The following is a 72,089-nucleotide window of genomic DNA, read 5'->3' on the forward strand; positions in this document are numbered from 1 at the left end:
CTCAACATGCAGCATTTCAACAGATGGCAGGTGGGTAATGTCGAATTACACTTTGCCTTGTGCAAAGAAAAAATCCATTTAATCTTTAATTTCTTGAAGTATTCATCAATTTTTTTCTTAGTGAAGGAGCTGTTCCTAGGATTTTAGCATGTGTTTTTTTTTCTCTTTGCTGTATTCTACTTCTAGTTTTCCTTGCAGTTCAAAGGAACTGCAATATAAGCACAATCTTCAGTGTCTCCTAAAATATGTTGCATTGCCATTCATTGTTGGACTACTGTAGTATTCTACTACAAAAATAAAACCCAAAAAACCCCAACCAACCCCCAAACTGACTCCTTTGGCCATATGGTTATTTATATTTACTGTAAATTAAGATAACTAAAAATTGCAGCTTCTCATGTATAACACCATAAATTGGAAAAGTATTGGGGGTGCCAATGCTTGTATTTACGGGAACATATGTTTAAAAAGGCTAACTTAAAAAAAAAAGACTGGAGCTTTTCTATAAAAAAAGAAAGAGGGAAATAATCTTGTACTTCACAATATCTGTGTTTCCAACAGGCTGGAGCAGCAGAACAGAGCCCTGCAGTTGGAGATCCAGGGGATGCACTGGAAACTGGGACAGCAGCGTAAGTGGTACAGGCTGGTGGAGATGAAGATGAGAAATGCAGAGAGAGCAAAGGAAGATGCAGAGAGAAGAAACGAAATGCTCCAAAAAGAAATGGAGGAGTTCTTTGAAACCTTTGGGGAAATGAACAGGTGGAAATAAACAGGAGTGTGTCAGTTCTGAATGGAGCTGTGGGAGAGAGAAAGGCCTCACCTCGGGTTCAGAGGTGAAATATGAAACCTAAACAGGAAAACCTTGGCTGTCAATTATATAACAATGGGATCCCTGAACTCCAGGATTTTCTCTTACCACTGGAAAAAACTTTCAGATCCTTTGCAGTACCTCCTCCCAAGCCAGCCTGTGCAGTGTGCTGGGGAAGCACTCTGGTATTTTTTGGGTCACCCTGAGTGATGCTCTAAATGCCTGAGTGATGCTCTAAATGCCTGAGTGATGCTCTAAATGCCTGAGTGGTTTTAATCCAGGGATGTCAGGCTTGCTGGAGTGTTTTACCAGCCACCCTGGAGGTGCCAGTTATTACATGGGCTTCAAAAGGGTGCTGAGCTCTCACCTGCACGCCAAATCAGCTGTTTCAGTTAGAGACAGAGAAACAATGAGACACATACTGCATCTCCTTACAGCACTCTGGGATCCAGAACTCCTGTTCCTCTCACTGAAGGGATATTCATCCATGGAGAAGGAGGAGATCCCTTACAAAGCCATTTGCTCCTCTGGATTACAACTAGCTTCCCTACAGCACTCACATAAGAACACATTAGTCTTAAGACTGTCACTGGTAGGGTCCCTCCCTTTTAAGCCACCTCTCCCTACACAAGAATTGTGTTAATTATCTTGATACAGCATTAATGACACTTACACAGCTAAATATCAACAAAATAACCACTGTTCTTTTAACCTATTCCAGAAGTTTCATGTGAACAAACAGCATCTCTTACTTAAAACTTAAGTACCAACTTAAAATTATACTTTGTATGATAAAAACACGTGGTACGTTATTTGCTCTTCCAGCAAGATTAAATGTAAGAGTGGCCACCTACCTGAGAGCTCAGTGTCTCCATAAAGCAGCTGATGGTGTGTAAGCAGAAACCACACAGATGTTTCTCTTCTTCCCCACAGAAGAGCAAGCAGCTTGTTTTAAGATCAAATACGAATGAATCAAAAAAACCAGTCTTACCCCACAAGGCCCACAGTGTGACAGCCCTGCTCTATTCCAAGCCCCAGGCAGTGTTGCAGGCTCTTCATTCCCAAGTGCCCCCAGCCAACCCCTTCCATGCACTCGTGCAAATGCATCACTGAACAACAGCCTGTTTCTTTGCCACCTTACCTTCACACCAAGCAAGCACAGATGAGCAGGTTTTCCATCAGAATTCCATGCACTTGCATTCTTCTTGTTTCTTTTTCCCATCTTTTTTTTTTTTTTTTGAGACCTCATTGCTATGAAAAAAAATCAATTTCTGAAGTCCCTCAAAAAATATTTGGGTCTTGTTTAATCACATCACTCCCTCCTTACCTTTCTAAAACTGCCCTGCCAGCTTCAAGAACTTGCAGGAAATGTAAAGGAAAGGTATGGCATAAGCAAGGAATGTTTTTGGGCAATGCTTTGTAAAGCACTTTGTAAAACACATCATCATCCTGCTTAATTCTTTTATTGCTGTTGTTCTGTATTTAACAGATTAGATCTTCTGTAGCTGAAGAAGCACCTGAAAAACATCCTATCATCCAATATAGGGATGCTTTGGGATCTACTGGGCTTTATCCAGATATTCTCTTGCAAAGCCTGGTAGAGAAGAGGCAAAAATTCCAAGTTCTCCATGCAAGAAAGAGTAATGTTGCTGTTAAAAATTATTTCAGTTCCAGATGAAGCTTTCACAACACCAAAGGCTGGCTGAGAGCCCCAGTCCTGGCTCTAGGAAGGCAGCTGTTAATCCCTCCTTTAATATCAGAAACCCTCCATTAAAAGCTATTAGATCAAAGTAGCAGTTGAGTTTTGCCTCCCCTCCCCTGGAGTTAGAACAGTGAGTTCAGTGAGGTGCTTGGAAACCTCAGCACTGTCTTTGCAAAAATACTTGTGTCATCCCCAAAATAAGCACAATGGAACTATTTTTTTCAAGATTCTGCCATTTAAACAACAAAAAAAACCCCAATCAAATTTCAAAGCACACTTGGCAGTAAAACCAAGCGTTGTTAATGTGTCCAAATGTTCCAGCTGATCAGGAAAAAGCTGCTCCAACCAATCTCTTAAAGCTTTTCTTCATTCATTTTTCATGCCAACATTTATTTTTTGGTTAACTGGAAGCTGAAGTGGTAACTGAAATATCATGTTTTGAGAGAACTGATCTATACATCTAACATACATAATTTTGTTTACAGAAAACATTCTACAACACAGGAAGAATCAAGAAAAAGAAAACATTGCTACAGCAAATAAGACAGACTGCTCAAACCTTTTAGGTATACATATTTATTTGTCATTTTACAGTGGCTTTAGTACTGTTTTACGATAAGATTTTTAGAAAGAAAACAAAAACCAAAAAAAGCTTCAGAACAAGGCTTTAACTAGAACTACAGAACTAGTTATTGACAGTTTTCCTTATGAAATTCTAATTTCCTAAAGAGTATCAGTCCAAAAAACCAAGGAAGCATGACTGCTGTCCATAAAAAAAAAACCAAAACAAAAAACTTTCTAGTCATCCTAAAAACAAAGTCCAGCATCAGACAGAATAGCCACTGCATTGAGAGGAACATGTTCCTATTGCACAAGCATTGAGAATGAGATATGACAATCAAAGCCTAATTTCATAGGCAGAAGAGGCCACATGTATCTATAGAATTAGACTTCAAAGCACATTTTTCTTCTGAAATTACATACCATACTGCAACTAATATTAAGGCCATAAAACCAGAACACTGTAACAAGGGATAGGGCTTGATGCTACTTTTTGTGACATTTGGTAAACAGAAGGTGGGAAAGAGGACCAAAACAACAATGGATTCTGAGGGGAGTTAAACTTGAAGGCATTTCAAAAAAAATTCTCCAACAACTAAGTTTTGAAGGGGGTTTATTTTGATTTATTGGATAAAAGTGGATTTGATAATAAATCACTCAATGAGCCTATTATACTCTTTAATAGCACGTGTTCTGGCGTACACTAAAGAATATATTCTCTAGAATTAACATTTTCATTTGTACAAAAACAGTTAATGATTTCTACTTGTTATTCCCTCTTTAAAATAGATGAAGATTTGTATAATCTTTATAAATTATCTTAACAACCAGATAAGGCTTCACTGCACTGAGTTAACTGCACACAGGTATCTCTGGTTTGCTCTTAATTAGGCATCTTGATCACACTGAACTGCTAAAACCACCTGGGGAACCACAACATGTGATTTAAAGAAAAGGATAGTTTGGTATTGCTGTCTGTTCTAATTGTGTTCATTTTATTAGTGTATAAAACACCTGAAAGCTCCAAAGAAGCAGTAGCTACCATGGAAGATAAAACATTGTACTTCAGGAAAATCTGGGAATCTGATGAAGCTGAAAATGCACATTAGTCATTTTATAAAGTTTGGCTTGCCACCAGTTAAGAAAATATAGATATCAAAAACAGACAAATACACTGCTAACCATCTGTTACATTTTCTTTTAAAAAATTAGCACCAATTTAAGCATCTGAATTCATAGAAAAGCTCGTGACACAACTTGGGTTTTCAAAAAAAGTTTTTCCCCATCAGAAGACAACAGCAAATGCTCTTGGGCACTGAGGAGCTCTGTGATCAGTAACTAACACCAAAGGCTCTTCATGCCTGATTCCTTTCTCCTCTGCTTTTGTTATCCCAGGGAGTTACAGAGAGCTGAGCTACAGACCCAGCCTGGGAAACAAAGACACAGGTACCTGCTTAAGGACACCCCAGAAAATATCAGGGCTTGGGTTGAGTATTTTAGAGCAGGGACAACATCTTCCTGTGGTGCTCACAGAGCATCTGCTGCAGTGGAGTCCCACAGAGCAGATGCTCTGGCCTTACCACAGCACATACAACTACTTCATGATGCATAGCCAAAAGTTCAGAAAAACATTTTTTTTGTTTATAAAAAGAATCCTAGTGCTCACAGCCGGCTGACCCTGCTGTAGGAACAGACATTGCTGTGTCTTCGTTGTGTCTTTATCAAATAGATGGCCAGGTATTCACACTTCTGATCAAGTCACCCAGTTACAGGATATTTCTCAAACAAACAATCTCTTACCATCTGCTAAATTTCAGCCCATAAAAAAAAAAAAGTCTGATTTCAAATCTCTGAAAACAGGTTTAAAGAAACATGCTGATCAAATCGATCAGAATAGCAAAGATGGCAACCAAAATTTAAGCACATTAAACATGTTATGTCATTCCTTTTTACATGATATACTGGTTGTATTTAGAAGAATCCTAAAGTGCTTCAAACCCAGCAATTTATAAAGTTGATTTCTTTTTGTGCAAAACTGCAAGCACCTTTTCAAAAAATAAGCAGCAGCATCAAGGAATAAACTTAAATAGTTAAATGTATTTTCTCCATTTTGTTTTGAATTCTTGGACCAAAATGATTTGCTATGTTTTCAACAACAAATTGCAGAAGATTGCATTTTATTAGTTTAGTTTTATGCTGGACTTGTTATACATGTACTGTTTGAAATAGCGGACCCAGGTAAATTTATATCCACAAAGCAACACTGTGGGATTGAAATCCAACAACTGAAATTTTAGCTACAAAAATAGTTATTTTATAGAACACAAATAGAAACAATGGTTATCTCTCCACTTTCCTCCAAAACTCATATGAGAAAAGATGGTTTACTAAAAACATTAGTTTAGCTCCAGACATTTTTAGCATGCAGAGTGGGCAAAAAACAAAACTCATTTGATAAGTTGTGTAATAAGCTTTGAGAACATCACTGTCACTCATGTAATAGACAAACTAAAAAATGTAAAATAATGAGACAATACACTTTTTCTGTCATATTTTGACAAGTTAAAAAAATAGTCAAAAAAAATAATCAAAGACACTCTGGAAAAGCAAAGAAATCATTCGATTCATCCATAGAAACTCAAGTCCAAATTCTGCATCTGGGTGCAGGTGCCCCTGGATCAAAACCAGTTTTGAGCAGGAATTACACCCTACGTACCCCAGGAAAGAATTTGGTTCCCAGTATATGGCATCACTAGGTTTAGCATCAAGCCCTGGTGGAATCCATGTGACATGTGTAGAATATACAGACAAAGGCTGTTCAGCACTTCCCCCCACGCTGGGTCGCTGCAGGACTGACCCCGCACTCCCCAACAGCATCACGGGCATAAACATTTGTCTGCACTCCAACCTCTGACCTCCCCACACCCAGCTGGAGGGTGGCCCTTCTGACAACACAAGGGTCACCCACCCAGCTCTTGGAGACTCTGTATGTCAGCTGTATTTAAATGTCTAAATCCTACTTCATCCATAAAATTATAATTTTAAGGAAACCGATTTAGCATTTAAGGTCCTTCCTTTAAGAAAGAAAAATTAAATGTATGGAATCACTTTTTTGCTTTTAATTGATTTTGAATAAACATGTATGCTCTGTTAGGATGTAAAAAAAGTCAAGAGCCCTCTGGTTCCTAACAGCTTGGGAAACACCCCAACCAACCAGTTAATTTCTAGCTAAGGTTGAGTTTTTCATTATTTTGACAAGAAAACACAAACCCTTACTGGAAACATTACAAAACCTCAAAGGCTGTTTGCAAACAGTAGTTTCCAGCCCTTAAACTAGTTCAGTTTGTATTATCCATGCAGACAAAGACTTAATTTTGACATTCATTTCTTGTCTTTTTCAATAAAAACCGACACTTGTCATATCACTGTATTTCCTCAAAGCACACTTACAGGCTGCTTACCCAGATTGTAAAACACCAAGCTTCCCTTTCTAAGGTTTTTTTTTTTGAGGAAAAATGATATGAGCACAGATGAAATGAACTGTTTAAAACATACTCCATTTCTGCAATGCCATTCAGCTACTCAGTGTTCATATATTTGACACGTTTCTGGTAAAATATCTGATTGACAGCCATAGATCCCTCTCATTTTCAGGTGAGCAGTTAAGATTACAGATTGTATCTATGTTGACCACCACTTATTTTAATCATATTTCTTAAATTGTATACTGCAGTAGTGTTAACACTATACAAAGCCTCTCAAAGGAAAGTAACATTCATGTTTACAAAACTGAGCAGTTTCCTTAATATATATGTATACACACACATTCTTAATCTTTAAATACATATAAATATTTATAAATGCCAAAGTGCAAAAAAATGGTCAATTGCATCACTTTACACACATGATTTTTAGTATTAGGAACACAAGTGATTGTATTGCACACCAAACTCTCTAAATTTATAAACCCCTGCCAAGTTACACTGCATTTTGCTTTCCATCAGTGAGGATTCTCATGGCACTGACAACCATTTCACAAGTGTGGCACTGGATTTCCTCTGCAGCCAGGAGCACAGAGACATGTACAGAAGCTGCATGCAGGGCATTTAGAGCCTACACATGCACCCTGGAGTAGCCTGGGAAGTGCAGCATGCACCTACTCTGCACGGGTTTGTGTGAGTATCACCTGCAGATTTGCCCTCTGGAGATCGATGTGCATTTGCAACTGGGTTTTGAATTAACCTGGAATCAAAATCCACAATATTCACAGACATTTCATGCATGTTTCAAAGGCATTCTGTGAAATTCTAAAGCTTCAATGTACGCCACAGCAAGAAGACATTAAAAAAATAAGGTATGAGACAGCTTTTCCTGCAAGAAGATTTACAAATAAACTCAGTTAATCTCAGGGCTGTTTGGTTTTTTTTTGTTCTAAGAGTACATAATCAAGCTAACAGTATGTACTAGGAGAAGGTCAGATACCAGTTCAAATCATGGAGATAGGACAGTTGTGTTAAAAGCATTAAAAGACAATTTGAATCACAGAATAATTTAGGTTGGAAGAGACCTGGAGGTCATCTGGTCCAACCCCCTGTTATTAGAGCAGCCCAAGTCCAAAAGAAAAAATGCAAATACCCAAACAAATATCCAAACACAAGAAGAAAAAGAAGTAAATCTTTGTTAAGTCTTCTAAAGCTCTAAGTGTCAAAATGAACACAGCCCAGTACAACTTCACTTGAACAACCTGCAAGTCTTGAAAAATGAAATCCAGTAGATGACTTCCATAATGGATCACTCATGTTCATTGTGAACAGGTGTCTTCAGTAATTTTAACTCACACAAATAACAAGGACCAAAAAAAAAAAAAAAGATGCAAAAGAACACAACTTGTACTGTTCTGCTATATGGTAAATAGGTATTTTTAAATGTTTTTCCAGTGACAAAAATGCACTAAAAATATTTCACATATACTGTCAGCATCCAGAGACAAAATTAAGTTATCCGTAGATTTAAAACCAAACAATAAGAAAGAATCCAAGCCCCAATATCCTACCATTCAATTAAATAGAATTTTAAAAATCAGAGACTCCAGATGGCAATTCTGAAGTTAATATTAACTACTTTCTTAAGTTTTATTTCTTTTAACCTTCTGGGACAGTAAAACCTTAATCTTTTTGCTACAGCAAATTAAGCTATTAAAAAGGGGTATGATTTTAATATAAAAGCAACATTTGCATAAGGAGAAAGTGCTGCTTTCCTAATCATAAGGTCAGGAACAATGCATAACTTTCTTTTACAAGAGAAATATGTCAGTAATGCAGTGGCTGTCTGGGCCAGTATATTTTACAAGTTCTATTTATATATTCAAGTCAAGAGTATCTGGATTGATAGCTAAATATAGTGCCTTTAAGAAAGTGGTGTTTTACCTCATCCTGTACACCTCTTATTACTCTTACACTTCTATAGTTTAGTCACACACATGCACACACAAGACCCTTTAGCAAAATGTCACACCTGGGCACTCCAAAGTGAACGTGCACAAACTCACAAGAGTGTGTCATAAAGCAATTTAAGCCCTACTCTACTGCAAACACATTTACTAATTCAACAGATTGTGCAATGTAACAGGCAACGTTTCAATTATCTGATTCTGAAAACTGTATTGATAAGTCTGTTTGCTGTTTCAATTCAACCTCCTCCTCTTCTCTGACACTGTATCTAGAAAACATGTATTAAATATGATTTCCTTCCCCAGTACAAATAGAGAGGTTTCCCTAAGGTGAGAACAGAGCTGAGCTCTCTTAACTAAATACTTAATTTACAAGTGACTCAAAACTATGGTATTTTTATTTCTTTTAACTACTTGATAGATAGAGTGGACCCATTAAAAAAATGGAAAATATTTATGCAGCTTTTTCAGGCTGCAAGTCTCTCCAATTCATCTCTCCTTTTATCAGAGTTTGCAGTGAATGAAGAGCATCACAGATATCATTTCCTTCTCTGTTTATGCTTGTTAAAGGACCAGTATCACAAGCTAGAAAATACAGAACATTTCAGCACACTCTCCTCTTCCAAACAGGCACTGCTGCACAGAAAACTCGCTCATCCTTCCTCCAGATTTATTTAAGCCACTGTATCTTCCATGCACAGTAAAAAAACTGAAGAACTTACGAGACACATACTCATAAGTGAAACACAAAGTAATGGCTGTATTCTTCAAACTTCACATTTATCTCTTCAACAAGAAGTAGTGCAGTTGGAAAGGGAAGATAGAAAGGGCTCAATAAAAAAAAAAGTGCTACATGGAAGAATGAGTGCCCTTTAAAGGTAGAATTGAGAGCATTCAACATGTGAGCTCACACTTACATACAACACTCCAGTTAAATAAAGCAAACTGCCACAGTCACACATTAAAACAACCCTTCCTAGAGATTATACATTCAAGAAACCTATTAATGAGCAATACTGTACTAAAATGTAAACAACCACTGTGTCACAGAAGCCTGCCAGTGGGGACTGAAGATTGATGAAGCCACTGAAGAGGAGTTATTGGCTAAAGACCTATTGTAACTGCTCACCTGAAATAGGCTGAAACAAAGAAAAGCCTATAATAGTGTCTAAATTCAAATTTTTTTTTTGTTCTTTAGACATTGATTTGCTTTCATTCTACAACATTAAGCAGGCAATTTCATAACAACTGAGTAAAAAAAACAGGCATTACTTTAGCAGAACATGCAGAACATGGAGTTTTTCTACTTGGTTCCATTAACTTACAAGCAATTCAGGCCCAATGGAAACAAGAGCTTTTTTTTTTCCCAAAGTCAGGTCTGCAATCACGGCTGATCATCGACATCCTTCAAGGGGTCCTGTCAAGGCATCGAGGCTGCTGTCTGTGTCTGAGGCCAAGGTTTGCTCTGTTGACATGGATGAAATGTCATTGATAGATGATGACTGGGAAGGACTGGTGTTGCTATTCACTGCTGCATCTGTGCTAAGAAAACCAAACATAATAAAATCTGAGGCAAGACAATACTGCAGACACAAATAAGCACAGTTCTGGGCTCCAAGCTGTTCTTTCCCCACAGAAATCCTTAGGAAATCAAGAAATTATTAAAGAGTGGAAAAGCAAGCACTAAGGGCCCTAGCACTCAAAAGCTGAGGTGACCTTTAAGAGATTTTTATTTTTCTCCCTTTCTGTGGAAGAAGGAGAACAAAAACTAACAATGTATAGTGTGAATAGTGACCTGAGTGCCAAGAAATCTAACAGATATAAGTTATTAAAGACAGCACAATATTCTAATCACTGAGCTTTGAGAACAGCAGCAAACATCAAGGATTCAATCATTGGCATAAATATTTTGCACTATTAACTGCTCTAAAGGAGCCCTAATGCTGTTTAACCCTGCATGGAAGGGGTTCCTGCAGAACCAACATAAAAGTTACCTGTGCACCAGGTGATATAAGATGGTAGCCATTATTTCATGTGAGGACTGAGCCCTTTGGGGAGAAGGCAGCTCAGGCAACAGGACACACAACACTACTCAAGTTTTCCTACAAGTTCACGACAATTAAAAACTGGAGCACGTAGGTCTCCAAAGGCAAATCAGTCTCAAGAGTCCTAAACAACAAAATTTTGCCTACCTGGATTATTAAACAGGATTTCCTAATTTACCAGTGCCACAGGCCAGCACTGTGTGTGACAGTTACAGGAGAACTACTGAAACAATGACTAACCTGAGGGCTGATCTTTTACCACACCATTCTTGCTCCTTTCTTCCCAATCCATAACTTCTTTGTATATTAATTCTTATGAGAAGGGCCAGAGGGAAAGAAAAAAGAGACAGAAAAAAACACTGTAAGAACACATAGGATTTGTATATGTCACATATGTATCAAGGTAAAAGGAAATGGTTAAGGGTCTGCCTGGAAGTATAACTGTAGAGATATTTATTTTCTCTCTTTTTTTTCAAAGGCCTATAGCAATTTTAAAAGAATTCTACAGGTTTGGATTTAAAAATCTGATTTTAATTAAAACCCCTATGGATATTTTACTTTGATAACAAAGCCATACACAAACATCTCTATGCTTGAAGAACAATCTCTGTGGATGTATTGAGCAAAGCCTGGAGATTTTGAAGTAGGGTAAACAGTTAAAATACTGCACTAAACCCCTCGTTTACTAATCAAGGATAACTCAGGGTACAGGCACCTAAACAACAACAACAACAAAATCAGAGCTGTAACTTAAATCACAGAAGCTTGTGTATGCACCCATAGTCTTAATGTAACTAAGAGTAACAATATCTAAATAGATTAAGATCTTTTTAATTCTGGGTAACAATGTTTACAAATGCATTCAATTAGATTTAGCTAATCCATTTAATTTTCTACCTTGCAGTAATCAAAGATAATTTGAAGTGTGCCTACCTGTGCTGGCCCTAAGGATAATATATGTCTATATAAGCCAGAATCAATATCTGAAATCTATAAAGCTGTTTTACAAAAGCAAGCAGCTTTCAAAGTAGTCAGCAAGGATGTCTATAACCCTTGGTCTTGTGATGGCACATGTTTAAAATTTGAACTGCCTCACCATTTAATGTTTTTGACTAAAACTATAAGGTGGAATTGATTTCAATACCACAGTGCTGTCTTTTCTTTTGTTTAAGTCAACAGTTTAACCTAGTTGGTCAATAAACGAGCAATCAGAGGAAAAACAAACCCTCACCAAAGAACTCTTCTGCTATTTAAGACTTGTAGAACAAATGAACTAGTAAATATTGACAAGAGATGTGGCTTAAATAATGCACACTGAGAAGAGGCATGTTTTTTTTTTCAGAGAATTCTCTATCAAGGAAAAAGCTATATAGATTACAAACACTTAAGAATAACAGAAAGAGAAGAAAAAAAGAAAATGCAGCTTTTTGTTAACCAGACTTAAAATGTTACATTTATATATGAACATATACACACCTATCTATGTATTTACACCACACAGAACGTGTTTCCATTATTGATTTATCTTCCTGTTGCCACAGGCAGTACTGCTTATTTGTAATAGTGGGTTCCCCTCAGTTACACAATCCAGCACATGTGTGCTGTGGGCCACACATTAATAACACGAGATATTACAATAAATGTAATTCGACATGCTCAGTTCTTACCTTTCCATTCTTCAATTGCATGTTCTCTTTCTTCCAATTGTGCATCATAGATTTGAGGTGGAGGCTACAAAGAAAAGAAAAGTCTATGTTGTGTCTACTGCATCAGGTCAACACACCCAGTCATAACTAAAAAAATGTAAAAATGACAACTTTTTTAGCCTTTTGTTACCTTCACTGTTGGCAGTTTATTCTCTATACCTCAATGACATTCATTTTACAATTCCAGAATTTGCTTTTAAGTCCTGCCTCCCACTGAAAGGCTGTTAAAAAGCATCAACTAAAATTAAACTCTTTTTAAGGCTTTGTAGGGCCTTAGAGCAAGTCTCTGTTTCAGACAGCCCTGGATTGCCACCAAAAAGGCACCTCTTTCTGTGAAGTAAATGGAAATACCAACAACCATTTTCAGTGTTGATCTGAAGGCTTTATGTGTGACTTCTGCTTTCCAGTGAAGGAGTTCAAAGCATGCTCTTGACTAAAATTAAAGGTATTTTTTTCAAGTTATTAAACTGGTATCTTAAAAATTTATTGTAATTGCAAACTTACAGCTTCTGCTTCAGCTGGATCATACCAGACAGTAATATAAGGATGACGTAAGGCTTCATCTACAGAAATTCTCTTGTCTGGATCTACTACAAGCATTTTTGACAATAAATCTCTAGCTTGGCTGGCTAGAAAATAAAGGTGAAAAGAACACACATGTAAAAGAGCTGTAGAGTTTAATATCTGACACAGGAAACAAATACTGGGAACAGAGGACATGCACAGTAACAGATTTCCTTCTGGTCTAGAGAATATAATAAGGTGGGTTGGTTTTTTTTTCATTTTCTCAGTAATTATCTGAAGTTGAATTAAAGCCAAAATGAGCTGTATGCACACAGCAGTTAGAGAAAGATAATCAGCAATAACCTCCATAACAAGTGTTGCTTTAGGAGAACATGAAGTGACAGACATTATTCAATGGATTAAAATTAAGGGAATTACACAGAATCCTGGGGATGGGGAAATAGTCTGTATTTAGTAACTGCTACTAAGACTCCAGAACTTGTCATAAATGAAAGAAACACAAGGTATAAATCTTTTAATGTTGACACCTACTGCAATAAACATTTTATATTAGGTTTTTTAATTAGGTGTAAATAACATCATAAAAAAAAAAAGAGAAAAAACTCGCCTTACTTTTTAACTTGTCACGATCAGATTCTGATGGAAATATCCAGTCTGGGAAGAGCTCTTCAAATTTAATACCAGGATATTTTGGCCTGTTTTCTACATAATTCCTCACTGTAGGCTGCAGTTTCTTCATGAATTCTGCTGATGGTGTTCCTAATTGTTCAATAACTTTATTCCACTGATCAATATCTGCACCAGATCTTTAGGAAAATCAGCTGAAGGATTTGAAGTCTGCACTATACAAAAATAGCACTTACAAAATCTGAAAAGTTAGTGAAAACTTGAACAAAGGACATAAATAAGAACTTCATTCTAGCACTGGCAGTATCCTGAGCTGCCATGCAAAAAGCTACACTGACAAAAAAAAAAGATTCAGATTTTAATCTGAAGGACAGGCTGGAAGTGCTGCACAATACATTATGCTTAGGTATCTCCTCCTAATTATTATCTATTGGCTAGTATTGAAAGCAATACTTTTTTGGAGTCCAAAAGAAGCTTATTTGGCAATTGTATCCACAGCAAAACAACTCTAAGGACAAAAAAGTAAGGCTGCTGTGTAATCTTCTGAAGTGCCACATGAAGGTGGGGGGAAAAATACACAAAAACCCCTAAAGCACAAATAGATCCCATCCAAAGAAAGGAATTTTCTACCTGTCTCCTAAGGAAATTAAGCTTTGGGTTGTAGCATTTGGTGGCAGGGCTGGTTGGATGGTTGGGTCAGGTTTTTTGTGGTTGGTTGGGGTTTTTTTGTTTGTTGTTTTTGGGGGGTTTTTTCAACATCAGAAAAGGTTCAGAGGGGTTCTGAACAGCAAATCCAGGTTCCTGTAGGTTTTTAGCAGGTTGGGGTTTTTTTAAAGTGTATCAACCATGGTAATACTCACAGATTACTCTGTTCTTAAATCCAAAATTTAAATATCTCAGAGGAATAGTATTTACAAACCACAAGTTGAAATTGTGCCTCATGTTTCTTCAGGACTGTCCCTTCTCCCTCTTTCAAGTGAAGGAATTTCCCCCAGACAACATACCAGAGCCTGCTCTGAACTTGGGGTAACAAAGCTCATTTATCACACCAAGAAGACACTGCATTAATATTCCTGATATTTAAGTCTACTCTGATTTATACTTCAGAGTTTTTCCTGATAAAAAGAATATGCAATTCCAGCTGAGCCTATTCACTGACCTTGCAAACATTCATAGCTAAATTCATAATCTAGCACTTCAACCTATCTATTCTCATAGACAGATTATGCAACAAAACAACAAGTATGCTGTACTTTGAATTAAGATGTATTTAAAAACATTGAGGTGCTTTTATTGTAGTTAGTGTGCCAAAAATACAACTAGGAATATATGTATTGTCACTGTTTAAAGCTAAGACTTTAGATTTAGACTTCTGATACAGAGATTGAAAATTTTATTTACTTATTGAATGCATTCCAATGGAAAAGCTGTTATTAAAATAAAAATTAAGAAGTGAATATTGTTAACATCATGCTAAAACAAAGCACAGACAAAGAATATTGACATGTACAAGGAAATTTTGTTCCTGGTCAAGAAACTGATTTTTGTGAGATCTCCACCAATCTAGATTCAAGAAGATGTTTTTCTTTTGAGTAACAGCAGCCTGGTTAATCAGGTAATCAAATTAGAGTCCAGTCTATAGAGGTCTCAGAGCACTTGGGGGAGGGTAGAAAACTTAATGACCTATTCAATTTAGAGGTAAAAACTGGGAAAAAACAGTGTTTCAGTTGGACTGTTTCAAAGTGCTTTACAGATGGTGAAATTCGAAAAAAAATTCTCACTATAGGATGGACTTGAAATAAAACAAACCTCTTATCAGAAACCCATGAGGGATTTCAGGCTAAAGCAGCCAGAGCAAGCCCTGAATGACAAAATCACCCTTCCCATTCCAGTGACTTCAGGGTCAAAAGTAACCAGCAGTTTAAGCCATGCCAAGTACATTTGTCTATTTTTGGGGGACTCTGGAAGAAAAGAAGTTGAAAACAGAGTCTTTCTTACAATCACAGTAAAGTATGACTTCTCCCAAGACAGCCTGAACACCCCTCATGCTTTTTTCATCAGTCAGGCAATTAATTTCCTTCACCACGTGGGCAGGAAGAGCATTAAAAACACTCTGGTGCTGCCACATTTTTCCATTATTTCACCTTAGGTATCTTGCCTGGTTTTCCTGCATTTCTCCTTTCCAGTCTCTCAGGCCTCCAGAGCTCCAGTCAGGAGCAGGTTCTGTGCCTCCATCACCCTGGCAACGCAGAGCATTTCATTCCACCCAGAGCACTGCTGCAAGTATCCCAGAAATCCCCAGCTGCCATCTGGGAAAAGACAAATTACTGAGTCTGAGGGTAAGTTTTCCTGAAGATAGTCAAGGGCATAGCACTGGAAAATATGCTGAATTTGGCTCTATCCTCTATATCTGCAAATACTAACACATTTTAAAATTTAACTTGAAAACAAACAAAACCTCAAGAAGCTTCAACAACACAAATTGTCAGTATTTCACATTAAAGAAAACTGAAACTCTTACAAGAAGCAAAAATCCCTGTAAACACAGCTATGCACTTCCATACCAGGGGAAAAGATCCCTTGAAACACAGATTGGTGGAGCTTCAGTGACCCTGAGGGAATCACAAATGGTAACTTATTCAAAAATTATGCACAAAATTTCCTTCATTTATTCATGAATAAATTGAAATAGCCCATGCTAACAACATGCAGGTGAAAGACACATAACATACATGAAGAATTGTGTTAGGTTGGTCTGAAGGCTTCAAAAGGTAAAATAATAAGTATAGAAAGGAAGAAAGGTAGGAAAAAAAAGGACTTATTTAACATTAATCATTGGTACTACTCAATAATGCATGATCAACTGCTGAAGATTAGTGTCATGAAATTTAGCATTACAATTGGAAGTCCTCCTCTATAAGATATGTAGGTATCTGTGAACAGGTTCTTGATATTTTTAGTGGTGGACTCAACTGCTTCTTGCTGATGAACAAAAATATTATTCTTCCTTCAAAAACTTGGAGCACAAGGAGCTACATGAGACCCACAGCCACAACTGACAATTGTGGTTTGATTTTGTTGGCTGGATTCTATTTATTAACTGATCCATTTTGACTGTTTGGTCCTACAACATTAGTATTTTATAAGAGATTACCTATAAAGGCCAAAATTGATTTTCCTTCAGTTTTTATAACTGGAACTTGATAACGAGTCAAATGTTTTAAATTTTGTTTCTAGGGAAATATTTTAAAACATAATCAAAATCTTCAAAGAACATCTTTATTAAGGATCACTTCTGTTCACTTAATACAGTGTGAACACTTGTTTGTGATCCAGTGATGTATAACTGAGTTTTCCAATCTCTGAGACCTAAATATATATATATATATGAAAGTTTGTTTTTAATACAGTAAAATTTCCTATTATACAAGAAAGTAGAATTTTATCAAGACAGGTTGCCCAGAGAAGCTGTGGCTGCCCCACCCCTGGAAGTGTTCAAGGCCAGGTTGGATGGGGCTTGGAGCAACCTGGGCTAGTGGAAGGTGTCCCTGTCCATGGCAGGGGATTGGAACTAATGAGCTTTAAGGTCCCTTCCACCCCAAACCATTCTGAGATTCTATGATTTTATGAAATCTTGGTCAAAAATATTGGAGGAAGAAATGGAAGAATAACAATCTTATAGAAAAAATAAGCCTAAAATCAAATTTTCGTAGAATGAAACAAAAAACCTCCAGAAAGAAAGTTTTTCTTTTTGTATTAAATAATAGGAATAAAAAAAGATCTCATGCAGTGTGCTTGCCATTGGGACACCTTTGCCCAGCAAACACTAATAAGCAGGAAAAAAATCTGATTGAAACTCAAAAAAATTGTGCAATAAACAAAATTAGTCTACTATTTGAACAAACAGTAAGTAAAATCCATGCACAGTAAAAAGTAACTTTGTAGGTTTTTGCTTATAACACTTATCTACAAAGAACAAGAGCAAAAAAAAAAGCAGTAAGTATATTTTCTGGTTTTTATACCTAACTGTTCCCTTTTTTAAACTACAAAAGCTGAAGTTTTTAATATATATTCCATGGATTCAACTACTGCAAGTTACATTAAATATAGTCTACTAAGAAAATAAAATGAAAAGCTCAACAATTTGGTTAATGACACTAATTTCAAATAGTACAGCGGATCTATTACAACATGTTATTGAAAATACTGCTTATGCTTTTATACTTATACAGATCAAAATAATTGTGTCTCTGTTGGAAGTGGAATGGGATTCAGGGATGACTAGGGAAGGATACGATCAGTGCCTTGGAATATCACACAACCTTTCACCAATTCTCCCATGATGCACCCAACTGACCAGATATCAACTGAAAATAAAAGTGAAATGATCAAATTATGAAGTATCATGAACAAAAGTGAGGAAAACAAACAAAACCATCTAAGCATCTACAATAAAACACAACAATGTGGAAAACCAAACTGCTCACATGAATTTTCAATCATATCAACACCAACTGACTGTTCCTAAATTTTGTCATGAGCTTTTTGTAAAATGTAATCAGTGTTTCCACTTGTGAAACGACTGTGAAGAAGGATACAATCTCTTCCTGGGAACAGGACTTTATGGAGCACCATTTCTGCCATAATGCACCCAACAGACCAGATATCCACTAGCACATGTTAGGTGCAACAAGGACAAAAGATTAAAGAGATTTTTTTAAAACACCACAATTACTTATTTGTAAGCTCACCCTTTATTCCTACAGTCCTGCAGACTATTTCTGTCCCAACCAGAATAGCCTCTACTAAAGTTCTGATCCACATCAGCACTTCCTGTATGACAAGCTGCCTTGTGCATTAATTAAAGTGTTTTTTTCCATTACCAAGGGCCCAATCAAGGTCCCTTGTTTTACACAGTCAAAATTACATGTATACAAACCCCATGGTATCCCCAAGCCCTTGTGAGAAAGCAAAAAGATTTACTAACATGCAAGTCCAGTGCCAGTAAAAATCAGCAGGTAAAACCCCCAATAAAGCAAAAATTTCCCTGACAACAATTTTGTTGGCTCAATGTTCAATATCTTACAGCTGTGTTGGGTTTAATAATATAACACACAGCCTCTTTGAGTGCTATGCAAACTTGGGAGTATAAGACATGTTTTATGAAGGGATCTGCAGCAGATTTTAATAATCAAAGAGGGAAAGGGGGACACTGCCAAAGGTAAATGCATCAGAAGAAAATCATATTGATTTAAGGGTTTATTATTTATGTAATGATGTTTTTTGGTTTTGGGGGGAGGTTTAAGATCAGCCAGAATCAAGTGTCTCAAGAGGTCTTCGGAGAATAAAAAAATGGCAAAAAGATAATAAGTGAACACATGAAAAGATATAACAATAGCAGGGGAGAGGGAGCAGCATATGTTAAGTGCAGAAAGGCACACAGAACAGCAAACTATTATATTCCCCACAATTATTACAGTGTAATTTTTTTGTTACTTCCAATACCACGATTAGACACGACAGGGGAAACCAGCCCTCCCTCCTCCTTTCAAAGTTATGTTCCAAGAGAGACATGCTTTAGACAGAAGATTTAAAGCATTCCTCCAGCAACTTACCATTCTCCTTATATCCCATTCCAAGGATAACCTCTGGTGCTCTGTAATACCGTGTTACTACATATGGAGTCATCATAAAGTTAGTACATGCTGTTCTTGCCAGTCCAAAATCAAGGATTTTTAGGGTACAATCTGATTTTACTACTATGTTGCTGGGTTTCAAATCCTAACAAGAAATTACTCCAGTTAAGGAAGGATTAACATTCAGAGTAATACACACACACACACCCTCCACAGTCAATATAAGCCAAAAATTCACTTTACTGACGACTGCATTTTCCTGCTCTGGTGTATTTGCTTCTTTACACAACCCCTTCCCTTCCTCCCTGTTTCATAACAACTGTGTTCACAAAGAGTATTTTTAATGATCTACTACTACCTACTCTGTGGATGATACCAGCTGAGTGGAGATGCTTGATACCACAAAGCATTTGGTAAAGTAGATAGGACATTCTTTCATGATCCAATTCCATATGAATAACCTGGCACAAATTTGCATCCATCAGCTCCATAACCAAATATCTAAAGCACAAAAAAAGAAAGCATTAAGGAAACTCAAGTCTTCTCATATGAGGTTTAAGCTTAGCATAAGAGATGTTTAATAAAGTTCACTACTTTGCTAACATAGGTGTCAAAAAGGTTAATGATAAAAAAAGTCCATGCAGTTACAAAATTAAGTTATCTATTCAAATAGTCTGTTGAAAAATGAAGTGTTGAATAGTCCATCACAAGACAGCAAAATTCCACTAGTTTTATAAACAGTAACACAAAAAATAATTATGACTTTATGCAGCATGAAAAGCTACGACTGACTAAAGTTGATGCAGAGATTGCAGATATTGCAATGTAAATGCTCCCTTTCACTGTATTTTAATCTAAAACATTAATAAGAAAATTAGGATAAGCACAGTAAAAACTAAGAATCATCGAATAATTTTCAAGTTAAAGTATCATCTGCTTACCCACCTGAGACACACACACTCCCTCATTTACTCAGGAAGCCCATTCACAAACCATAACAGCATATTCCCTGGAACCTATAGGAATATCCCACCAATCAAATGGCCAGGAATCCTTCCTAGACCAATTGACACAGCTTGAATAAAAAAGAAATATATTCAGTTCTTAATTGAGGCCAATAATACTGTTGTGCTGATGTGATTGGTACAGCAAAAAAATGCTCTCAGGTTATCCAGACCAAGTAATTATCCTGAGGTGATCCCCGTAGCTGAAGGACCATACAAACCAACCAGATACAAGCAGCAAAGTATGGCAGACAGCTGAAGAAAAGGTAAATATCCTTTTTTTTATTTCCCACTTCAGGGTAGCTTTTAGCTACCCTTGATTTTCAAGGCATGAAGTCTGTAGGATACTGGAAATACACCTCCAGTGCTTAGGCTAGTATTTATCAGAGAAAATTAAAACATAAATCTAGTACTTACACATCCTGAAATTCTTCTAGTGACTTCTGTGGTGTAAATACATTCAATAAACTAATTATCTATAAAATAAAAACAAACATTAGAAGAAATCTCTGCTTTAATTCACATAAAACTCCACTATTACAGAAGTTACTATTCAAAAATCAAGTGCACACTGTTACTGTATACAACTTGAACGTTACTTGGCTGCAGTTAATTCACATATGCTGAAAAACTGCCAATTCAGAAACAGTTCCAAACTGCAGCATGTGTGCCAAAGGAACCAAGACAGAAAAAAAATCATCCTTTTTTTTTTTTTAAAGTTATAAGACAATTTCTATTTCCCTCCCCAGTGCCATTTTTTTCCCCCATAAATAATAATCTCTTATTTTAAATCACATGTTGGGCAAGGAATTTTAGCCAAGGCTGTCCAACACCACGTGCACAGAGGTGCCCCACGCCATCCCATTAAACTTAGATTATGATGTACTATTTCCAGAACTGCTAAAATTACTGTACTGCCATCCTTAATAACCACCTTGCTTTCATTCTGCTACATCTGGACTTCACCAAAATCTTACTTAAAAATCAACCCTGAAAGGCTAATTATTCCAGAAAGTTTGAGACCTTACTGCACTACTTCAGTGACCAACGACGTTTCTAGTTCATGTTAGTATCAGAACATAGCAGCCACATAAATTTACATTCTTGCACTTGAAAACTGAATTATTGCCACCAAGGCTTATTTTAGAAGGTTCACAGACTTTAAAATTCACAAGTGTTGGCCATAGTATTTCCCTTTTGTTTATCAATAAATTGTTAGACAGTGCTGCACCTCTGCAAACCCCATCAGTTAAATGCTGTATTTAATAAAAATCTTGCCTAAGCTCAGAAGATTCAACTACAATGCAGTTACAAGGGTCAAATCCCCAAACCATCCCACTGCTAAATAAGCTTTGCTGCAGTAAAACTTAAAAAGGGATATGGAACAGAGCAAGGCCAGCTCTGTAAAGCTGACACTGATGGCAACCTATACCAACACCAGAGCAAAACCCTCCTCCCCCTGGCACTGCACACCCCAAACAGCTCACCCAAAAACTTAACCATACATCGTAGAGAACAGCAAATCTTTGCAGTCCTTCACTATTTTTCCATTACTTTGGTTACTAACAACAAGTGAGGAAGCCAACCCAGAGCTTTTCTGACAAGTGACAGTAACTGAGGGAGAGAAATACAAAGGCCAACTTACATTTTTGTGATTGACGCATTTTAAAAGAACGAGCTCTCTGTAGGCCCTTTTTGCGTGGGTTTGGTTCTGAAAAGGACGACTCAGCTTCTTCACAGCAACATTGATTCCAAGGACTGTATCAAAGGCAGCACTAGAAGTGTTCAAAGACAAACAAGTTGAAGTCTGTTTGAGGGAAAGGAGGGGGCAAAAGGGAGGCAGGAGTGAGGAAAGAAATCAAGAGTCGAGACAAAGCATACCCACTAACCTGCTTGTACTAACTTCATCTAATTCTAATTCAGAAAACAAACATCCTTTAAAAACCACACAGCCTTTAATAAATATAAATAGGTCAAACAGAAGGTGCTGACATTCATCAGAAGTCTTCCTGCTCTCCTTTCTGTCTTTAGACTGAATCTGCTGACTCAAGACTCACATTCAAAATTGCAAGATCTAAAAATATTTTAGGCTTATTTGAAATCAAGAAGCATTTCAATTGCCTAGTCTGTATATTTGGAATATTTTTGGACACTTTTGCTGACTGACAACCATTTAGTATTTGCAGTAGATATTTCTCTTTGCTAAAGGAGAGTCACAACCATGTCTCTACGATCCCTTCTGCAGGCATCAATATTCTCCTTTCTGTGGATAATTTACAATGATAGAAAATTTTAGTGCCTAGCAGAAAATTACCTTCATCATCTGCTTTTGGGGGGGGGGGGGAAATCCATTGAAGAAATATGGAAAACTCAGACTGAAGGGAGTAATACAAGGGTTTAAAATTGAACATTACCATAAATTTTATCCTATTTTTCAGTTTTGATTGTCCCTTCCCTCTGCAGTTTGAGGTCAAAGTGTGAACTTGCTCTAATAGTTATAAGAATCTAAAGCTAAATAATCTGTATAAGGAGAACAAGACGAAAGTGGGAATATTTTTCATTTTTTACACATAGACTATTTGGCAAAATATACATGAATTCATAGCACATGCTACTCAGGAGTTCCAGTCTTTAAATAGTTCCAGTTTTAAATAAGGATTCCCACATTGCTCTATTTCCATTTAATGTTACTTTCATAGGGTAGGAAAGAATTCCCATTCACATATTTTCCAAGCACATTTAAGCTCTTTGTGAGCTCCTTTCCTACCTCATCATGGTACATACAACACCAGAATTAAAAAGGACCATCACACAATGGTACTCCTACAGAAATTACAGCTCCCCTGCGACAACAACAATACTCAAATTATATCAAGTTTACCAGCACAAAGTCCCTGCTTTCCCTCCCTCCTGGAAAAAGCCCCACCACAAAGCAGAGCTCACACGTGAGATATTGTGTTTTCTTGGAGCCATGCCCCAAATTACACGTCCCAAATGTGAACCAATGTGCCACTTGCACCAAAGACCTGCTAGTATTTATTTCAACTTAGCTCTGTGAAATGCATAAGTCACTATTCAATGCCAGAATCGCTCTGAGATTTAAAGCCTTTATGTCTGTGCAAAAGAAAACACACAGTGGGAGGAAGGCAACTGGCCAGACAGTTGGAGAAATTATTTTCCTCCCAAGTATGAAAGCATTGATGTTTCAGTATTCACTTCACCCAAAAGATGTTATATATAAATTAGGGGAGTTATATGTTAATGACTTTGATGTTTAATGACTTTCATATGTTACTGACTATACTGGCAAATTACTATCAGATCAGTAACCAACAGGGTCTGCACAAATTAGGAGGCAGTCACAGGTCAGCAGTGGACAGAGGAGCAATTTTAGGGGAAGTGTCCCTCTGTGATCTGACAAATCAGGTGTATGTCAAGCCTCAGTCTGAGCAAATGTGAAGAACTCCACTGAACCTCTGATTTTGGAGATAAAAAAAAAAGAAAAAGAAAAACCACAACTTGTCTGATACCTGCATAATCCAAGAGGAAGAAATAAAACCAGACTGGTAGAGGTAAAAAAAAAAAAAAATGGTAAAAAACTGTGTGAGCATTAATTCTTTCCTTTGGTAAATTAAATAAGACAGAAAATAATCTTTATTGCCACCAAGACCCCACTTCTAAATATTACCTCATTTTACATAAATACACCAAAAAAATCATGAGTGTAATTTGTGTTAAATTTCTTTCCCCATCCCTGCTCATTTGAATTCAAGACTTTTTCATCATGGCAACTGTTTAAAACAGCAGATTTGCCAAAGCCTACCCAATTATCACCTTGGCTGCTAACAAAACATCCACAAATTATTTCATTGCTTGATATCAGAGAAGAATCTCAGTGTCTACCCCACCACACAACAGTAATTCCAATGTGATTCCAGTAAACTGTAACTAGGTCTTCAGGGCACTTGTGGTAGTTTTCCAAAAAGTAACAAACTTATCCCAACTGTTTCTCCAAGTGCAACTGTAAGTAAAGTTACCAACACAGTCAAAGCTGTGCTATTTATAAGATTGTGGCTTTGCCGCATTGCAGGACAAAAGAAATTTGCTGGGACAGAAAAATTGGATTCACTAAAAAATGTAGGAAATCAAGGACAAGAAAGGAAAAAAAAAAAAGGCATCAGGAAGTTGAAGACAAAAACTATTTCAAAAGAATGACTGTGCACCTAATTGGTCAGTTTGAAATAGATTACAAGACTTCAAATGGATGAATACGTTAGAACAAAGAAGTGCAGTGAGTTACATATACGTGTACTTTGTATATAAAATACAAAACATATATCCAATTTCTCTCCTAACCTGTTTTCAGGGTGAGCTAGAAATACCCTCTACATAACACTGAGTTACTTTTTCACCTTCCTAGAGCTCTCATTTGCCGTTTTTCTTAAGCATGTGTTCTCAAAAATACGTATTTTCCTACATTTTAATACCAAAGATAAAACTTCACAGAAGCAATAAGAATGGAGTTTCCCATTAACATTTTGGGGGGAAAAAAGCAAATTTAGACCTCTCCTAGCTGAAGTGACACATGTGGTGTTAAAAATTTCTCATAGAAGAAATGAAATCCAGACACAAAACTCCAGAAACACTTTTTCTGTTTTTTATGTTAAACACTGGATGATAAAAAAAAGCATCACATCCCACTAATGACTTGACAAATTTTCCAGCCAAACACGGCAGGATAGCCCTCATCTTACACTGAGTTTTCTACATTTTACATTCTAGTATTTTGTTTCTTTCCCTTGTGCACTATAAGAGATTTTAGGAGAAATTAAGATTCTGCACCCTCTTCAACTTGAAGTATTTCACAGGAAGATGAACGTTTTACACCATGTTTCACTCTGCTACTTCATAAATCAAGTAGTTTCAAAACAAGTCAATAAATCAAATCATTCCTTCTTCCTCCCAAAACATTGCCCTTAACACTACCTGAACTTCATTTTGAAGCAGAGACCTAGCTGAAGTAATTTGGTTTACAAATGCATTACTTCTAATGAAAAGAGAGAAGTTTACAACCACCCTAAATTCGTGCAGGCCCTCTAAAACAAGTATAACTCTGAGAACATTTATACCTGAAAAATGTCAGCACTACACTAAATCTTACTCAAACACTAATGACCAGGATCTAGGATGCATGTCCCCCCACCACTCAACCCACTGAAGAAGAATGAAATATGGTGTTCTCATTTGGCTTATTTTTCACCTATTAGCAGGGCAATAGGGGTATCTAAATAATCTAAAAATAAAGGCATGCTCTCACAAAAAATGCACTGTTTTCCCACTTATATAACTTATTATGTGTATGAAAAGGGCAGGATGACATGGGCAGGTGCTGTAGAAGGAGTTGCTCACAATACATGAGTCATCACAGTTATTCTGCAGATTTCATAGATGAAGACAAACTGCAGGCTGGATTTAAAGCACGAACAGCCCACCATGTGTTGTGATTAAGTTCAATATCAGAGAGTTCCTGAGTGCATCTGTTTGTTCCCCTGCGTTTGGAATTAAAAACCGCATCAACAAACATTTCTGCTGTTACCAAGTAAGTTTTGCCCGACAAAATCTGGGCTGGAACCAAGTTGTGCAGAATGGATTGCTGCAGTCTAAAGAACATTTGAAAGTGTTTACCTTTAGCTGGCCCAGAGGTGTGGTGCCACACAAGAGACTAAGGTTCAGGATCAGCCTAATGGCTCTCACGTCCTGGGCCACTGGAGGCTGGACACAAAGCTGGGGTGACAGGAAGGGCTGGCCAGCCCAAACCCCTCACACAGCATCCCATGGAGTGACAGTGACACTGATCTGCCTCATCCTGCCAGTTAAGGGCAAGGCCACTGCACTGATGGCTCCTAGAAACGGACAGGAGTGATGGGGAATAAAAGAGGGGGAAGAAAGGAGGGGCCGTGACGAAGAAACGAGTAAAACCCAGAGTCTTTCACAGCTGCTTTGTCAAACCTTACACTGCAATGTCACAACTGCAAGGGGGTGGGAGAACTAGAAACAGAAACAAAGTGGTTAATGAGAAAGGAATAAATTTGTTGACCATTTTAATTTAAGCAGTTACATTAATTTTCCCTAAAAAAAAACCAAAAAAGAGGTTTGCAAGTGAACTATAGCTAGCAATTGGTTTAGAATTTATTTAATCCATAACCCTGTAGCAAGAGAATTTATCATCAGTATTTGCATTCTGGTGCCTCTATGAGGAATGCATTACAATTTTGTTTCAGAAATACAGTTTTTTTATATTTAAGGGAAGTATTTATTACTCACCAAACAATGCCCTGTGCCCCTGATCCTATGGGCTTCAATTGCTGATAACGTTTTAGTACAGTGAATGTTGAATCTGCAACTTGAACACTGTAAAATTGACTATCACATTTACTGTCAGTCATGGTGTAGTGTCATGTAGTTTCCTCTCTTCAGGGCCTGGTGAAGTTTTCAAGATCTTAAAGAAAAAGAGAAGAAACAGATGTTCAATTTCTCACTAATTTTCAGGCAGACAAGATGGAAAATATATTATACATATTTTAATACATATGAATTTTTCAACAGCACACCATTAAACAAACATTCTTTCAGTTTCTTGTATTACCACTGCTAATGAAAAATACTTGCAGACAGACAGCAATTAGAGCCTTCACAGCTTTAAGGAAATCCATGTTCAAACTCCAGTTTATAAACCAAAAAGGTAAGTAAACAACTGTAAAAACAAACAAAAGCACCCAAATCCAACAACTCTCTACTCCTTGAAGGCTACTCCATAACTTAGAATTACTACTGTGTGCTAGGACTGTATTAATTTCTGTATTACAAAAAAGAAAATTAAAAATTATGTTTTTTTCAAACACTGAGAATGCAGATAAAAGCAACAGCAGAAATCCATGGAGTCTGTGGACAGAAGGAAACTGGGTTTTAATAAAAAACTTGATTAAAACTGCAAAACAGGTTTGAAACAAAACTGCCCCCAAATCCCTGTGGCTGCTGCAGTTTCTCCAACATCCCTTTCAACCTAGTTCAGTAGAAAATTCCAAGGGGGTCTTTGCCTCCTCACCTCTGCCAGGCAACCCTTCCCTGATCCAGACTTATCCCAATACATTCTCCCTCCCATCTTACACACACCATAACACCCCTGATATATATAGAGTGATACAGAATTACAGTTCTGAGCCACAGTTTGGAGGAGACTTTCCTGTTCTGAGCCACAGTTTGAAGGAGACTTTCCTGCCACAATAGAGAACAAGTTATATCCATCTGTCAGGAATGAATTAGAGGTAAGTAATTACATCAGAGAGCACAGTAATGGACTGAACCTCTTTAGCTCTGAAGTGCTACAGTAACGAGAGCACAGACCGCCAGTTTTCCTGGGCTTCCATCCCTCTTCCAAACCTTACAAGAAAATTACCTCAGTAATTACTGAAGAGGTCTCTAACAAATTTTCCCATTTTTAATTTTGCATTCACTGTGACAGTGTCATTAGAGCCTGGAGTGATTTGCACAGGCAAGAGTTCCTTGAAACAGGAAATGAGAGCAGCTGTGTCCTGTGTGGTCTGGTTCAGCTACAGAAAGAGCAGCTCAGCCCCCTCTGTTGACTGGTCCCACAGAACATTTGTAAGCCAATGCAAAACAGAAAAGCCTCAAGAGCAACCCAGACACCCACCCTAGAAGGGCACAAAGCCACACAAATTAATTTGGGTTGCTTCAAGAATTAGAATTTGGACCTGCCTCTTCCTCAGTGCACGTAGGAGGAAGCAAGATCTTTTCCATGTTTTAAGCCAGTAGATGAACTCCAAGGAATCTGCAATAAAACTAACTGAAGACCTACAAGTCCTAATAAAGATGGAGTTTAAAATCAAACTGCTAGTAGTTAAGTTAGTCTTAAGACATTCTCAAGAAATGTCTGGAGTCCTTTCCACCTTCTAGTTTCTCAAAATCTATGCAGCATTTTAAGAAGCAGATATTCAACTGGGTCATCTCCAGCAGCAATTTAGACAGTCAGTTTACTTGGCATTTCCCCTTAGTAGCTTAAGAAAAAAGCAGAGGAGAAAGGACCAGCAAAGGGAAAATGTGAGCTACCACCTTCCTGCCTCTCTCACAGCAGTAACAGAGGGAAGGAGGAAGAGAATTACATCCCCTACACAATAATTTTAGGGGCAGTCTGATGCAGTTCCAGCCAGCTCACACCAACATGAGACCAAAGAAATGCCTGAAGAGGTGCTCCAGCCTTTCCTAGTACATCCTAGGAAAAACCCCACTCTTTTTTCCAACCTTTTTTGCTACATCAAAGCTATGGACCTTGAAGTACCAAATTTTTTGACAAACAGTCCCTGGGCAGCCATGGTATTTTCAGTGAATCTTCATTACTGGAAGAAAGGTACAGCTGGAAGGTCAAGATCCTCTCTCTGAAAGGGCTTACAGACAAAACCAAAAAAGCATAGATTTTGCATAAGCTGGGTATCAAGTTGCAGGTTATCAGCCTGTTTGTTACACAAGAACTATGCTGTACCTGAGGTCTTCAGGGGTTCATGAAACACTTGTCTATAAGAGATACAAAAAAATTCAGTAAAATGAAATTATCCTGAACTAGAGAAATTCTCCCTTTTAGGATCCTTGTCTGCATGAAGCCAACTTTTAAAAATCACTTAGAGATCTGGATAAACTCTTCAGACAAGACCCAAAGAGGGAACGAGGTATCAGAACACACAAGTTTTATGTATTCTGACACCCTTAGCAATTCACCATGCTAAGTACCTCTCCATAAGATAAGTCCTAATTTTTACTTGGGCTGCAAGTTTCTCGGATGCATTAGGATACATATTATTTCAGACATACACATTAGTGCAGAAAACCTCCCCCTATTCTCTTATCCACCTTTGCAAATGCACTTCAAATTCAGGTGTGCCTTTTTAAGGACTACCATCCAACAGTGTTGGGCTCTTTTTTTAATCTCTACAGGAACGTATATCAACAGGTAAGAGTCCAACCACAAATCAGAGCGATTTACCTCCTACTCCTCTACTCACAGCCCTTGAACAGCCCGTTACAAACCGAAAGTGTAACAAGGCAGTCGCTGAGTAATGCCAAGGGATTACAGCAGTTCAGAGGTTCTCTGTAGCTGTCAGCCCTTGGAAAAGTCGACCTTCCTCTTTAAGCAACCCAAACCACTACCGACCAAGCAAAGATTTTACCAGTACCTCTCACGGCATCACTCCGCTGTTACACACGCACTGCAGGCAAACACTGCACGCACCTCAGCGCTCTGCCAAGGCAAGTTGGTGGGAAGAGGGAAAAACTTTAAACGTGCCGTAACCTATTTCGCTGTTTATGTAAGAACCGAGAGAGAGCAGCTTTCCCACGTCTTCCTTAAAACTTCTACTGAGGAACTGCTTCGCCTCCAAAGCCGCGGCTCGCCCCGGCCGCACCGAGCGGGACCTGCAGTCCCTGGTCCCGCTCCCTCCACCCTCCCGGCTCCGGGAGCCGCCGGGCACCGGGCACGGAGCGAGAGGGGAGCAGGCGGAGGGCCGGCTCCCAGAGCAGCGAGGGGGGCTCGGGGCAGGAGGGAGGGCCCGGCCCCGCCGTTGTCCGCGTTCCTCCGGCGCGGCCAGGCCCGGGCAGCGGCCCGCGGGGCGCCCCGGCTGTGCCCGCGCCGAGCGGGCGGCCCGCGGGTGAAGCTGCGGCCGCCCCAGGGCTCGTCCCGCCCCGGTTCCCAGCCCCTCCGCGGCCGCCGCCTCACCTGGGTCGGAGCGGCCCGGCCGCGGCCGCCCCCGCTGGCCCGGCCACCGCACGGCGCGCACCGCCGCTCACTGACAGGCACGCGGACCAATCGCGATCCTCCGCCGGCGGAGCTCAGCCAATCGAGCCTCGGGGGCGGGACCTACCACCCGCTATATAAGGGAGGGCGGTGAAGGACCGCAGTGGAGAAGGGTGGGCAGCTCGGCCCCGCCCCCGCCGTGACGTCATCGAGTTGAATGACATCACAACACACGTCATTTTGGCAGTGTGGTTGTGACGTCACTTCACAGCAGCAGCACCACGACATGGCCGGTTGGTGGCTGGTGGCTCCTCACAGCTGCAGGGAGAGGGCCTTCATGAAGGAAACAACTCCCCTGTAACAAGAAGCCCTCAGAGCAGCACAGCGCAGTGATGTCACATGTGTTGGTTTTCAACCCCACTCAAAAACCATAACCTTTCCACCCTTCACCATGCCACACCCCCTTGACACGAGGACTGCTTGTTTTTTAAAACAGGTGCTGTCTAAAAATAAACACAATTTTCCACCTCTCCCAGGACTAGTGAGAGCTTCAATTCCCGTGATTTCTATTCTAACCGATGGTTTTAGAAAAACACACCCCTAATTTTTTTAATAAGTCAATTTAATGTATTATATAGACTAGATGATATCAGTATCCCTTGATGGTTTTTTTAAATATTTTTATAGTCTTTTTAATACGAAGAGGATACTAATTCTAGACAGAGAGTAAAAGGGGCCTTTGCATTACTTACCAAAACATGTCAGATACATAGTTACATGTTCTTGGGACCTAGGTCAGACTAGCTTTTCTTTATGATCTGAGCTCTTTTATGTGGTTATAAAAAGTACTATACCAGTTTCCAATAAGTAGCTCCTATTACAATCCAGTGTGATACTCTCAAGTTCTTAACCTACACAAGCATTCAAACAACTCCATTAAGAACCCAACCTGCAGAGGAACAGCATAAAAAAACTTTTACTGGTCAAGTTTTTAGTTAATAAAATGTAGAAAAATTAAATATTATGCTTTCTGACCATTTGAAAAAAAAAAAAAAAGAACACTAAAGAGCAGAGGACTTCATGTGTGAATCTACCTTATTTATTTGGAGGTTTATAAGTACTTCCCTACTGGAAGTTAGTTCACAGCTAGCACAGTGTGCTTTTGCAAATGTATATGTCAATAAATGGGACTTTATCCCTAGCTGGAAGATGTACTGAATATTCTCTTATGTGCCAGTATAGGGTGCTGGAGTTTGTTTTATATAAATTCTAATATCAGGAGTTAGATACTATATATTAAATGCAAGTTTATGGCAACTTTTTCCTGGCCAAGGAGGCAACTTTATGACCATGAGCAACATATGTAAAAACACAGGCACAGAGTCTCTTTTCACCTGCAGGAAATTTCTTTCCACATTCATCTACCTCAGCAGAAGGTAGAAAGCAAAGGTTTAATCAACAGCTGGTGTGAACAACAGTAGAACCTACAGGGATGACACTGCTGTGTCAGTACACGTCTGGAAAACATCTCAGATCTGAGATGTGGAGTCATCAAGTTAAAAAAACCCAAAACAAAAACCAACTAAGCAAAAACACACACACACAAAACAAGAAGAACTATATCATCTTTTAATAGCATTGTAATTTCATTGTACCCTCTTCAGACAAAAATATCACTTGAAAGACATCCAGTTCCCTTATTCTGTTGCACCGTACATGTTATGCAAATAAGAGCTAGGGTGGCATAGAAAACAAATGTTGTTCTAGATGTTCAAATTAGTTGAAAGAAGCAGAAATTTAGAACATAGCTGGGAATTTACAGCCACAGAATAACTTTGCAAATGACTGGTTAAATATGAAACACAGATGTAAAGGGGAGGAGAGAAAGGTGGGGAGGAAGAGGGACAACAAATTTCCAGTTTGAGGCTGAAGAAGAGAAATCCCCAACAACTGTACATAAGTGTCAACATGCTCAGTATTTACATTCTGAGCATTAACAATGTTACAGATAAGCAATGTACTAAAAAAATAACTTAAAAAAAAGCTATACAATTGTAGTTATAAATACTATATCTTTAAAACTAGTTAAGTAGTGTAGGCTAAAAAAAATGTTCACAGTTACTCTGGAGAGAGCTGTACATATATATATATATTGCACAGTAGAAAAGTTCATTCAGTATACCGTGTGTAAACAATTTTTATCTTCTTTGGCAATTCCAGGACTTAGAGGAATATTTGCTGTGAGCAAAAGCACTTGGGTACAAGGCACATCAAAAGCTTTTTAAGCTGCAAGGTAAATCCTTTTGACACTTTCCAGTCAGCACTGTCATTCTCTTTAGAAAAAACATGTACCTATCAATTGAGAACAATACATTTCTACAAGTATAACTCAGAGGTCTGGTGACAAAAACATCAGCTGTTCTTGGCTGTTATTCTACAGTAACAGATTTGGCCAAATTTCTTGGAAAGTCCACCTAGAATGAAGAGACAGACTTTCAGTACTGACAGAGTAATACTGACAGAGTAATACTGACATTCTGCATTTGACAGTTCATTTAGTGTGTTTTTTCAGACTTCCTAATGAGTTCTGCTTTATTCTAGGCACATTAACACACACAACAGACTATAGATCTGCAGATAATGACTTCCAGCTGAATTCATCCTTGCTTCCAAAACCCTCCTAACAAATACAGATTTGTTTTGCTCAGGGTACCCCTCCAAAGCCATCATCATTATCAAACTGACACACCTACACATCAGCAAACCAAGCTGTAGAAAGCATTGACCTATTTTAGGTTAAACTACAATGTCACATTTGAAGATTTAGTTCTCTAAAAAGTCCCATATCTATTCTTAACTAATCAAATTAACAAATGATCTTTATAATTTTTTAGAAGGATAACAATTTAAAAAATACAGAACTGAAGAATTGGCACTGAAATGCCACCTGTACCACTGTAGTCATGATAAGCTCCTCTAACTGTTATCAAAGTCCTCTGCTACATATGCCATAAAACTGGGTCTCTCACTTTACACTGGTAGGAGGAAGTTCAAAACTGCACTAACTGGACTGTTAAATATAGAAAGCACTTACATCATATCCTCTGAGAACAGCCAGGTGGAATGAAAGCAACTGAAGAGGAATAACACTCAAGATTCCTTGAAGGCAGTCAACGGTATGAGGGAGCTCAATGGTTTTGTAGGCAAATTTTGAGCTTTCTGTGTCTTCTTTAGAACACAGAATGATTGGACGACCCTGAAAATACAATTTTGCACTGGTAAGTGAAGAGCCAACCTAGAACTGCTTTGAAATATTGGTTCACAGCATGCCTGTCTATGTTTGAAGACACTCAAGTATCTCACAAAGGCAATGCCAGTCTAATGACTTTTGCCTTTCACTGTATTGTGAGACTTGAATGTTTTCACCTTGCGGAGTTTTAACATTATTCCATTTGCTTCAAAACAAAAAAACCTAAACAAATAAATGACCCACATGCTATCTTTTTCACTGCTGGTCTTAACCTGTAATGACAACCCACAATGCAGATGTAGTACCTTATTTATAACTTTATAATTAAAACAAAATCAGCAGTACATCCTTTTTTGGAGGCAGAGCCAGCAGCAATACAATGTGCACAATCTCTTTTCCTCTGACACTGTAGTAGTTAAATATCCTACCTGCCGAGCAGTGACCTGTTGCAGAGCATTCTGGCACTTGGTGAAACAGGGATCCTTCATTATCACCATGATAACAGGCATTTGTTTATCTATTAGGGCTAATGGCCCATGTTTCAGCTCACCAGCCAGGATCCCTTCAGAGTGCATATAGGTGATTTCTTTTATTTTCTGAAAGAAAAAAAAAAGAAAAAAAGAAATGCCATCAAGTTACTGGTAAATCAGAGGAGAAACAGCAGCCACAAGAAGCAAAACAGCAAAGTTGTACCTCTGCCACTTCAATGCAGACATGTGGTATCAAGTTGGTATTTTCAAAGATCAGTTATTAGTGATAACACATGGGCTGTCTGCTGGGATTTCCAGCAGGCTGTGGGTGGAAGCAGAGCTTGCCCAGGCACATGCATTTGCAGATAAAGAGCTGGAATAATCAACAGGAACTTTAAGAACCAAGCCCCCAGCACAACCTTGGCAGTCTACCCTTAACACTTCAAACTCTTCTGAGAGGTAGGTATGTGTCCATCCACCAGAATGCTCATAACATAATTCATGAGTTTCCTTCACAAGCACCTCTTCTCAACACCAGCACGTTGGGGTTTTCTGATGTTATTTTCAAATGGGTCAGTAGTGTAAACTGTTAGGTTTTTGGTTTTTAAATAGACCCATTAAACGCTGCATTTATTACGTGAAAGAAACAAGAAACTGATATTGTATCCAGGTTCACCTTATGTATGTGTTCAATTACATGCTCCCAGTTATAGATAACAGCTTTACTGCAGCAGAATTAAGTTGTAATGAAATATTAGAAATAATCTATGTTGCAGAAGCCACAAAATCTCATTTTAAATAACATTCTACAATATTGAGAAGTTCCTACCAAAGCTCCTTCCAGACAAGTGGCGTAATTATACCCACGACCCATAACCAGCAATGATCTTTGTTTGTACAGTTCAAGAGCCAAATCGTGTATCTTCTCATCCAAGGACAAGACTTCTTTAATCATCTCTATTGAGGCACAGAAAAAAAATATTAAATTTTTTTTAACTGGAAAAAATAGTTTGCTTGTAGTAGCGTGTTCTAATTATCTAATAGAACAAATACACTTAATAGAATTCAACCACTAACTTAGTAACTTTGACTGCAGTTTAAGAATATTTTCTCCAGCCTTATTTACAGTAATAAATTTAAAGCAACTATTGGTTTAAGCAGTGCTCATGCATCCCATTTGAATTTTTAAAGGAAGTTGTGAACATCCGTTTTAAAGTCACCTTGAATTAGTTTCCTTTTATCTATCCTGATTTAAAGTGGAAGGCTTTAAAAAATTCAAACTGTCAATTTAGGAGATCAAATAGTAGTTCTCATACAAAACTACTTTATTGTAATTAGAAAACCCAGCCCATGAAAATTCCAATCTTCCTGCCAAGTTTCTTGGAAGGGTGCTTGTAAAACTGGCAAATGGTGCAGAAATGAGTAGTGCATTTTTCTCATATTGTCTCCCTTTCAGTAGGTGGGGGAGAGTGAAACTTAAATGAGAAAGAAAAATCCCTGAGGAGTATTTTACATTGCCAACATCCCCTATGCCTCCTCAAACCCAAAATATCAATATACCTGGCAATGATTTTAGTCCACTAATGATCTCCTGTCTCCTTTTCTGCAAGGAAATTCTGTCTTCAGACATCATTAGGCCAAACATTACAAGAGACACGAACTGGCTGGTATAAGCCTGCAGACAAAACAAAACATTTAACAGCTAAGTCTGCAGAGAGTTAATATGATCTCAGTTTGAAGTGCTACAAGTAAAATTTTAATTGGATTCCACAGGGCTGAAGCATGAAAGTCAGACACTGAACAGCAATTACCTTTGTGCTTGCCACACCTATCTCAGGTCCTGCATTGATATGTACCCCACAGTCAGTCTCCCTGGATATTGAGCTGCCAACTGTGTTTGTGATGCCAACTGTCAGAGCACGATGTTCTTTACAATACCTCAAGGCCATAAGTGTATCTGCAGTTTCACCTGGAAAACATTTGCATCTTGACTTCAGGTTGGCAGAGGATAGCAATGATTCCTGAAAAGCATAAAATTCTACATAACTGTATTCACACCCACACAGTGCAAAATGCAATGGAAAGCAATCTTACAGCACACACTCAACAGTAAATGTAGCTCACCTGACTGGCTTATGAAAAAGCACACATCATCCCTGAATACAGGGGTGTTTCTATCCAGGAAGTCACTGGCAAGTTCCACCATCACTGGTAATTCAGTTAATTCTTCCAATACTTGTCGAGTCTGTATTCAAGCAGCAACACAATATTTGTTACTATTGCCATTAATGTCTGGGCATCTTATGAGTCAGAGATAATCTAAATGGATTCTTATGAGAAAAACTGATAATAACAGCTCACCAGAGCTCTAAAAACCAAGGTGAAAAAAGTCAGCTTCTAGCATGGCAAGTTAATAGGCATTGGAGCATTAATAAAGAACATGGCACAAAGAAAAATTAATAAAAGGGTGAGACCCCTCAATGAAATACAAAGTTTGAGATAGAAGAAAAAGCAAATGAAGAGCTGTTGTCTAAAACCCCAGCAATTAAGAGTTACATGTGCATTTGAGCCAAGGCTGAACATACAGCTACTGCAGCGTGGTAACTGGTCCCACAGCCAATAATGATCAGTCTTCGGCACCTTCTGATTTCCTTCAAATGATCCTTCAGCCCCCCCAGCAAAACTGCAGACAAATAAATATGCATATATCAGTGGTGCATTTTATTTTCTGATTGGTATATTTACAGTTTTCAAGCCCAGTGCAGCCTGAACACCTGCTCTGAGTTACCTGTGCTGCTCTCGAAATTCACCCTTCCTCTCATCGTGTTGACAACTGATTCTGGCTGCTCAAAGATTTCCTTCTGCATGAAGGCACTGAAGTTACCTGTTTACAAAAGCATGACATGGTAAAGAGAACTTTTAAGACAACCTGTTGTAGCAAGATAATTTGACTGTATCAGCTTAAACAAAACCTTAGGAATAGGCAAGAAGAAAGGGAGGATTGGTAATTCACTCTGGTTGGTTGGTTTCATTTCCCAACACTGACAAGGGAACTAAATTAGTTTTTAAAGAAACTTTTGTGTTCTGCATAAATTCTTAGTTTACAATCAAACTCTGCCAACAATTACAACATGTTAACATTAGTTACATTTTCACTAAATACTGAACTGAATAAAAGCATCTTTGACTTTTCCAAGGCTAAAATGGATAGAGTGCCAGACTGCCCATCGTCTCTCAGTCTTAAAATTTGGAAATGTCAGCTCCCAGTAGAAATAACCTAAATATAATTTTCACAACAAATCAAGAGTTTTCTGCCCTATCTACTTCACAAACAGTAACCATCCATCTTTTATGATATTCATTTACAGATGTTTCAACCCACCCTTCATAATTTGCTGCAATTCCATCTGCAAGGTTTGGATGGCCCGGGAAGGATCATCACTGGCCGAACGCTCCAGACGGTGAATCGAGAGCTTCCCATCAGTTACTGCTGCAATGTCATCATCTTCCAGGAAAATCACTCTGTTGGTGTGCTCAATGATGGCACTGCAGAAAAAAACAGAAACAAAACAAAACCTGACACATCAGAGCTTGTAATAGTAAAGCAATTAAACATGTCACAGCAGCACTTCCAGCCGCGCTTCTGTCTCTTCCTTTTGGGCACAAATGCAGATAGAGTCATCTCAAAGGCAATGGCTCCATCTGCTGCTCCTCCTGCACTCTCACAGCAACCCAGAGGAGGCGGCTCAGGAACCACTGCATCAGTTCCTACTGCTCTGGTCTTGCCTCCCCCTGTCCCTGAGGGATCCCGCCAAGGTCCCGATCTTGTTTCTGACATAAATGTGCATCTGATGTCCAGGTATCTGCCAAGCTTGGAACCACACCACTATTTCCTCTTCTGACACCACAACCCAGACTAACCTACAGTCTGCCCAAATATTTAGCTGATATTGTCCATTTCTACCCAAATTATTTTCCTGCACTGGATGTATTTCACATAGAGGTCAGCAGCTGGCTGCACTTGTTTGAAGCTCAGATGCTGGTGACAAGCCTTCACATTTTTCAAGTACCTGAGCCTGGGGGCTTTATGAAGTTACCTGAATTAAAAGCTATTCTATCAGAAAGCAATTGTACAGCAGCAAGACAGCATAAGATTTCCAGAACTATCTCACTTCTAAACAAGAACCAGTATTTTCAGAAAAGTTTAAATACTTCTACTACCTTGCATCTGAAGCAAAGAAGAATTCTACTGCCTTATCCCCAACAGCATGAAGGCAGGTTGAGCTGTCCAGTCTTTTCACTCGGGAATTGCAGATGTTCTTCACATTCTCAATGTTGCCTGTTAAAGAAACCAGATATTTTAAATGCAAGACCAGTTCTGTTCAAGTCAGAGATTACAGATTATACAGGTTCAGGATACCACAGTAACACAAGTATTTTGGGGGATGGGTCTTTTACATGAACTGCACATTCAATAGTATAAAAATATAATAGCTAAGAAGCTATTTGGGGCATCAGCTGGTACTTTTACAGTACAAAGACCAATTAACCCAATTTCTAATTATAAAATAACAGTAATTTTAGTTCTTAAAAATAATCAACTTACATGTTCTATACAAAACAGGAATCTGTTCAGTTGAAAGCTTGTACTTGCTCCTTACCCCGATGAGCAAAGGACTCCCCCTCCTACAAAATGGAAAACAAGAAAGTTCATGAAGAGAAACGTGCACACAAAGAAGTCAAAGGACATCTGTGAAGTTGAAAGACAGTATCCCATCTAGTTTCCTAAGTAGAAAGACCCTCCTCAACCATGATCCTAAAGCCATTACATGGCAGGAGTTAAATCAGCTTGGCTTGCTTCTGTAAGATTTGCCAAATCATTACTGCACCTCTGAAACTGTAGAGTATGAAGGCAATTTTTTAATTATGTGGGTCACATGCCACACTGAAGACTCTGTTAAAAAAAAAAATCACAGGAATAAAAGGACAAGTCACCCTCTACCATCACCTCAGAGTACAAGACTAGCTTCTCTAAATACCCTCAGTCCTAAAAACCCAAACCTGAACCACATATAGAATAGTTCATTTCAGAAGATGTTCTCCAGCTAGAGTGATGGTACAGCTGGCTGTTCCACAATTTTAATGCAGTCCTATTTTAGACCACAGAAGCAATGGGCTTTTGGGTTATAGTATAAAACAGGCTTTATTTCCCACTGCCACTTCATTTGCTATTTTAATATCCTTGCATTTCCTGAAAGTTGTTTTCCAAGTCATAAATAAAAGTAGAACTTAAAGAGAAATCATAAGTGCTATGACAACTATAGAACACTATTTGTATAACTTATTACTCTGATGGCCTTTTAACCAACCTGAATACACCTATCTCAGTCTTTACTCCATGTGAAGTAAAATTGAACAATATCCTTTCTCTCCCTTTTTTGATATAGGACAAATGCCAGCACACTCTTAATACAACTTCATAAACAGAAGATACGCTGAGTTTCTTTATTGACTCACTGACTTTTGCTTAATTAAGCACTTTACACATCAATATTCTAGTATCTTTAAGAGATGTTAGCCTTTTTTAACCTACAGCATGAATAATGTATAAAATTGGACTTTTACTAACCTGGTAGCAACAGCTTCACCTGGGTAATGGATGCTCTTGAAAACCAATGCAAAAGCACCTTCCTGGAAACCATGAAAACAAAAGAAACAAAAAAGACATCCTCAGCAGCTTATCTCAATTAGTTGCATCCCATTAAACTGGGGCCTCTCTCCCTGAAGAGGCTCTGAAGGAACACTCTTTACTGCTATCAGGAATCTCTTCCTGGAGGGCAGACTGCACCTTTAAAGGAATTGGCCATGGAGCAGAACAAGCCAACATGGACATTAGCAGTGCAACAGCAGAAAGATCAGGAAGTGAGCACTTAGCCTCTCTTTAAAAATAAAAACAGCAACTTCTAGGGTTATGAAAGTGTCAGAGATGTTACTCATAATCAACATGAAGACTGTTAGACATTTACTTTTAGTAAGACTTTCAATAAGAATGTGCATGTAGTGCATTATCATGCATTTTCAGCTAAAAATGTGGAGTTACTATTTCCAGTTTAAGCAGCAAATTCTAGTTAATGGATTTCAGAAACAAAACGCACACCAAAAAAAAATCCAGAACACAAGAACAAAAGCCAGAAACATCTCTGTAGTACTAACACAGCTGGCAAACTGGAGGAGTATTCCAAAAGCAGGAGCAAAGGCCCCCACACTTTGCAAGCAGAGGAGAGATGGTGACATTCCCTCCTCTCATGGAAGGGCTCCAGTCAGGCTGTTCTGCCCTTGTTTTGTGGCCAGGTGAAGCCACCCTTCCCCTCAGCTATGTGGCTTCACCACTATTCCCTCCTGACCCACACAGGCCTTCACTCCCTGTGTATTCCAGCCCTGCTCCAAGGAATCCTACAGAGCTGCTTTAAAGAGGAGACAGGGGAGGTGAAAAGAGTGTAAGAAACTGCAGGAAGGGGAGGGAAAACATCTGCCCAGGGACTGGGGAAGGAAACAAAGCCAGCTTTCTCCAAGTTTGCAATGCAGCTATCAAAGTTTTCAAGCATTCACATACTGAGTAACAGTAGACTCCCACTTCACAGTCTGGAAATCAGTACAGTTTGTCAGATCTAGTTCCAAATAGGGGAGCCAAGGCATTGGCCAAACTTGAATCACAGCAGTGTTTTAACATGATCAGAATAGCCTTTAAGAACACACTGCCCTTTATGAAAGATTTCAACCCCCAGAGGCTCCTATTAATTTTTTTTTTAATTAAATTTCTTCACTAAAAAACGGCGATAATCTCTTGCTTAAAAAAAAAAAACAGACAACAAAAAAACCTCAGCAAACCAAACCTACTGCTGCTACAATTTAAAGATTTAACATTGAAAAGCCTTTGAAGTCTCCAAAATTTTAATCTCATTTCTTGGTCTATTAAGCATTGTTTAGAGACCTAGAAGTGTTATCTGCAGCACCTTCTAAGAATTCCTGCAGAGGTTCTAAATGCATAAATGCAGAATTTGCAGGAACCCCACAAGTAGCTTGTAAAGTGGTACAGGAAAAAAGCAACATCCCACTTACCAACTGTTGAATAACTCTTTCTACCAAGGCTGAAAAACTGGTGTCCTCACTCTCTCTGTTGTCATACATGTATTTGATCAATTTGGGGATTGTTTCCGTATCTGTTTCAGATTCAAATTCATAGCCTTTGCTCTCCTGAAATATCATATAGAAGAGTAAAAAGCTTGTTCATCCTCAGACAAGAAGCACTGAAGAGTCTCAGCTGCCTCTCACTAGAAACTGCACAGGCAGAGCACTAAATTGGACTAGTGGATAGAAATCACTGTAGGCAAAATATAAAGACTTATCCTGTCATAGAATAAGTCTCTTTGGGAAATAACATAATAAGACATGTAGTAAGACTTGTTTAGCATCTGTCAAGAAACAAAGAGACAGGAGGGAGCCCACTCCACACACCCTCTCAAAGAGTCTGAGGGCACAAACTGCTACTCTACTCATAAATACTTCACATTGAGGATTACAAGAACATATTGCACTTCACTAGCTACTGAGTATTTTTATTAGGCATTAATATTTTATAAATTATATTAAGAAACTTGAGTTCAGGTTCCACCAAAGTCATGAAAGATCTGACAGTAGTTGGTGGAGCATTTACTTTCTAGTTTTAGAACCAAGTTGGCACAGACTCACCAGAAATTTTCTCAGGTCCTTATAATTTGTGATGATTCCATTATGGATAACAACGAATTCTAAAAGGAAGAATACACACATTCATCAGCAGTGAATAATTAAGATATTTAACTCAGAACACAAAAATAAAGGGAACAAAAAAGCCCTTAAGAGTACACTCAAAACTACCTCTTCTAGCTTTCAAACCTACAGTTTATCACAACATGGAGAACAAAAGCAGAACCTTACAAATTCTGACCACATATGAAGGCAGTTCCAAATCATGAAGGCAGTTCTAAACTACACCTATTAGAAGAGAATCAAGCCATCTCAAGTAAAAAATTATATGAAATCTCTCTTTTCTGGGCCAGGAAATATTAACCACTTCATTTTCAATCTTACCTTTCATAAAGAGAATGTTGTACTTTGACTAGCTTCCAATTTTCAGAAAAGAGATTTCATTAATTTTTTACAGTGTTACTTTAGCCTGAGAAGAGAATATTTTATTGTGAAAGTGTCCAGAATGGCAACAGCTCAACCCCAGTATAAAAAATAGATACCATAACATTAGTAATAACATATGTGCTATGTGGATTGAATCATTTCAGATTCATACAGTTCAAGTGCTGCAGAGATTACGTACCATTCCTTTTATCTGATCTCTGGGGGTGACTGTTTATTGCACTTGGTACACCATGGGTTGCCCAGCGAGTATGAGCAATTCCGAAATGTGTTTCAAAATCTGTTTTTGAATCCAAGTCATCTTGTTCTATAAACGAGAAATTCAGTTTACTGAATATTTAATGCTCTCTCTCTCTCTTTCTCTCTCTCTCTCTCTTACACACACACACACACAGAGTAAAACAAAGAGAATTCCCACAAGCAAAAATCTAAAAGTTATCTTCTGGCTTTTTTTTTTTTAAACCATTTGCTTTCTCCACACTGCACTTCAGAAAGTTCAAGCTACTGTGATTAAAACTTTGTTTGCCAAGACTGGGGCATTTTCAGCCCATACCAACAGCCAGGCTAACAGACCCCATTACTACAAATTATAGTGTAAACGTATTAAAACACAGCTTCAGTTCTTCACAGATGGAAGCACTGCATAAAGCAGATTGTGATGACAGCCAGCTGCTTAAATGGTCGTAAATTCTGTCACAGTGCATGTTTCAGCATTTCAGCCCTCCAGCACAGAAGTCACGTGAGTAAAGCACCAAAGGAGCCCAGGTTTTGAACAAAGAAGCAACCAAAAGAGGGGAGAGTAGACTGATAATTTCACAGTGCTGTATCTAAATATCAGCTTGCTTTTAAAGTGCAGGTTTGAGGGGCACAAACAGTTTAACTGATATTGGATTTCACAATGCAGTTATTTCTGATACAAAATCATAACTGCAATTTTACGGTCTGGCTTTCTGCTGAGATGCAGATTATATCTGACTGGGAGGCCAAAGTAAAGGGGTCATTTTTAAGACACTTACTGTACAACTCTTCTTCCAGGGCCTTTACTTTTCCTCTTTTCTTAACTAGTTTAATGAATCTTTCTTTATCTTCATTATTATTTCCATCAATTGCCACTCCTGCAATATAGGACACAGTCACAAGTGTTATTTAAAACATTAAATACACTGGATGAAGAAAAGACTGAAAAAATACAGACAAGTACACACCACTGAAGCAATACTTTTTAAATTATCCTTGAAAGGGATATATTTGAAGTCTGTTGCAAGACTTGTGTATGTTCAAATGAAAGTACATGAAGCCTATATCCACTGCATAGATCAAAACATACATGAGCCATCTCAAATTTTGCTTAAGGACAGTCTGAAATATTTTGCCTGATGAAATGAACCATCTCAAACTTAAATACAAGTTTAATCTTCCCCATCCTTTCACTGGGACTCACATGCACAGAAAAGGCCGAGGCACAAACTATATGGCCCTGTATAGAGATCTTCTTCCTCACACCCTGTTTGTTCTGCTCATGTGTACTAAACCTCAACCATCTAATTACAGAGCTAAACACCCCATTTAAAGTCCTGAGGAAAGCTGAAGTACTCCAAGAATCAAGATAATTAGTTTTGATCTGGTAATCTGTGGAATAAAGAAAGAAAAATCCAACGTGCCAGACATTGAAAGTACCCAAAAAAATCATGCAATGAGCTCCTAGTTGCTAAAAATTAATTTGTTGAGTTGGTTTACATACCTGCAGAGTCATATCCTCTGTATTCCAGTCTCTGTAATCCTTTTATCAGGGTTTCATATATTTCCTTCCGAGTACGAGGCACTCTGTAGTTCAGATAAGCAAAAATTCCTGTTTAAAGAGAAAAGGGGAAGGAGGGGGGGAAAAAAAAAAAAGCAAAGATTTTTTTAGAATCTGCATCCTTCAGACTCAATTTAAAACCCTTTAAAACTAATATCAAGGAGAAGCCCTAGAGGCACCCAACCTACCACTTAGTACAATTCCTCCTAATGCGTTTTTGAATGGAAAGAGTTCAAATACAATAAAGGACTCGGGACCCTCATTTTCACCACACAAAACATACACTTTCCTGGCCAGTTTCCCTTTCCTCATGTTACCCACCAAGAGTTAAACGGTGAGGAGAGGTTAAAAAAATTCTACTCTTCACGAAAACCACAGCTGAAAATGGGAACATTGTGATCTATTTCATATCCAGACATTCAAAGAAGGAATATATTCACCAGGACTAACACAAGGAGACTTTTGTAATCCAAGTCATGGCCTTAAATACCCATGGGTAGGTACTACGCACAACATCCATTTCTGAAAGGCTCCAGCTTAATCCTCCACACAACAGGCACTTCAGCAGCAAGAGAATAGGGAAGAAAACATGAAGGAAGGGCAGAAGTCAATAGGATAGGACAACAAAGGAAAGAAACAGAAGGTACAAAACGGGGTCACCCAAAAAACAAGCACTCGCCCTTTGCGCTGCCTCAACAGAATGGTGCTGCCAAAGCAAACTCTGAGACACCAGATCCCTGTGCCTGCCCCGTGCTACTCAGGTCAGGTCTTACAGAGGCATCACAGGGAATGACATGAACTCTCTCCTTGCCTACTTGGCAAACAGAGCCTGGAAGAGTCTGAAAGTCTGATCCCTCTTCTCTTGAATAGAGCAGTCATGGAACAAGAAGAGGCCTTTTTAGTTTTGGGGTTGGTTCCCCACCCTAATTCTTTTTTTATTTTTTTTTTTTGGAAGGCAAAAGTACACAAGCTTTTTTTTATTAGAAGGATTTTGTGGATGTTGTTTTAGATTTAGAAAAGGTATAATAAAGGGTCACCTGCAAAGAAAAACACGACCATTCCTTTTCTCTGCCTACTGCTCTTCCTGGGACTCTGATATTTATAAGGATACATTAGATTCTTTTACTAAGTTTGGCAAATCTGTACCCCAATGAAACAGAAACAACTATTTCAATAGTTTCTTCAAGCAACAAGTCAGGACCGGAGACCACAGTTAGAAAAAAAACAGACTTCAAGAATTCAACAGATAAGCAGTTCAGACAAGTGTTTTAGATAGGGAAAGCCTTTGTTTGAAATTTAACACCCTCTTCCCGTTCAATTAAGGCTTTTGAACTGTAAATGGCTGTAGTGAAGAAGCTGTTATAATGATACACCAATAAATCTCCCTTATAAATATTGTTGTGAAGTTGGTTACTCCACTGGTTTATAAGCTGTTAATACTGTTGATTTGACAGTGAGACTAAGAGACTATTACATTTGCCTCTGAATTTACTTTGGAAAGATTAGAGCGTGGAAAACGCTTTTTGCTTTAGAAGTGAGATTTATGAGGAGTTGAGCCTAATTATTTCTAGAACACACAATGTGAACAGAGATATTAAGACAACAGTTGCATTTAAGGAGGTATTTGGGAATTTCAATAGCTAAGTACTGCTCTTCATGGATGCTTTGAAAAATAATGCCTCTGGTTATATAGTCACTTTAGACTGAGAGCCTGTTGATAATTTTCCCGGACAGATATTTGCTGTTCTCTGGCACTGACCACGAACCTCAAGAGCAGTATTCTCCAATTCCTTCAAATACAAATTTCTCAACATCATTCCAAAAAATTGCCACACACCTCTCTTCAGATCCAACTCTACTTTCTAGGCCAGATTTCACAATGAATTTAAGACTCATCAGCCTCGTATGTTCCATGTGGCCTCCTTGACTACAGAGAGCTCCAGGAAGAACCTTCCTTTGGGATAGTCCTTACAATGCTACCAGTGTGCTGAGACTGTTAAAAAGATCCTTGTTTCCAGGGAATTGTAGCTGCACTTCCACACTCGTGAATTGGAAGATGCAGAAGTCACCAGAGGCCATTTACAATGAAAACAATAGCTGCAGCCTGACTTCAAGGAATATATTATAAACTCTTCCAGTTAAAGGAAATCAATCTCACTGTTTCTCTAATACGTTTCTGTTTTGTGATTTATCCACTTGCATGTTTCTTCCCTCCTCAGTCATTATTTTGGTCAGATTCAAAGCACATTACTCAACTTATTTAGAAACAACTTCTGATAAAGACTTCTTGTAGCTTCATTCCTTCTGGAAGCACACCAGTATGACTGAATCCTAGTTGAATCATACTCATGATAAGAGTTTTGTGATGCCAGCAAGTTACTTTTTAATGACCTCCCCAAGGTATTAGAACCCATTTCCTGAGCTTGCTCCCCCCTGAGGACACTCAAGTACATATAAACATAAAATCCAATGAAAGCATCTAAAAAGTGTTTTACTAGGGCATTTTTCTCTTGATCTGAGCAAATCTAGTTCATAACTTTCTGTACTTGCAGAGTTTGCACAGAAGCATGAACTAGGTCGATCATGTATGGCTTACCTTTAGAATGAAACTAAAAGCAGAAACAGAAGGTTGTTAAAACATCACTAAAAACAGCTTCAATCAGATGCAAACACTGAAAGCCAGACTCTCCCTTTATATTTCCCCTTTCAGGATTGCAAGTAGAGCATCAAAAGGAGGAAAAGTTGTTGGTTTGTTTTTTTTTTGTGGGAAAATTCCACAAGAACTCCTGCGGTAGCAGGACTTCACCAAAATCAAGAAGGGGGCAGCCTATGATTGAAGTTTGAACAAAATTATTTATTTTTTTTAAAAAATAAAATTGTGCCTCTATTGGGGTAAGCAGTGTTGGTGCCAGAAACTTAGCCTTGAGAAAGTCCCACTCCGAACTTCACATCCTGATGAAAATAAATTTGATATAAAATAGGTAGATCATCAGTTTAAGAGCATCTTAACTGTTTTTTAAACCCCGCATTATTTTGCTATACTGTCTGCTTACATATGAGTGTGATAACATCTCAATTTTGTTTTCTTAAGAGCATGTTTATAGCTTAATTTATGACCTACATATGTTCAAAACATAAAGCAGTGTATATAAATCTTCATGTGCTACCTGAAGTCAGACAAAACACAGTAGACTGCATTATCAGCACTTAAACCAGGAAAGATATGCAAAACTAAAAACAACAAAAACAGTAATTTAGAAACTACTGGTTGCAATCTCAAGAGCTCCTGCACTTCCTACAGCAGATCAGCCTAGCAAGCTGGGGGACGTTTTTAATGAGAACAAATGTCACATAAATGGTCTCTAAAAGTTGACAGGAAAAAAAACCCTAGCACTACTCTCACTGCACTTCATGGATTGCTGCTGTTTGCCATTTCGTACTGACTCAGTTACTCCACCCCAAGTGAGACGTTTCACCAAACTCCTTTAAACCCTGTTAACACCCTCATTTCCCAATCATCACACAGTCCAGATTCGCAATTTTTTTTTTACATTACCACTACATGTCTCACTGCTTAGTGCTTGCCATCAGTACCTTTGGGTGGCTTAGGCACTGAGCCACGTCTCTCACCTGAAGGGGTTTTGTTTAGAAGACACCAGAGTTTGTCTCACTGATAGCGATCTGTCACGTAGGAGCTCAAACAATAGGAGCTCACACAATATCACCTCGTGTTTCCATTCCAGAGAAAGAGGATTGCTGAGCTCCTTGCTCTTTCTGAGGTTACAATCAAATAGGATGTGGAGGCAGGGAAAAGATATCTAACTCGGAAAGCACAATTTTGGGAGCAGTAACTCAACTCACTTTCAGTCTGCATCTCACAAAAGAGGTTTTGTTCATGACGACTAAGTACAAGTGCAAATTTTTCTGCTTTCAAGAGAAGTATCCTTCCAGACCTGAGTGATGTCAGTGACGGGATAGGCAAAGTTTCACTGAAGTTTCCTCTGTAGCTAAATACAATTGCATTACCAGCTTCTGAACCCACACTTTGATTTTAATCTGATCCAAAGTGTATCTAAGCAACTGTATACATGACGTAGGAATTATCTTCACCATCTCATCTTCATTAAAGGAAGGTGGATAAAGGCACATCAGTTAAGAATTAGGCTCCTTCACTGTCTTTGTTTGAAAACCACAAAACTCTCGCTATCGCCGCAGCTGGGAAATGAGTCACGACTAATATCTAGTCCTGGATTAGGAAAGACAGAGCCCAGAGCCTCCAGCAGCCCGTTCCTCAGAGGCAGCGGGACCAGGAGGAGCAGAGGTTATCCACGCAGCCGGACACCCCCGGAGCAGCCGGGCACTGGGAACAGGGCGATTCCCATCACAAGGCGCCAGGCACGGAGGGCACGGAGGAGGGAGAGTGGGGGGAACTGACCGACCACCGCCTCTCCCTGGGAGAAGGGGCGGGTGAAGGGGCTTCACCTTCACCTGCCAGGCGCTCCCTCTCCTTCCCACCCTCCAAACGGGATGCCAGTCCCGAGCGATCCCGCAGCCCCGGCGCCCCTCTGCTCAGGGACAAAGCGGCGCTTGTCCCGCACCCCGGCAGAGGAGGCGCCGGGCTCTGCCCGCTTTGTCTGGCGGGCCCGTCACTCACCGCACATGGTGGCACCGCACGGTCCTCCCCGCTCCCAACACGCAGCTTCCGGCCACAGACCGGCTCGGGGGCCGGCGCTCCGGCTCTTATAGCGGCTGCCTCCCGCCCACCGGCCCGGCCCCGGCGGCCACAGCCCCGGAGGGGCGGTCGGGTCCTGCCCCTGCCCGGCCCGACCCTTGCGAGGGCTGCGGGGAGGTCTGCAGGGCTCCGCACACGGAGAATCACAGAATCCGAAAGACTGGAAAAGACCTCCAAGATCATCGAGTCCAACCTTGGACCGATCACCACTCTGTCAACTCAGCGCCACGTCCAGTCGTGTCTTGAGCACCTCCGGATGGGGACTCCACCACCCCCCTGGGCAGCCCGATCCGATGCTTGGCAACCCCTCCCATGAAGAACTTCTTCCTGATGTCCAACCTGAACCTTCCCTGGCGCAGCTTGAAGTTGTGTCCTCTCGTCCTGTCAAGACAGGATGAATTTCAAGTCCTTATGTCATGCCATGAGGTGACTCAGGCTGGCTCAGGGATTTTTGACATGGCAGTAACACCAGTGAGACCTGGCTGTGTGTCCATGGACAGCATAAGGGGCGTTTTTTGTGCACTAATTCCAGTTTTCCACCTCCCAGTTCCATGGAGGAGCAGGACAGGTGGTGAAAGCAGTTCCTCCTGTCAGGGCAACATGGCCTGGCTTGAGGCAGAGGGGCTGGGCAGCCCCTTTCTGAGCTGGACAGGGGAATGTGCCCCCCTTTCAGCCACAAGCATTTACAAACACACACTCAGCAGCCCAGTTCATCTGCACAGGCAGGACAGGCACCACCTGAGCCCGTGCTCAGCTGAACGTGGCCACTGGGCTCCACCTAAGGGAGAGCCAAAGCTCCTGCTCAGCCTCTGAGGTCTCTTGCATGTACTTGGCAAGAAAGAAACTGCTCCAGGAGCCTCCTCCAGCCTCTGCTTCCCCAGCCAGCCTCTCTCCTAGAGGCAGACACCACGAGGATGAGGAAAAAGCCTGGCCAATATTTTCCTCAGGGTACGCCTGAAACTTGTCTCTTATCCCAGGGATCCTCCTCTAAGCAGCTTTTAAAGCAAGTGCCTTGCAGCACACTTGGACTGCCAGTGTGCACAGAAGTAGCTCAAGCTGCTATTTGAACAAACAAGATTTTTAAAAATACACAAAGTTTCATGATATAGTTTTTCTTCCTTATTAAAAAGGACCAAAATATTTTATAGACGTGATCCTGGTTATCTCATAGAGTTATTGAAGCTCAAGCAAAAGGTGTCTTATTTAATCTAGAACTCAGTGGTTCATTTTCTCTTGCATTTTTTTGCAGGTAATTTTTTACATAAAGTAGTGATTCCTTCAAACTTTTTCACTTTTTCTCTTGATGGAGAGGTTGAATGAAGGATAAAGGTTGGAACATCAACATTTCAACTACAAAAAATCCTTTTTGTGTCACTTTAAGGATGTCTCAATTTTAAGGTTAAAACCAAGATTTATAAATATTTTCAAGTCATAAAATTAAAGAAAACAGTGTTAAAACTCTGCTTTAAATTAGTTTCCAAAAAGGAATAAATTAAGTGTATTTTTCACTGTGTGTGCGAAACAGCTATGACACCATGCTCAGTAAAAACCACTATTGTTTTCCTTCCCCCAGTCTCCCAGAATAAGACCAAACAGGCCCGTGATTTGTCACCATTTCAGTCCCAGCTCTGTCACTGGTCTGCCATGTGACATCAAGCAAGTCATTTTGACACTCCATTCCAGTTTTTCTTGTCTGTTTGGGTAACTTTGCTTCTCCTCTAAAGTAATCTCTGATCTTGTTTCCCCCAGTGCAGCCTGAGCAAAGGGGGACGTTCCTAATCACAGCTACGTGTGATAAGTACCACTGCTATTTATATCTATTTATATTAAATTGTATACAATTAAGGTAAACTTTTTACTTTCTCCTTGTGAAACATGCATTTTAACTAATGAATGATGCAGACAGTAGGAAAGAAACACTTTTTTTTTCAACATCACTGCAATACTAATTGCCAAAGATCACGAGCCAGAGCCCAAAATTCCACTCATGCAAGACATTTCATGTTTCCATGTGACATTCCCAGGGAGAAAACTAAACAAAAATGAGACTCAACTGCTAGTAAGAACTGCATTAATTAGTGATTAATGCGTCACTTTGATAACTTATCAGTCAACACTTCCCAGACACATCTGTTTGATGCCATTTGGTTTTTTCTGTGACTTTTTAGAAGTGCATTAGAGAGTACAGTAATTCTTTTTACTGGTGGGTTTGTCTGGCTCGAAGGACATACCTTACAGCACCCAGTGGGATGGGAATCAAACTGATCCCATCTCACCTTACAACTTCTTAAAGTCTAAAGGCCAAAATATGTGAAAGTATCACTTAAAGTATTCAACACAAAGAGGATCCAGCAATTCTGCCGTACTCTGGAAAAGTGCTCTTCTCAGGAGAACATAAAAAAACCCAAAACAAAACAGATAGTTTTGACAAAGAGTTTGTAAATCAAAGGTTTCCATTTTCCTGCCAGAAGAGACAGGCAACAAAGAGGCCAAGTGGTGCAAATTCCACCAAAGTCTGAACATAAATCTGAAGTGACACTGTAAGAATCAGGAATTTTTGCCCAACTACATCTTTTTTGTTTTTTCCCCTCACAGAAGTGATCAAAATTAGAAGTAGGAAATAGTAGGGCACAGTATGGAGAGCACTGTATCACTGTTTTAGCATCAGGTAATGAGGAAGTTACCTGGGGCATTAGGAAAAGGCAATGAAAATCATCATGTGGTTGGAAAGAGAAGGGATTTATGTTTAGGCTCCCTCTGAGCCTAACACAGCTCCTAGTTCTTACAGGATCCATGCTCTGCCCAGAAAAGCAGCCAGTAGCAGTTTAAGGACAGATATTCTAAACTGCATTTGCATACTCAAGAGGTTCAGATACATATCTGAACACCTTGGTCTGTTCCTTGTTCCTGGACATCCAAGGGGACTGAATTTCCTGCTGAGGAGTTTCAGTGAATTCACTTGTCCCAGGGAATGAGAGGACCAAACCACCCCCATTAGCAAACAGGGGCAGGAAAAGGTAGTGGATGTGAACTGCAAAAGGGAAAAACTATGATAAATATCAGGAAAAAATTAGGAGGAGCAGTTATGCAATGGAACAGGCTGCAGAGGCTGGTTTATGGCCCTTTCACTGGGGACTGGGCTGGAGTAGACCCTGTCCTGTGAGGCATCACTGAGTGAATGATCACTGTGGTGTGAGAGATGAGGGGTGACCAAATGACAGTCCCTTCCAGCTCCTGCACTTCCATGATTATAGCTGGGTTATAAAACTCCTTTTAAATTGCCCTTTTTGGACTACTGGTTGACTGGCTACAACAATTTCTGAGAACTAACAGCCTGTTGCTATTGCTAGATTCATACTAGAATACACAGCACAAGTTCTTACGTTAACAATGACAATCCATTATTTTAGCTTATATTATGTATTTAAATATTAGATATAATTATATATTTAAATATTAGATATAATTATATAATATGTTACTTTTTATATATTTAGTGTTTTTCTTGCTTCAAAATGTGAAAGCTGAGGGCCCAAAAGTAGCCATTACAGATCATCATCTTCCTCAACTAGGCTCCTGCACTTCTGCAATATTTGCGTGTTACTCTGAATAAAAATACATAAAACATTGAGAAAATCTGAACACTCACCATCACTTTAATTTTGACAAAATAGGACAGAGTTGTTCCCTACCAAGGCTCTTAAGAATATCTGGGTTGATCTGGATCTCTCCAATTTCTTCCCAGTCTGATAACGGTGACTGCAGTTAACCAGGAGTTACTCCAGTGAAGTTGAATTTCTCCAGTAGGATAAACAAAAGTAAAGGGGGCTGACCTTGCTGGCATGTGAAGGAGGTCAGGCTGTGCATGGTGAGTGCTGCTGTGCTCCAGAACAGGACCCAGTTACTGAGGAAAGGCCACCCTCCACATCCATCTCAGCTCCACAGCCAGTTTGGAAGACAATCAGCAAGTGTCTTTGAAGTGAAGACAGCAACACCTTTCTTCTGCTGAGAAGTTCAAAAGAGAGGAAAAAAAATCTCATATTGATGGTTCTCTCGCTGGAGGTGTCAACTACCTGCTCACTTAGGATCTGTCTAGGGCTAAGAAACTGGTATTTTCAGTTTAAAAGTAGGTAATAGTAATTAACAGCTTTTAATTTGAGAACAGGGGAGAGTTGATGGTCATTTGTCACTGCCAGGTGGTTGTCTTTGAAATGATAAAAATTATGTGTGCTAGGAGGAGTTACATGTAAATGTGAATCATCATCACACCTATGACTGAGAATTAGGTAACCTTGATTTAATTCAGTGATGGCTTTTCGGCTGAATTATCATGAGGAACATGTGCAATATAAAACCAATCCAGCTAATTAACTCTATTTTAAATACCTTAAAAACACAAAGGCGCATTCAATAACAACTGATCTAAAGCATCTTGTTTTAAAGAGCATTAAGTGGTTTCCTGAGGTTTTGATGTAAATTCCTCTTAACGGGAGCTGCGAACAAATTAAAGGCAAATGTCAGGGAGAAAAAGAAATGCCTGGAAAAGTCTGTAGGTTCTTCAAGCAAGCCAGCTCTTGGTGCTGGATTAGTTTTCTCAGCATGTTGTGTGGTCCTTCAGGGCAAGAGTGAGAAATGCTGACAGAGCAACGCAACTCTCTGCATACTTGCCCTCCCCTGCCCCATTTCTGGGGATCAGGACCATCTACTCAATATTTTCCATAAATACAAGATTCTCTCAGATTACCTGGGGTTGGAGGGAGCAAAGTTAGCTTCTCACAGGAGCTGGGAAAAGAATGCCCATTTAAGAAATCAAAAAGCTTAAAAGCCAAAGATAAAAAAAAGGCACTACAAGAAATCAATTCTCTCCAGTAATGCACCAAAACAAGACTTCAATCGAAGTGTTTGAGGAAGGAGCTGGTTGTAGAATCAAAAAGGTGCTGCAGCTGCTCCATATGGCTCATACAGCTACATCACACCACACACCAGCCACAGCATCACCTCTTCCTTCTCCACTGAAGGAAAGCCTCACACTCCCTCCCCAGTTCCCATAGAACCCTCCTGGCAGCAACCACCTTCCACAGGCAATAATTCGGCACCTCCCCAGCTGCACTGGCTCACTCAACACCACAGAGCAGGGTGAAGTGTAACTTCTGCACTGCTCTGGTTTGTTTTATTTCTGAGCATATGAACCTTGCTATTGTGGTAAGAACAATTTCATTCTGTTCTTCTCTTGATTTGTTTTCACAGCTTTAATGCTTCAAGGATTTACACTGGCCTTTGAAAAGAATATCTCTGAAGCTAGAAAACACTTTTGCTGCTGGCTGCCCTCTGGTTTGCCCTTTAAACAGCTCTCTGGCAAGAAGCTTCTGATTTTGCAAATTAAAACTTGTTGTTTTGCAGGACACATACCTGTGTTCTCCACAAAGCAAGGCTAAATAACAGTCCAGTTTTCTTCACCATCTCACTCCCAACATTGTTGCTGTCACTACTGCCCACCAAGAAGCTGCTGCAGCAGCAGCTGGAGTGGACTGAAGGGAAGAAAAGTGCTTGGAATATGAGTTGCTTCCATACAGCTCCAATTATCAGCAGTTCTAGGCTGAAAGAAAACAAATCCAGGTTTCTAAAAGCAGCCCATATAACAAGATGCATCTGGCTTTACCTCACATTCAAATCTGCTGTCCCTATCACTTCCTTCTAATCAAGATAGGCATCAAAGGACTACATACTGGGAACCTAAACACCACCTCTTCTCCTTTTTCTCCCATCTGTTATTAAAATAAATAAATAGGAGAGAGCCAGATTCAAGTAACAACAGTAATTTTCAGAATTGGTGTATTTAACATTGCAGATGCAGTGTAACTCCTTATTTTAAAACAGGCTGAAAGTAAAGTACCTTGAGTCCAAACACATGTGACCAGGGTTTCCCCAGCTTTAATAAATACTTTAAGAGTTATGATAGATATGTGATGCTATTATTTAGCAACTGATACAAGTTTGAAGAAAACTGTTCTAAGAGGTGGGTTATTTTCTGTCCCAGAGTCGCAGCTATTGTGCTGTGTTTACTCTTGCCTACAGATTCTATATTTCTCCTTATGAGCTTGACACAAATCACAGCTACAGTTTCTTCAAGTTGTTTTTGTAACAGCTTATGATCTTGTTCTTTTGGCAGCTTATTCAAGAAAAGTGGCATAAACTATGGTTAAATAGAAGCAGTAATTTTCTTTCACTGGCAGTGGCCCATCTGTATCTCTGTTTCTAGAGTTTTGGGGTTATTAGATCTGCCATAATCTGCCTGACGTGAAAATCAGGTTGGGGCGCATTTGCACACAGGGGATTCCAGAACAACTTTTCTATCACCAGACACATGCAAAATGTTTTTTGTGCAATTCCTCTATGCTGGGGACTAGGACCCACTTAAGAAAAATTATGCAGGGCACAGGTTTATTTTCCTGACACGTAGTATTGCTATAGGACAGGGTGATAGAGGCCACTGAGTAGAAGCCACATGTTGATAAATTAACAAAAACAGTGCTGTACAACCTGTGAAAGTGTGCAGGATGCTACCCTTAAGTTGGCATGAAATGGAGGAAAAGTTGTGCAGTGAAATGGCAGCTCCCCCACAGCATCACCTCAAGTGCACGTCCCACACCACCTACCTCTGCCTTGCTGCCCAAATCTGTCCCTGACAACTTCTGCCAACTACACAGTGAAACAACTCTTATGACCGAGCTATGAATTGCACTGTTTTATTGCCAGTAAAAATTCCTTGTATTTTCTTCCCCCCCTCAATATAGTTTTCCTTCTATTAAGCACAGGACTTTTATATTACAGTAAAATTAGAAAGCCCCTTCGGGGTTCACTCACTCAGATGGACTCTATCTACTCCTAACAGCTCCAATTACTACATGGATTTAGAACTTCATGTTTAGGGTATCCCATGAGATGCATGAAAGGGTGACATTCCTCTGAGGATATTTATGCTCTTGCACTGTAAAGTTGCCTTCAGCAACCAAAGTTCCTGTGGTATTGTGATTGGGATCTGGATCCTTTAGTGTGAACATACCAGATGGGGTAAGTTGAGGACAATGTTTTGCTTCAAAACTCAATTTTCTGCTTTCAGTCAACCTACCATTTACCTCATTGCATCTGGGCAAGAGGGACAAGGATGGTTTTATCTGTAAAGGTAGTACCTCCACTTTTAACTGTGCTGCTTTGACTTGTGTGCTGAAACTGAGCACATTTCTTAAATGCTTCCTATTGCTTCTACAATTTAAAGAGAAAAAAATAATTGTACTAAGTCATGGTAACTGGGACAAAATTTAGGGAAGAATTTGGGGAGCAGATGTAAAAGAAAGTTGCCAGAAAACTAAAGAGGAACAGATGTTTCTGTTTTCTGTATTTTAGTTACCTCTTAAAATGAAGTGATTTTACTCATAAAAAACTCTCTACCTCAGTTATAACATGTAATTTCAGCCCAGGTCTGACACCTTTTTTTATGTGCTGTGCACTTTGACAGCAAAGACAATTTTTTTTTTTTTTTCAATTCAGTTGACCAAAACTGGCTGGCAAACTTGAAACCAAAGCAACTAAATCCCTTATTTGTACAGCTGCACCAGGCTCTCCTCCACCCCCCTAAGAGATCATGTTGCAGGACATCAACTCTGCACCAAGGCAGTTACCCCCAGGTCCTGCAGCAGGACACGGGATGGTCACAAGTCTCTTTTGGCTTTACAAGCTATGACAGCTCTGCCCTTGTTTTGGAGGGAAGTAATGCTAAAGTCTCCCAACCATAGCAATGTTTAAACTGGTGCTTTTACAGCTACAGATACAACATTGCTGCAGCCTAAGAGGGATCTGAATGCAACACAGTCAATTCAGGCTCAGAGCTTGGCCTCAGATATGTTGCTGTAATACAGTTTGATTACATTTAAATTAACTCAAACACAGATAGGTGTTGAATTAGATTACCAACACTTAACAGGAGTGTGTGCCTTTATGAATCCACTTGCCATGAAAAATTGAAATCACTTCTAAAGAACGCAGGTTTAACTTGGATGTTCTAAAACCATCTTAAGTTCATGAGAAATTTTCAAATAAGGAGCCACCATGTTTTATATCACATACCTTCTGAGTTCATTTGCAACAAGCAGCAGTAAAGAAGGCAGAAGGAAGAGCTTCACAGTCTGTTTTGCATCTGCCACTGGATTTTCAATAAGAATTTCCATGTTAGGAACCAAAGGGAAGTGTGTCAGTTCACAAGAAAGCACCCAGCACCCTCGGCACCAAGGAGCAGAAATTTGCTACTTCAGCTTTGCAGTGATTTCAATGAAGTGTCATTTGCCTTTGGAATTGGGTCATGCTAAGGAAATCCCAGATAAGAATCTTTGCCTTTTCCAAGAAATGGAGGATTATCATCTGCCATAATTACAGATTCTGGTTTACAGAAAAAAAATCCCAATTCCGTTGTCTCTTAGTCACTTTGTTTACTGGCTGTCTCAGTGAGAGGAGCACAGATGTTAAGTGAAGCAACAAGCTGCAGCACTTTCTCTACATATAGACTCAAGATGTGGGCTGCCAGGGGCTTAACTAGTCCTTGGCCTGACTGGTAAGAGTCATCATCCTGTCTGGATACAGGCAAAGCTTTCTTGTGACATCACTTCTGCTTCAAGGCTGCTGTGACACACTGAGTCTGCTCCCCCCTGTCTGCATGGGAGGGTAACACCTAACACAGCCTGGAAATCCCAGGGGACAGAGAATGAGAAGCAGAAACAGGGATTTTTTTTTTTTCTTAAAACGACTGAGTCCCCCAGTTCCAGAGAAGTTTACCCAACACTTCCGAAGCCCCAGGCAAAGCAGTTTTGTTACCCTGTATTTACATAAGGCTTAAAGGCTTTCCCAGGCTAAGGTGTGTGTAAGCCACCTCATTCATGGGCAGCACAGCTTCCAGAAGCTGGTGTTGAAACATCCTTTGTAGCAGATCCATAGCATGTGCTGAAAGATTTTAGAAGAAAAGGTTTCACAAGAAAAGGTTTCACGTGCCTGTTTTCTCTCTCCATCTCCCCTTTGCTCTACAGAAAAGAGGTCTCTCCAAGGCCCATTATTTGTTATGGTGTTGCTTGTGTTTGTCATAAAGCTGTTGGCCCTGGAGCAGAGCCCAGGCCCTCCCAGGGCTCAGCATCACAGGAGTGCAACAAGATAGGAAATATTTGTTGCCTGAAGGATAATGGGAAGTAGCACAGCAGGGAAGGATGGATCCTGTGGCAGGCTTGGGGCACAGGATCTCTTAGAAAACACTCTAGAAAGAAGCTGCTGGAAGCTGAGACGATGCAATTGCCCCCCTGAAGAGGGAAAGCCTGGAGCAACAAATCTAGGTGGTGGGAATGGATGAAAAGCCTACAGAGTGGAAGAAACAGACTCTGAGGAAGGAGAGCTCCAAGCAGAACCTGTCTAAGAGCTCTGCCAGGCCAGCAGCAGGCCTGGTGCCCACATCAGGAGGGCTGCAGCACTCCTGTACTTTTACTCATGCAAAGAATTTTTCACTCCTGCCAAAATAATTCCACCTTCAGCTTCTTCCAAGCAGTTGCATTATAGAAATGCTGCAGTCTGCTCTCACTAAGTGCCCAGACAACAAAGTCAAACCAATCTGCCCCTGTCTTGAGCCACAGGTTAACATTTGCTGTGCAGTTTTTATTCCTGTGCAAGAGGAAAAGTTCCCTGTAGGAAAAACTACACAGTTTGAACTCTTCAGTGAATAAATTAACATCACTTCTCCTGTCTCCTCCCCTTTCCTTTCCAAGGTTAGCAAAACTGCAGGCTTTAATAGCAAGTATCATGTTGGTGTTCTCCAAATAAACCTGAATTCCAGAGTTCTTAGTAGCTCCTCTTCTCAGTAAAGGTTTGCTGTCATAGATAAAGCAAACCAGGAAAAAGAAATTTTCAAGTGTTTGATTTTTCTGTCCAGTCACTTCTTTAGTGAAAGAGAGCAAAGAAACTCTTTCACACCCCTCACTATGAATTTTCAGCTCTGTTTGCTTTGACTTTTTGTAGCTAAGCCAAAGAATAATAAAAAAAAATAATAAAAAAAAAAACCAAACCAAAACCAACAAACCAACCCACGTCTGAAAATTTCCACTAATGAATTCCAGACTTCTGGACTGCAAAACCATCTGCTTTCTCCCAATTCATGTTGTCAACAACTAAGCACAGCTGTATGAAGGGTAACAAAATATTACACAGTTACTTGTGTTTCTACACCCCCAAATTTGCAGGGCTATTCAAGAACAGTAGAGAAGCCCACTAGGTCTGATGCAAGGCTTTATCACTACCTTTACCTTTGCAAAAGACAGTAGCATTACCCTGATCACATTAGGTAGACAGGCTACATAAGTGGCCCATCCTCATTGTTTTTGCAAAATCCTATAATAAAGAGCCAGGGGATGGCAAAGCACAGTATCAGGGCTTTTATCCTCCAGCCTGGGAGGCAAGAGTTGGGCTACTGCACATTTGTGAGGTTAAATAGCTCAGTTCCCCCTGTTATACCCAGGCAGCCCAGCAGCTGCAAGGAGACAGTAAGCATGTGAACAAGAGGGTCCATTGGGCTTATGGTGTCTCTCAAACCAAATCTTTGCATTAACATTGCAAACAAGACAAATTCTTCTCTCCAGCTCTGAGGCCATCAGGGACATCCATCTACAAGTCTGCTACTGACTGTGTGCAGTGCCAGGGCAATAGCTTGGTGTGCTACCTGAATGTGCTGCTGACACCTGGAGCACCCCCTGCAAGACCAGCAACCATCAGCCTCCCCCCCATTTGATGCAAAGAACCTGATTAAAGCATTAGCACTAACTCCTGTCCTCTCTCTCGAGACACTGTGGGCTCTTCAGTGACTCAGAGAGGATCAGGCCCACCTTTCTACTCCTGACCTGCAGACAGCAGCTCCAGAAGCACAGGGCTCCTGGTCACTCATTGGTTCAAGGCAAGGGCATCATCCCTGAGACTTGACAGCAAAGGCACCAGCCTGAGCCAGCCTCTGCCAGTAAAGCACATCTTCCCACCACAAACCACACCAGGCAGCCTGATGCTCCTCTTGAATAGGGCAAGAGCTTTACTGTTTGCCTCTGGAAGATGGTTTCTAAGTAAACTTTCTTCAGATGATTCTTCTTCTCCTTACCTCCAGCCCATTAAACACATCCTCACCAACTGCAGAGGCAAATATGGAGAGGTAAATAAAGTTTCAGCAAACTCTAATTCTCGTATCTTTAGGAGCTCCATCCCTAATGGCATCTTCTTCCTTAAAAAGTCATAGATGCATCTACAATTTTTAAAGAAACACTAACTAATCAATAGAATTAATATAGCAAATTCAATGCACTGAAAAGAGAGCAAGGAGAGCTGACACTGTGGAAGGCTTCCTATGTGCTTCTAGAATGTTTTCAACTTTTAAGTTTCCTCACTTCCTTTCTTACAGCCTTTTAAGGCAGAGGGGAAAGAGAGGCTTTGAGATAGACATTTAGGAACTGAAACCACATATTTAACACAGAGCCTGTCAAATATTTCAAGTCGGAAATATGCAGGAATGCATAAAGAGCTTGTGCTTCAATTGTTACAGCCTACACGAAGATATTTTTTCCAGATAGGCTGGGAAAGAGCACAACTCAGAATAGAGCACATCTTTCCTCCTAGGGACAGAGCTCCTATAAATTTCCATGAACAAATACTATTTCATTTATTTTACTGACTAGCGAAACATAAAACTCAGTCCCAAGTCTTCCTCTTCCTTTTCTGTTAATGGTGTAAGCCATAGCTTATTCACTGCCTTGAATCTGGTAGGTCCCCATTTGGCTGTTAATACTGAATCAACTTTAGCTTCCTCCTTATCCTTTAAATTGATGGATATAAATGTACAAAAAACACCAATCAACAAAAAAAACCCAAACCCAAACAACAAAAAAAACCACCTCTCCTTCATAGGCATAACCAGTGAGGTACAATTAGAGAGGAAGTAAAGCCTACAGTCCTTAAATATAGCCAAGGGTCACCCACAATTAAGAGAAGTTCAGCCACACAATAGAGTGATTTACCTGATCTACAACAGCTGAGAGCAGCTGAGTTAATTCCCAGATGGAGACGGTCAGCTTTTCAGGGAAAGATCCCAAATACACAGCTGCTTGGGGAACCTTAGTTTCATTTTCCATCCAGATGCCTTAAGGAGTTAGGACAAGATCTGAGCTTTTAGAAGCATGAACTGTGTTTGTGAATGCTGCATCCATCAGGCTCTTCCAAAAACCACTCTTCTGTAAACTGTCTCAAAACTGAGCAGCTCTCATGGAAATGTTCAGAATGAGCAGTGGCACATGCTGGGCACTGCTGCACCAACCACCTGGTTTTGGCTTGCAGCTACTGGGCCTGGCCCCAGGGTTATTCCCTGTATCATCCCTTGAGTTAAAATAGGCAAGAATGAAGCTGGAGCATATTTCTTCCTTTTTTATTCAGATTGGTGAATCCTTGGGTTTTGTTGCTTCTTATCACCTCTGGGGCAGGTGGTCACTGACTTCACCTCAGGGAACCTCTTCCCACTGATAATTTGCATCCAGTACCTGTGTGTCTGCTTATGCTCATATCTGTCAGCTTTCCTTAGATAAGCAATCAGCTGCTAGGAAAATTCCTAAGAAAGCAAGCCTTTATTGCTAGAAACTTCCAAGCACAGAAGAATAATGCTGGGGGGAATACATACACCTTTGGGTGAGGGCAAGGGCTGCCTGTTAAGGGCTGCAATCTCAGATAGGGGCCTGTGGCTTTCAGTGAGCAGAGATTTATGTAGGACTGATTATTCACAGCACCTGCAATTCAACATTTGCATTTAGGTTTAACAGGGCAAAGTGTCTGTTGAGGAGATAAATAAAGTGATAAATAGATACTGTTTCTCATGGAATAAAGGACTTGCCAAAGGTCCCACAGAAAGCCAGAAACAGTGTGTGATGCTGAGGATGGAGCCTCTGTAGTGTCTCTGTCCCAATCACAAGCCCATCTCTCATTTCTCAGATCACACTTGAAAACAAAAGGTGTTGAAATATTTCATTTTTCCATACAAAAGGTCTCTCAAATGATCTAGTCAGGTAGAGCCTGCCCTTTAAACATTTTGCTTCTGAAGACTCCAGCTCTTCTTACCTGGCAATTCTTACTGACAGGTTACTCTGCACTTGAGGAAACATATCCAAGAAGAAGAGACTGAATGCTTTTGTTGCAGCCAACAAGAAAAAAGGAACAATTCCAGTCCCCATCTCCTCTTTGCCTGTTCTTGCTGTCCTGTGATGTGCATTGTTAGTGAAACAGTACCAAAGTGCACTTAAAGCTTTTCCTTCTTTAGTAACCTCTTGGCAACAGAAAGAACTAAGAAGTATCCCCTACATCCAGTTCTTGTTCCTTTTTATTAAAGGATCACCTCTAAGGAATAGCTTTTAGTGACAACTTAGAGGGGGTTTCAGTAATGACTGGAATGATGCATCTTTTAATGGATCTGAGCTCTGTTTACTGGGCAGAAAATTAAAAGGCAGGTCTGCAAAATTAGCAGGAAATATATCCTTTTCTGGCATGCCAAAATACAATTCCTTTCTACTAAATTTGGCTTAGATGTAACAAAACATATTACACAGATGGAGATTTCTTTCTAAAACAAATTAGCCATCCTAAGCTAACCAAGATTTAATGGTTCTGGTAGGACAGTTAGACACAAAACAAACTATCAACCAATATTAGTTGTATTTTTAAGTTGATGTATTGTCTGTCAGTTTATTGTGTTTTATATGGTCATAATTGTTAGACTAATAACATAAGTTCAGCCTATGAGTTTATGAAAATGTTTATTTCCACTATTTGTGATACAATATTTTGGCCAAATGGATTCTATGAAATAAATTTCAAACTGTTAGAATACAGATACAATGAATTTAAATATGCTTTTTCCCTATGTGAAATTTCTGATGAAGCAATGTTTGTACCTCTTTGAGAAGACATAAAATTTTCCAGAAATCAATCTTTAGCCATTCCAGTACTCAGCCAATTAATGGTCTTGTGCTAATAAGAACCAAGGCAATTAATCTTTTTAATAAAATTTTGTTGTGTTTATTCCCCTCTAGCCTCATGAGTATGGAATTAGTTAGGTTCCTCTGCTTTCCATGTTTTGATTTATGAAAAGAAAGAAGCTGGTCTTTTGATCCTGCTCAAAATAAAACTAAACCCACAAAACATTTTGCCAGGTCTTTTGTGGTAAAGCAGTATCCTCACTGTTTGCAACAAGCCTTTCTGCTTCCTTCCACAAAGTGAGACATCAGAAGAACACCACTGGGAGACCAAGCTATCAAAAGGAAGGTATCTTCAGGGAAAAACAATTCCTTTTTCAGACTGTATTTAGACATCTAAAAAGCTTTCAAGGAGATGGCTTAGCCCATGCATTATATCCCCACTGTCAGCAGCTGCCTGCAGTGTTTCAGCAGTCATTCTTGTAGGAAATATAACAGCAATTTTTATTGAGACAGTGAGTATCAATGGATGTAGACTAGGAGCCCAATTTACTATAAACCTCTGCTCCCTCCATGATTTTCCTTCAAAGCACAGTCCCAGTAGCCCAGATGTTGAAGCTCCCAGTCTGCAAACTGTTCAGAACAGGCTCTGAGCAGCTGATTTCCTGACCTTCACAAAGTGCTGTGAAAGCAGAATATACCCCTCAGGGGACATGAAATACCTATGGAGTTTGCCTTCTACTTATGGGTTTCTCCAAGGTGAAACATAGAACTAAACTTGTGGCATTTTCCTTTAGTTCTAAAGTACCAGGGGAAGATGGTTCAAGGGTTAAATGGGTTTTAGCTGATCCCATTTGAGTCTCATGCTCCATCATTATTTTTTTATATAAATGTAGGTAAGCCACTAAAGTCCAGATCATTAAAAATACCTGAGAACCACTTTCCTTGGTATTATAATGCCTCATGCCTAGGCAACTTGGGAATTTAAGTCCTGAGGCCCTAAAAGCAATTCAGGAGCACTTTCAGCCCTTGGTAGCCACGTTTCAAGTTGCACATGGGAAAAGCCCACTTAAAGAGGGTAGGATGTCTTTGGGATCTGGGAAATAAACTCTGGAACATCAGAGCTACCCACAAGTGACCTGATGTGACAGATGTTCGTATGATAAAGCAGATGCCCAGTACATGTCTGTGTATCTGAGACAAGGAGGAGCAGTTCCCTCAGCCAGAATAGCTGTGAACCCTCTCCCAGATGCCTGTGTGTACATACCATATCCTTGCCCTTCCCAAACCCAACTCATGCTCATACCCTCCTGGAGTGCTCGGTGTGCCTCCAGCTCTTCCTTGTGTGGGTGCTCTGTCTTATTCCTTCTTCATGTAGGAGAACAGATTCTGGTCCCTGCCAGTGGCCGTTTCCCTAAGACACCCTCTGCAGGAGCCACACGAGTTCAGATAATGAGGATCCATCTGCACAGAATGTGTTGGGCTCTGTTCTGCTCTTGCTAGGCATTACTTCAGCTCTAAAGCAAGGCTGAATTAATCTGTTCGTTGCAAAATCATCTAAATGTTAAATTCACGTCCCTGAACTGTTTCTGAAGTCTTTTGGTGAACTCTAGTCTGGAAAACACTTCACATGACCACGCCAATAATGTCTCTAAATGTTCTCTCTAGCGAAAGGAATGACATGAAAAATTTAATTCCTTCCTAACTACTCACTCTGCTGCCTGCCTTGTGTGTAGGAACAGAGCAGTGATGGGATCATGTGCGTCTCAGTGACACACAACTGAGCTAATGCGGGAGGAGGTTGTATCAGGACGGAAATGACCCGCTGAAGTTGTAGCGTCAGACCTTGCGCTGTCGGGAATCGCATTCCATAACCTTCTGCAGGAAATACAAGCTCAAGAATGGAGGCAACTGAGCAAGAGGCAGAGAAAAGATAACCTACAGAAAGTCCATCTTCCAGCTGACCAATTTACATTAAAATTGGCAGGTTTGAGCTGATGAATAGAATTGTCCAGATAAATACGCAGCTCCCAGAGACTTGCAGAAGACCCACGTAAATACGCAGTGTCCTATGTGTGTTTGCTGGAAAATTACTTGTGTTACTGGGTTACCTGTAGAACCTCAGAGCAGAATCCAACTGATTACTGATTACATAGAGAGGATGAGCTGTCCGGTGGCATCTCCTTGACTTTTACTGGCCGTGAATTGGCTTTGTGCAGACTACAGCCCCAATTCAGGGAACCTGGTCATCTTCTGAGTCTTCCTTACCAAGTTATAAACCTATCTAAAGAGACAAGCAGTAAATGTAGCTGGGCTAAGCTAGTAGCAGAGGTTGAGCCTTGTTTTTAAAGACAGGGCCTCCAAGGAAAAGCACTGAATAGCACAATTTGGGAAAGACCTAAAGCTGAATGTTGTGTTTTGTTCCCAGTGTTCCTAATGAAGACCTAAAGTAGAAGACTTAGAAATGTTTGTATCATCTGAGTAGGACACTGTGGGCAGTTTTAGGATTCTGCAGCAGAAATGGATCCTAGAACACAGCTAGAGAGGTGATTTCAAGTATCACCATCTTTAAATGCTCAGTTTGAATCACTATCCAGATGAAAACACCTCTGTAACACCTGGTGTTTTGTTGTAACTCCAACTCTCTAAGATCATCACTGCCTTTACAGAAAAAGGTGTTGAAGGTAACAACAAAGACATCCTTTTAAATAAGACAGCAGACAATACCACTAAGTCTGAAAAGCTTCTCAGAGAGACCCAAAGTTTACAGGGTCAGTCATACCTGATCCTAATTGTAGCAGGTCACAACTTCTTCAATAACATTATACACAGAGCTAGATTTTGGGGGTGGGAAAGCTTGCATTCTGACAGCTCAGTAGGTTTCATTTGCAATGCAAAACCTATCAGATTTGTTTTTTTAATCTAACACTGCAGTTTTGACCCTCATAAAAAGAATTTTCTTCTTAATCTTCACCATTCAGCTGAACCAGTCTTAAACTTTCCCAGCAGGGATGAAAACAGGATGTGATAGTAGGTTCTGCTTTCTGTACAAATCCAGACTTGCACATCAGCTAAACCATACTTGCTGCAGGGGAAGAATCGCTGATTTATTTTTTTTTTCCTTCCCATCCCATTTTTTCTTTTCTCTGGGACATCCATCCTAACATCTCATCCTAACACTGAACAACATCAGTGCATGCATGACGCCACTGGTGAGGCAGGGCCCTTATCAGGAACATCAGCAGCAGCCAGAACATTACCTCTGAGAGGAGTTACTCAGTGGCCATCTGCATATTTACACTGAATGTTTTCTTTTTCGACTTCCACGAAGGGGTGTTTGTTTTTATCCACTCCTTTTATTTTCTCAGTAGCAGCGGAGATGTTTTGAATAAGGCAAGGGAATACTTCTGATTGTTTGGATTCTGTTCAAGATGGACAGATTTATGTGTTTACCCTGGAAATGACTTATTGAATCATACTTCTGAGCAGAGCCAGGGAGCCCCCTTGCCTCCACCTCCCCCAGCCAGTCCTCAGGGCTCTGCCATAATGTGGTTCTCATTATAAGCAGGAGCATTTTCTTCCTTACTACAGTATTTTTCATTATGCACGGAGGAGAATAACTAGGAAAATCAACCTCTGTTAAGGAAAGAATTGATTAAAACTATTAGGGGGATAAAGGTCTTTTAGGCTCTTACGTGTGTAATGGTGTTAAAGACGTGATGATGGAGGGTGAGGGGAGCCTTTTTCTGTGTTTATAGTGCAGCACTGTGATATAATAAGGATTCATTAAGAACAGACCTCACAGCTCAGTTTGGATTCCTTGGTGTGCCCAGGTTGTTGCTGCAGTTCAGTTCATATTGATTTGCTTGGGTTACTTTTGGTGGTGATCTTACCAAAGAAACACTTCTTGCCAGCTCACCACCTCGGGGCTGCCCCATGCAGCTGAGTGAAAATGAAAAACTGCTGCTAGAAAGATGAAGATGTTGAAGAAACTCCTTTACAGTTGCAGCTTTTCTTGGGCTCTACTTTTTTCCTGCCTTCAGTACATGAGGGTTAATCAAACCCAAGATATTATTTCTGCCATGTCCCTGTGATGCACTCTGCAGGAATACCACAAGGTAAACTGTACTCTATTGCCTGGAGGAGAAGAGGACAGAGATCCCATGGGTGAAGAATTATTTGCCACTTTTTGGTGACAAAACCATTCATCCCACTAACTTGCTGAGTGGCTGAGCTCTCACAAAGCTTTTTTGCCAGCTTCATTCATGTCACATTTGCTCTGCCATGAGGGATTAGAGCCCAACTGCCTCCTCAGCAAACCATTCTTTAGTTGTAATACCTGCAAAAAAAGCCATGACACCAACAAGGAGATCAATCCTGTGCATGTCAGTCCTGTCCACCCCAATTCCCACTGGTGCTTGGCACAACAGAGTCCACCCACAGGACACTGCTTGCTGCAGACCCCAGGGGATGTGGGTTGCTCTGAAGATTTCAGCACAGTCTTTTGCCCTATGGAAGTGTCCTAATAAATCCCCAAAATAGTATCAGAGCTTGGAGGGATTCCTACCTCTGCAGCTCCTTGATATATATCAGTTTCAGAGGCTGATATATCTCGAATTACTGGTGTTAGCATCATGGTAGAAGAGAAATTCCACCAGATGACAGAAAGATCTCCTGTTACCCTGTTAGAAGGAGAAAAAGTGAGGGGCTGTAGGGCAGAACTGCTCTTTGACATGTCAAGTTACAGCCACAAGAGGTTATCTCAAACATCTGCTGTTGATTTGCGTGACCCTGGAAGCAGAGACATTTCACACAGCAACTTTGCTTGTGCATTTGGTATGCCTTCCTTTAGCCTTCTCTTTTTCTTTTTCATGTCTCACTCCATCAGTGTGAGTTAATTGGGAGGAAGCTTTACTGAGTGATTTCCTGTTTTATATGATATTTTTGCTTCAATGAGGATGAGAGAGGATGAAGCTGAGCAGTGAACAAGTCTATCTGAAATTTTGAGGTTTCCATGTGAATTCCTGGTGTGGGGTTCATGCACCCCTCCCACAGCAGTCAGTGGTGAGGAAGTCTGTGATGCATGAGACATGACAGAGCCACCTTTCCACAAACCAAGACATTTCCAAATTCTTATATTTTCTCTCCTGATACTTCCTTTCCAGCTGTGACCTTGCATGAGATAACCCCATTGGTTTTTTAAGAAAACAAAAAAACTAGCAGATATAATGACTGAGGATATTGAGCAAGGAGCCATTTACCCAATTGTGACCACTTGAATCATTCTCCAGATGTACCCAGAGCACCCCTACCACATTACATGAAATTTTCTGTGGCAGAGAAGAGCAGCTGCCATGTCTCTGACAGAAACTGCACTGCAGAAACTCTTCTAGAGACATTTTATTAGACAATTTCAATCTAATAGTAAAGCTTGGAGCAGTGTGACATTTCTTGCTTTGGGTGGGACGAATGATATTTCATTAATCATTGCTTGTTTTGGAGTTACATCACTGTCCATAAAGTTGAAAAACAGAGTATGTTGTGTAGTTTCAATAGGCTTGACCATCACATTACGCAAGGCATCAGTAGTAGGGAAGTGGAACAGGTCGCCCTCATGGTTACAACACCCAAGAGTGGGGTTTTTTTCCCCTATCTAATGTCTTTTTCATCTGGAAGTGGCTGTGCGTAAATGACACTGAAAATGACACAACTGAAATATTGTGTCAGGGACTTCAGCTTTACCAACAACGATGCTGAAGATTCAGTCTGTCCCAGCAAAAAGACTTCTGTTTTTCATGTGTTAAAAATCAGACCTGGAGCTGCTAGAGCGAGCCCTGGTTAAGATTTGTCACAATATTTTAAATAACTGACATTAGGGAGCTTTGAAACTTGCCATATTTGTACATGGGAAATACACAACCAAATTGCCATTTCAGCTGTGACCTTTGCCCACTCTTGGGTATTGCTCAAGTACAGAAAAATTAATACCAAAAGGATGGATGAATTCCTTGTGGGATCCAAGCTCTGCAGCGCTGGGTACCCGGATCCAGCCAGCTGCCCTTTGCAGCAGGGGGTCTGCATAGATGTGGGCTGTTCTGGACAGAGCATTTCTGCATGTGCAGCAGAAGTCAGGATCCTACAGCAGATGCCGGAATTTTCTTGCCAACCATAAGCCTGGAGAGGCCAACAGAGCACTTGGAGATTTGGCCCATTCTTGTTCCTGTTGAAGTTAATGGATTTTGACACCATTCTCAATGGGCAGCACAATCAATCTTCCACGGGGGGGTTTCTCCCCCATGTGTGATTAAGTGTGGGTACAAGCTCCTGAGTCAGTATTTCATCTGTTACTCCTTTAATTGAGTTTGTACTTTTCAGACATACAAAATAAACATTGATTTCCTTTGTTAAATGGAGAGCAATAAACTGGGGTTGCATACTTTTATTATCAGGAAACAGTATAATACTCAAAAGTCAGGAGAGTGCAGTTTGGTATGCTGTGCACTAACCCTGGGATGGAAACTTCCCATTATTGGTATCAGAAAAAGACTTTGTACAACAGTGTTCATTTGCATTTGTATTTACATTTGTACATGAAGCAAGATGTGGCCAACCCATAAAAATGTAGAGAATGATAAAGCAAGAGAAACAATATATAAAATGATAATCTACAGTATTCAACTACATCTGTGTTGGATCAGAGTTTGGCTGCTGAGAATGAACTTTCAGAATATGCTGTTCCCATTTTTGGTTCTTTAGGGAATTGGGGAGCTTTCCCCTGAATTTTCATAAGCTCTTCTTTTTATATGACAAAGAGTTCAGCAATTACAGAGTTACAGTGTGGTAGACAGGCAGGAGAAAATGTGACATGGAATTTTATTTTTTATATTTCTGTAAATTCCATGTGCCCACAAGGACTTGAGCAGAAAGCTCCTCAGCACATAAGCATTAATGGCTGAGAGGCAGATGCCCTCTGATTTCTAAAGTGGAAGAAGCCAAAATGTTTAGAGTCCAATATGCCACGCAGAGACCAAAAGAAAAATTAGTGTATAGTGTCAACCCTGAAACTTCAATATCCAAATATAGTCTGAGACTCTACTACCACTCCAGGAATGGAGCTGGGAAGTCCCTGGAGTAGCTTGTAACAGAAATGTCTGTTGAGAGACAAGGGTTGAAGTAATTAAAGAAAATATAAAAGCCAAGAGTACAAATAGCTGGCTACATTTTAAGATTTTGAGACCCAAGACTCAGAATACACCATCTGTTGAATAAGGATTCACAATGAATTTCTGTACAGTCCAGTTCTTATCCCACTTTGAAGATCTATCATTTACTAGATACAGTGTCTAAGAGCTCATTCTCTTGCATTTGTTTTCCATTCACATGACTTCATGGCCAACAGCTGACCATGTCCATTGCAGCTGCTCAAAGAGGGAGTCTATAAATTAAAAATGGCCAATTTCTGTGTATTTGAGGGCCCACTTCATTTCTAGTCCCACATTCACGTGGCATTTCATGTAAACCAGTAACTCCTGCCTGAATCTGCAGCAGGCAATATTCATTGGGGCCAAATCAAAACCCCCGGCTTTTCAATGTCAGATCTACCTGCTTCTCCTAAAGCATAACTGTATGGTTGATTAGAATTCTGCATTTTAGTAATTGGGGTTGTGCACTGAAGGCCATATCTAGGAGATCTCCTTCAGTGTGATGCAATCAGCCCGTGATAAGCACAGGCTCACAGCAGTGCTGCTGGAGGCACCACAACTGCAGTGCCAGCGTGGAAGGGGTTTCATCAGGAAATGTTTTCAGGGTAACAGTGAGGGTTTTTTTTTTCCTTTTTTTCCCCCTTCTGTTATTTTTAATTCTTTTGTTCCTGTGAGAGGTCTTGCTGGGCTGTTCCTGATTTGGAGATCGGTGCTTTGCATCATTTCTCTTCTAAACCAGACTCGCTCTCTCTGTTCTGGTAAAGCAGTGAGGCATTATTGTAGTTCACATTTGTTTAGGTTTGTGGATTTTTTTTGGTGGTAACTACTTACACATCCCTTTTTTGTAGCAGCTGTTTTTCTGTAACTTGCATCTGTGGCATGTTTTTGAGGCCAGGACATAACAGATTTGTTGCTGAATGTAGACATAATGTATGTTGTCAAGGCTCATAGGCAGTGAAAATCTGCATCGCTTCAGAATGCACCAGGGTTTATTTGCTTTCTCGGTTCAAACATCCCTCAGTGAGCACTTGCTGGCTGGAGTTTGGCATAAATTCTGTGGCAGGATCAAGGGAGCTGATAGCTCAGGAATATTTGAATCACTAAGTCAGTTTGGGACATTGGCAGGGGGGAATTTTACTCCTACAACTGTGGTTTTTTTAATGTAATAAAGCATAAGATTGTAACAGGACACTATTTGGTTTCCTAAGACACTAAGAATATTCAGCCTTAGCTAATCTGTCCTGGTCAAATGCAGCACAGGGTTTGGATGTGGTCATATGGCAAAGCCAGAGGACAACCAGCCAGATTCAGACCTCACTGCAGAAGTGCCTTCCCCTACATCTCTGAAGAAGAGTGACATTCAGCCCTGACACCTGGGCAGTTCCTACTGGCCATCAGGCACATGAGGTAGGACATAAGAGCAGTACACAAGAGCACAGATGAGCAAACCTTGGTTTGTACCTACAGAGAAAGAGTTCTCTGGGCTTTGTGGAGCCAGAACGCTGTGCACCAAGTGACTTGTGTTACAGGATGTCCAGAGTGACTGGCACAGGCAGCAGCAGGCAAGAGAGACAGAAAACATTCCCATTTAACTTATATCAGGTTGGCAAAACTGTGCTGAGCCCTCCAAGGCCCACAGTGAACCCAACATGGTTCCTGGGGCTTGGATCTGGTTCTCTTCCATCTCTTTGGCACAAGGCAGCTCTGACCAGTGATGGACAGATCATGTTCCTTCCACCCCCATCAGACACGGGCAGAGCCTCCTGCTGCTTATTTTACTGTTCTGAAGTAAGAGCATTCATGTTTTCCATTGCAGCATTCCTCCTTGCTCAGCTGGCACCAAACCCCCCAGCTTGGCAGTTCACCAGAGAGGGGAGGGAAAGGTGACCAGAAAAAGTGTGAGAAATGGATGAATATAATGGATTTTAGGGGAGGGTCTCCTTCATCTAATCTACAGTTTCATTTACCCTGTCAAGACTCACAAGCCTTGGCATGTGTCATGCATCAAAAGAAAACCTAAAAGGACAAACACAGATTTTTTTTTGTTTTTGCTTACCCCAATCCAACAGAAAGGAGGATTTTCTTAAATTTAACAACTGAAGCATTTTCATTTTGCTTCAAACCTTATTTCCTGATGTTTTATCTATCTTCTGGAGGATGCCCACATTTCTCTCCTTCAAATCTCCAACTTTAATCACTGCATTTCATACAAGGAATAACCATTATAGCACCTGAGTATGCCTGAGGTGTCATTCCACATTCAGATGAAGAAAAACAGGATGAACCCATATTGCAAGTTATCAAAGGTAACACTGGTTATACTAACAGAATCTTTCTTTGGTATCTCATTTCCTAAAGAGCAGGAATGTGGTAGATCTCACTTAGCAAGACTTCAGTAAAGACTTTGGCTAGGTATCACCTGGAAAATCAAAGAAACTGGAGGAAATGGCTATTAGTAAGGAACTGGTGATAAAATAGTTGCCTCAGCTAAGAAAAAACACTGATTTTGCACGGAAAAAGGAAATGGCAAATCAGCAGCAGAAAAAAGGAACCACTGACTGCCC

The 72,089-nt window shown here is 39.9% G+C and overlaps 2 protein-coding genes across 6 annotated transcripts; both read right to left on the bottom strand.

Moving 5' to 3' along the window:
• Nucleotides 1-3,069: 3,069 nt before the first annotated feature.
• On the bottom strand, nucleotides 3,070-29,894 carry MAPK9 (mitogen-activated protein kinase 9). 5 transcript variants are annotated; one of them, XM_018081090.2, is made up of 12 exons: nucleotides 29,848-29,894; nucleotides 26,388-26,562; nucleotides 21,709-21,838; nucleotides 20,481-20,539; nucleotides 19,422-19,560; nucleotides 19,039-19,204; nucleotides 17,719-17,790; nucleotides 13,409-13,591; nucleotides 12,776-12,900; nucleotides 12,233-12,296; nucleotides 10,806-10,877; nucleotides 3,070-10,057 (listed from the first exon to the last, which is right to left on the bottom strand). In XM_018081090.2, exons 2-12 carry the CDS (start codon nucleotides 26,507-26,509, stop codon nucleotides 9,915-9,917), a joined length of 1,275 nt encoding a protein of 424 aa, XP_017936579.1. In that variant the 5' UTR covers nucleotides 26,510-26,562; nucleotides 29,848-29,894; the 3' UTR covers nucleotides 3,070-9,914. The 5 variants fall into 5 exon arrangements, with proteins under 5 accessions (XP_017936579.1, XP_017936580.1, XP_008919283.1 ...); XM_018081091.2 differs by having other exon boundaries at nucleotides 3,070-10,062; XM_008921035.3 differs by lacking the exon at nucleotides 17,719-17,790 and adding an exon at nucleotides 18,022-18,093.
• A 1,598-nt stretch (nucleotides 29,895-31,492) lies between these two features.
• GFPT2 (glutamine-fructose-6-phosphate transaminase 2) lies at nucleotides 31,493-48,268 on the bottom strand. The gene is made up of 19 exons (XM_018081163.2): nucleotides 48,228-48,268; nucleotides 43,517-43,624; nucleotides 42,792-42,890; nucleotides 41,957-42,082; nucleotides 41,335-41,393; nucleotides 40,705-40,839; nucleotides 39,215-39,276; nucleotides 38,192-38,271; nucleotides 37,807-37,924; nucleotides 36,968-37,131; nucleotides 36,374-36,469; nucleotides 36,171-36,268; nucleotides 35,710-35,830; nucleotides 35,397-35,554; nucleotides 35,146-35,260; nucleotides 34,415-34,542; nucleotides 33,544-33,711; nucleotides 32,960-33,121; nucleotides 31,493-32,339 (listed from the first exon to the last, which is right to left on the bottom strand). Exons 1-19 carry the CDS (start codon nucleotides 48,232-48,234, stop codon nucleotides 32,295-32,297), a joined length of 2,049 nt encoding a protein of 682 aa, XP_017936652.1. The 5' UTR covers nucleotides 48,235-48,268; the 3' UTR covers nucleotides 31,493-32,294.
• Nucleotides 48,269-72,089: the final 23,821 nt, after the last annotated feature.

This window comes from Manacus vitellinus, unplaced genomic scaffold (genome assembly GCF_001715985.3).
Source record: "Manacus vitellinus isolate BGI_N305 unplaced genomic scaffold, ASM171598v3 scaffold_51_pilon, whole genome shotgun sequence".
In the NCBI taxonomy this organism is placed as follows: Eukaryota; Metazoa; Chordata; class Aves; order Passeriformes; family Pipridae; genus Manacus; species Manacus vitellinus.

Coding starts and splice junctions, on each gene's coding strand:
- MAPK9 (XM_018081090.2), bottom strand. CDS start 26,509: ATGACTGACAGTAAATGTGATAGTCAATTTTACAGTGTTCAAGTTGCA. Junction 19,205..19,421: donor CAGCTGGTATCATCCACAGA/GTAGGTAGTAGT, acceptor ATTTCTTGTTAG/GATTTGAAACCCAGCAACAT. Junction 10,878..12,232: donor TGCAATTGAAGAATGGAAAG/GTAAGAACTGAG, acceptor CCTTCTCATAAG/AATTAATATACAAAGAAGTT.
- GFPT2 (XM_018081163.2), bottom strand. Junction 36,470..36,967: donor ATTGCAGCAAATTATGAAGG/GTGGGTTGAAAC, acceptor TTTTGTAAACAG/GTAACTTCAGTGCCTTCATG. Junction 35,831..36,170: donor GTTACCACGCTGCAGTAGCT/GTATGTTCAGCC, acceptor GCTTGAATACAG/ACTCGACAAGTATTGGAAGA.